The sequence below is a fragment of the Rosa chinensis genome, chromosome 2 (assembly GCF_002994745.2).
Source record: "Rosa chinensis cultivar Old Blush chromosome 2, RchiOBHm-V2, whole genome shotgun sequence".
Taxonomy (NCBI): Eukaryota; Viridiplantae; Streptophyta; class Magnoliopsida; order Rosales; family Rosaceae; genus Rosa; species Rosa chinensis.
The window spans coordinates 56,461,486-56,529,809 of record NC_037089.1 but is presented as its reverse complement, the minus strand read 5'-3'; the positions used below and the strand labels follow the sequence as shown (position 1 = coordinate 56,529,809).

Below are 68,324 nucleotides of genomic sequence, written 5' to 3'. Positions count from 1 at the left end.
CACAAACCAATCATCAATGTATAGAATCTCTCACATGAGATTGTCTCTAATTATAGTTATGTCCATGAATCAATACTGGAGGACGCTCCAATGTTAAAAATGATTCCAGAGAACAAAGAAATCTCAGAGGATTATGAGAGTGCGTATGAGTTGATAGAAAGATCTTCCATACACATTGATGATATATATAATGTTGCTCAAGGAATCATAGAGCACGATGATATCGAACCACGCTCTGTTGCAAAATGTCAACAAAGAGCAGATTGGCCTAAATGGAATGAAACAATCCAGGCAGAATTAGATTCTCTGACAAAGAGACAGGTATTTGGTCCAGAAGTGCTAACCCCACCAAGTGTAAATCCTGTAGGACATAAATGGGTCTTTGTTAGAAAGTGTAATGAGAAGAATGAAGTCCTGAGGTACAAGGCTCGCCTTGTGGCACAAGGTTTCTCCCAACGACCTGGAATTGACTACGAGGAGACATACTCTCCTGTAATGGATGTTATAACGTTCCGCTCCTTTGTTAGTCTAGTAGTTTCCGAAGGACTGGAAATGCAGCTCATGGATGTGGTGACTGCATATCTCTATGGGGATCTAGATTCAGAGATATATATGAAAGTGCCTGATGGCCTTACAATACCCAAGTCAAGTGACTCTAAACTATGGAGTGCGTTTGCAATTAAGTTGAAACGCTCACTTTACGGATTGAAACAATCCGGGCGGATGTGGTATACCCGTCTAAGTGACTACTTGATTGGGAAAGGATATAAGAACGATGAATTATGCCCCTGCGTATTCATAAAGAAAACAAGTTCCGGATTTGCAATTGTAGCAGTATATGTCGATGATATGAACATAATAGGTACTCTTGATGAAATAAAAGAAACCACGAGCTACTTGAAATCCGAATTTGAGATTAAGGATCTTGGGAAAACTCGATTCTGTCTAGGCCTTGAACTAGAACACCGAGTTTGTGGAATACTAATCCACCTGTCTGCGTATGTCCAAAAGATGCTCAAGCGATTTAACATGGACAAAGCGCATCCTGCTAGCACTCCCATGATCGGTCGAAGTTTGGATGCAAGGAAAAATCCATTTCGTCCAAAGGAAGATGACGAAGAGGTGTTGGGAGCTGAAATTTCCTATCTAAGTGCAATAGGCTCGTTATTGTACTTATCCCAATGTACTCGACCAGACATTGCATTCTCAGTGAACTTGTTAGCTAGATTTAGCTCAGCGCCAACGCAGCGTCACTGGAATGGTATCAAGAACATTTTTCGATACCTAAAAGGAACCATTGACTTGGGACTGTTCTTTCCCTACAGAGAGACAAGAGGGACCGCAGATGGAACTGCAATCCCTAAAGGAAATGTTGATGGCGAAAGCGCTACTCACTACACAGAAAAGCCAAATAATGTTTTGGTTGGTTTTACTGATGCTGGGTACCTCTTTGACCCACATAAAGGTCGTTCCCAAAATGGTTATGTATTTACCATTAGGAACACGGCGATATCTTGGAGATCAACCAAGCAAACCCTTGTGGCTACCTCCTCGAACCACTCATAGATCATCCCCCTACATGAGGCGGTCCGTGAGTGTGTATGGTTAAGAGCTATCATCACACATATTTGAGGGACTAGTGGTTTGAGTTCTACCACTGAAGAGCCTACTTGCATTTATGAAGATAATGCAGCTTGCATTGAACAGATGAAGCTAGGATATATCAAGGGTGATAATACAAAACACATATCGCCAAAGTTTTTATACAATCAGCAACAATAGGCCCTCCTCAAGATTCAAGTGAATCAAGTAAGGTCTGAGGAGAATGTGGCAGATTTGTTCACCACATCATTGCCTAAGGCCATATTTGAGAAACATGTGAAAAACATAGGAATGCGAAGACTTTCCAAGCTCCCCTGATTAATGTAAGTATCAGGGGGAGGTGTAGACGTCAGGGGGAATCTAACACACACATGTCATACTCAAATGTGAAAGGTGCGTTGTGCTCTTTTCCTTCGACCATAGTGTATTTTTGTCCCACAGGGTTTTTATTGTTACTTGGCAAGGTTTTTAGTGGGGCAACAATTCATGCACCATTTCAGTTTTGACTTGGCACAAGGGGGAGTGTTAAAGGAAAAACACATTATGTGCCTTCGTCAAAGTGATTAACGGAGAGGGAATCAAGGAATCAATGATTACCATCAGTCAGCGTAATTACAGATCCATCAGCATTTAGTATCATTAATGTTATCGATATTTCCGTTGTAATTCTATCCCTATATAAAAGGACTATGAAATGAAATGAGTAGACCATTCCAATCCATTTTTATTTTTACAGATGTTTATAATTTTGAAAGTTTTAGTAGGGTTATCCAAATAAATAATCTTATTATTGCCCCCTAATAATCTTATTATTGACCCAATAAACATTTTATTGCCTCCCAATAATCTTTTTACTGCCCCCCAATAATCTTATTATTACCTTCCAATAATCGTTTTATTGTCCACTAATGATCTTATTATTGCCCAACCAAATCATAATAAACAAAACAATCACTGCTAGCAACATCCCATATTGAAATCGGCCAATTTTTTGGAGAAACAAACCACCGCAATAACCATTGAAGGCCTCCTACGCATTTTACCAGAAAGAGGGGAAAAACAAAAAAAAAAGAAAAAAAAAAAAGAAGAAGAAGAAGAAGAGAAGCCTGAATGACGGTGTCAGAGCCCTGACCCGGAGCAAAGCCCGGACTCGAACTGTAGTTGCCGAGTGGAGCTTCGAATGACTACCTTGGCGTGGCGGCGGAGCATCAGAGGTTTTCTTCTCGTGGCAGCGGTGCTCGCAATCGGAGATGCAGTCGAGGTCAAGCATCTCGCCGCAGAGCTTGTCAGGTATGGCGTCAATGAGGACGAGCTTCGGAGGTCTTAGGTTAGGATGGTCTGGGCGATGGCCATGTGGACGTTGCCGAACTCTTCTTCTTCTTCTTCTTCTCCGGTGACCAGTGGTCAAGCATCTTGCCACGGAGCTTGTCGGGTATGGCGTCGACGAGGACGAGCTTCGGAGGTCTTGGGTTAGGATGGTCTAGGCGATGGCCATGCCGACGTTGCCAGCGCCGATGATGGAGATCATGGTCTGGCCGTTGGAGGAGGAGGGAGGGGCGGCGCCGTGGATGGGCTTGAAGAAGGCCTGGGTTAGGTCGAGGCCTTCGAGGCTGGGGGAAGAAGCTGAAGTGTTTTTGCCAAGAGAGTTTGAGACGAGTTAAGAGAAAGAGAAGGAGAAATCTGTGAGGGGAAGGAGAGAGAGAATAGATTGAAGAAGGGAGGGGGGAGAGAGAGAGATGAGTGTAATTTATTAATTAAAATGAGGGCAATACTGTTAATAGATGTCAGATTGAGTAACTGGAGTTAAAAAACTCTTAGTGGAGTAAGTGGGCAAAAATCTTAAACTGAAATTGGATAAGTGGTCACGACCCCTTTGTTTTTTTTTTTTTTCGAGAAAAAGAAATTACATTAACTACACAATTGAGATGTTTACATTAGCTATAAATAAATCGGATAGCCATTGTGGCCCATCCTCAATCCAACCTTGAAATGCAGGATACATAAGCACATTGTTAGCTAAATAATGCGCTGCTTGATCACATTTCCTATAAATATAAATATAAATAATTTATTGCAATAGTTGGATATGAGATCCGATGGTTGTAAATTAAATAACTACAATAACTTAAAAAAAAAAATATTATCATTGATATTAGTGCATATTCGCTCACTTGGTTTGGTTGTATTCTATTCTATTAGTTAATTCTTTTATCCTGTGGCTGCCACTGTTTTACTTGTATACCAACTCCTTGTAATAATCACCACTGTTTTACTCTCTGGTCTCTACTTTGGGAGAGGTGGGCAAAGCGAAACACAAAGGGTACCAATCCCAACGCCAGATGGACTCCATTGATGTGCTCACGCTAGTCCCAACATCGATAAGCGCTTATTTAGAACAAGAACTCGATAAGCGCTTCAACGTCCTCAAGCTCTGGACTGTCCCTGTCCCTAACAAAACCCAGTTCATCAAGGACAACTCCAGTTCCATCCGAGCCATCGTCGGCCACGGCGGCGTTGGAGCTGATGCCGAACTCATTGACAGTCTGCCCAACTTGGAGATCATCTCCAGCTTCAGCGTTGGGACGGACAAGATTGATTTGAAGAAATGCAAGGAAAAGGGTATTCGGGTCACCAACACACCCGACGTGTTGACCGATGACGTGGCCGATATCGCCATCGGGTTGGCGCTGGCGGTCATGCGGAGGCTGTGTGAGAGTGACCGCTATGTCAGGAGTGGGCAGTGGAAGAAGGGTGACTACAAGTTGACCACCAAGGTTGCTTTTTTGTTCTTTCACTGTTTTATTGGTTGTCGTTGGATTTGAGTTCAATTGGATTGTTTGCTTTTGCTTATTTGCTGGTTTGGTTGTTCTTATAGGCAACTGTTGAAGTCAACTATTGTCACTGTGCAGTTTAGTTGGGTTTATTGGAATTCCCGGTTCATGATTGTGGTAAAACGTTGACTAATTGTTAACATAGAAAGGACAATTATGAGAAATCAGCAGTCAGGGGAATAACAGTGCTTGTGCAAATTAGTAGTCGGTCAAGGTTGCTCACTGAAGATGTCTATGTTGCTATTAACAATATGTGCATGTGTTATTAGGCTTTTCATTTTCTACCATGAACTTTTATTGTTCTGATGTAAGGATTGCATCAACCCAGCAAGATATATTAAGGGTAGTTGGTGTTGGTTAATATAGTGATATATAATGTACATTTGGTTTGTGAAGAAATATTACTTTGGAGTGGATTGTGCATTGTTTTGTGTAGTGTGTGAAATAGACAATGCAAACTAAATTTCATGTTACCCAAATTCTTGAAATTACATGGTAGAGTTGGTGCTTGTTTCTCTGTTTTCTTTGCAAAGGTGATCGATATTGGTTGAACCTGGCATTTCTCTAATTATTCTACTCTTCTGTGTATTGCTTTGTGTTTTTACTACTGCTGTGGAGTTTTTAGTGCACAATTGTTTGTGTGATTGCTTCTGCATTTCTACCTTTCATGTAGAAAAATGCTGCACAGTTGGATTTAGGACCTTTGGAGCTTTTCTTTTAGCTGCTTTTGGCTATATAGCCATGTCAAGCAAATGGAACCATAAGATGGAAAGTCTTTAAGATTACCATTTCTGGATGCCCAAGGTGTTATTAGGGTATTTTGGTTGTAATATATTTCTGATAGATATTAGTGTCATATATTGATAGTTTCCAGTTACTAGCCTTTGATTATACCTCCAAGTTGTATATTTGCTAGAAGAACTTTTTTAATTGGACATAGTAGTAGCTTTCATATAAAATGTCAAGAACTTTTTTGCTTTACCTTATTGTCTTCCTGGTATAGATTGTTTCCCCTTTTGTAATATTTTTTTTATTCATTTCAGTTCACCGGAAAAACAGTTGGTATCATTGGTTTGGGAAGAATTGGCAAAGCAGTTGCCAAGAGAGCTGTGGCTTTTAGCTGCCCCATTGCCTACTTCTCCAGAACAGAAAAACTAGAATTGAAGTACAAGTATTATCCTACTGTTGTGGAATTGGCCTCCAACAGTGATGTTCTAGTTGTTGCGTGCCCACTCACTGAAGAAACCCGCCACATTATCAATCGTGAAGTCATTGATGCATTGGGGCCAAAGGGTGTACTCATTAACATTGGGAGGGGTCATCATGTTGATGAGCCTGAGTTGGTATCTGCACTGCTAGAAGGCCGATTAGGTGGAGCTGGCCTTGATGTGTATCAAAATGAACCAGAAGTACCAGAGCAGCTGTTTGGTTTTGAAAATGTGGTGCTCTTGCCTCATGCAGGAAGTGGTACTACTGAAACTCGCAATGCAATGGCTGACCTTGTTATTGGGAATCTTGAGGCTCACTTCTTGAACAAACCATTGCTGACCCCTGTGGTTTAACAGTTTGAGCATCAGTATATAAAGTCCATTGGAGGCATCACTACCGCACTACCGTCTTCTTCAATAACTAAAATCATTGTTTCTGGAATGGAAAACTCATGTTGAAACAGCTGATTGATACCTGTCCACTATTGAAATTATATCATGGCATTTAAAAATATGTATTTGGCTTCTTGGTTTAGTGATTGGTTGCATTGCACTCACTCATCCATCTATTTCAAAGCAAACTAACTTATAATTTGATGAGCAAAGGATTGATTTTGGATAAATATACGAAGATTTGCTGCTGTAAATGGAATTAGTTGCGGAACAAGAACAGAGAAAACACAGCCATAAGACCAAAATTCTTTTCATGTTTTTTATTTTTATTTTGTGTATGAAATCATATACAAGAAAAAAGTGGATCTACATAATGTTTATGTGTTCTCTGAGATTTCCAATTAGAAATGCTAATTTTAAATTTCTGGGTCACAAGAGGAACTCGATCTAAAGCTAACGTATAGCCCTCGCAAGCGATTTTGCCAAAAATACCGATAATTAACAATTAACACCATCTTATCCCACATCGGAACTTGTTTTGTTAACTGCATATGCATCTTTGGAGTTGTAGACGTAACTAATTGTCAAACCTGAAGCATCATTGGTTATTTATATACACAGAATCTAACTTTGATGTTAGACTATTTCTACATTAACTATGACTTGACGGAAGAAATACAGCATTTTCCTTTCAAAAAAAAGAAAAAGAAAAAGAAATACAGCATTCTAAAAAGTCTACGTAAAATTAGGACTGGTAAGAATTTGAAAAACCAAACTTTCTCAGTAGTCAAATCTTGAAGATTCGTTTGCATGTAAATAAATTGTGTTATGTCTAAGATTCAAGCTCCTAATCAACATAATACAAGGTTTGTAGTTTTGTAGCAAGCTAATTTTGATCTGGTCTAGCGTCTATGTCTACACTAACCATGACTTGACCATATGGAATATGTCACATTCTAGGTAAATTAAAAAATACAGCATTTTAAAAAGTCTCTGAAATTAGAAAAGACCATTACTAACAGGAATTTGAAAAACCAAACTTTCTTAGTAGTCAAATCTTGAAGATTCGTATGCACGGAAATAAGTTGTGTTATCTTGAAGATTCAAGCTCTTAATCAAAATTATACAAGGTTTGTAGTTTCATAGTCAATTGCTACAATACTCCGAGAGTTGAAATTTATGATTCTCATTTTTCTTTTGGGCTAATTATGAGCTATTGGTGTACATACTAGCGCATACTTCAGACTGTCATAAGGTTTCATACCACTACTAGGCCCCACAGGACCACCCAAGTGTTAGGTTCATTGCCTGGACCAGTACCTAGCCAGGTGGTGGTCATAATGGGCGGCACCTTGGGTGACTCGCTGGCAGGGCTCCCCAAAGTATGCATCAAAACTGCTATCAGAACCTATCAACAGGGGAACTGCATCCCACATTGAAAATATGGAAAAACCCTTTCCTTGCTGAGAGTACGTATATAAACAAATCTCAACCACCTTCACAAGGGTAATAACTTCTGATCTCATACTATTACTTTGCCAAATTATATACATAGCCTTACTTAAGCATCAGCGAGGCATAGACCGACCAGCTCCGTCTGTACCTCTGATATTATGTATTTTCTTGAACAGGGTCCCAAAGTTACCTTTCTATCCTCCAGCGGGTGTTTGGCTCCAAAACCAGTCTGGTTAACTGTCTCTTTTGAGTGCTCGAGCGTCCCAGCACCGTGGGGTGCAGTCGTTGGGGAGTCCCTTGACCTGACTTCTTGATCAAACGTTGTGGACGAGGAGAGCACCAACCTCATCACAAGGTTCTTTTCTCTGCCTTCCAGAAATGGACTTCTTGCCTTACGGATAAGGGCTTTGGTTGTGATATCTTGCTTTCACCGAATCGATACTTAGTGTTGTAGACTAAGCAGAGCAATCACTGAGGAGTTGGGAAAAAGCACAGAGTTTGCTAAAGCGTGGCTTTAGCTTCGCTGGGTTGCGAGGGCGTTACCCTTGCTTCGCTAGGTGAGATAGTATTGGTGGTAGTGGTACTGGCAGTCGGCTCCTGGGGAGACTGGGACTGGAAGTACGGTCGCCTGGTTGGTTTGGTGGCGCTGACAGTCGGCTCTTAAGGAGACTGGGACTGGAGCGTGGTCACCGGTAAGAGAGGTTGCTCCAGGGAGACTTGGATAATTGTTGAGATTGATTGATTGAAGAATTGTCTTTTTTTTTTTTCTATATCATCTTTAGCCTCTATATATAGGCTGCTCGTAGATTCTCCTTCCAAATAGGAATGGAATACTATAATTTAGGCCACAGTTATTGGCCTTTAATCAATTCAAAACACTTAATAGTTTTGATAACATAATAATTATCCGCCTCTATCGTCGCTAGAATGTAGGCAAGGTTAATTGCCTCTTGGAATCCTGGACGTAATCTTCCTCTAGGCAACGTAATTATCTCAAGGACTGATTCTTGGATTCCATAGCTTACTAGCACATGCAATCAAAAAGGATAATTGCAATTAAAGGTGATTGTCCCTTCTATGTGTTCCACGTCCATCCACCTTAATTGCATGGGAAAGCATTGATTGCTTACATATGATTGGCTGGTGGCCCACCTTGATACTTCCTTAATTGATCAACCAAAGACCTTAATGCATGAGTAGTCTTGAACATCGGTAGCGAAGTATTCGCCATGTTTAATTGCATGGACCATATATATGGCCAACTTGATATTCGCGAGCAAACAGACTCGTCCGCATTCGCGTCCTTGACTGCAATATATGGGGAGCCTCGATAATTACTTTGCATGGCTCGCGTAATCTCGGCCATCTATTTTATCTTCCCTTTTTATACAGGGCTTGACAGCCAAGCAAATCACCATTAATTATCAAATATCTCGATAATTAAATAGTAAATCAATGAATATTCATATTTGCTTCAAGATTGCTTGATCACCAAGTAGGCTTTATTTAGCCTCTAAACAACATATTCCGAACTTATCGCAAATAAATAACTTGGGCCACCGATATTGGCCCGGATTTCTTCGAGTCCCCCTTATCGGGAAAAAATATTAATTTTGGGTTCAAACAGAGGGTACAACATTCTGCCAGGCTACACCGGAGAAACCAACAGAAACAATTATTGGTTGTTGTTGTTGTTGTTTTTTTTTTTGGAATTGTGACCATCTAAGTCCGATTCTCACTAATACCAAAATGGTCAAATCCAAGAGGAGGTTGTGGAGTTTTGTTGGTAGAACGATTGTTAAAATGAGTTGTAAATACCATACATCAGCCAAACAAATCGAGCATTGACTAATGCGTTGCACAAATAGTGAGGCATTTTGTGTGACCGAAATTTGAATTATTTTCTATGTGATGTACCCCAATTTTTTCTTTTTAAAATAAAGGGATTTGGAACGAAGTCAAGCTGGAAATAGGACTGTCAATGGGTCGTGTTGAGTTGGGTTCGTGTCGGGTCAAGATATTTATCTTATCGCATGAGACAAACTCAAACCCAACCCATTTAATAATCGTGTCAAAAATTTAAACCCAAACCCAACCTATTTATTGTACAGGTTACCCGTTTCCAACCCGCTTAACCCATTTAATAAATAGGTCGTGTCATGTTAGACAAAATGACCCATTTAATGGTTGACTATGCGACCCATTTAACTAAAAAAATACATATATAAATTGATTAAATTTACTAAAAACTCCACAAGATGAATAATATAAATAATTATATATAATTCATAAATAATTAAATCCAATTATCATAAAGCAAAATATTTCAAATTGTCTAATCCTATAATCAAATACCCCCAACGTCCAAAATTTCAAGATGAAGTATAATATAATCGGGTTATACGGGTTCACTTCTTGTTGGCGGGTTAACCCAAGGCCAATAAATGGGTCATGGCGGGTTGACCCATGACTGACCTGCTTTTTAATCATGCGGGTTCAACCCGCTTTATTTCGTGCGGGTTTCGAGTCGTGTCGAAATTGACAGCCCTAGCTAGAAGGCTCATCCCCATGCCCATGTTAATATTTATTAATCCTTGTTGCATTGGGGGATGTGTATCTATACACCCAGCAAGCATATTTGCATTACAATTATCCTCATATATGATATCCTACAAGAAAGCAGGAGCCTCTACTAAAGAAAGATCAACGGAATGATCTAAACTAGCAAAGTGAGCTAAAACGATTGACTACACTATTTGCTTCTCAATAAACATATCGAATTCTAATAAAACTAAAGGTTTGCATATAATCTTTACCATCATCAAGAATCCGATTAACCTCTGAAGTACTCTCAACATGGTGATTGAGGGCAGCCATAATAACAGATGAGTCACTTCCAATCTAGCTCTACCTTCTTCCACAGCCCTGGTAAATGGCCATCAGTATCCCTCCGCTCTACATGCTCCTGCTCTACATGCTTCTACTTCAGCAGAACTCATCTGGGGGAAAATCTAGACCATGCTCCTCTGAAATTACCTACCTCATGTCCTCATCACGCACCATTTGACCATTACTCCTACACCACCATTCACCGATCGAGTCACCTTTAAACGCCTCATCAACAATAATTTTTAGCCTTCCACGAGGGGGAAATTCCCACGTTGCAGCGATCCTTCTGCCACGATTATTAGTGGCTTTCTCAGGATGCAAACGATGGTACTCCCCACCTCACACCACGCATGTGACGAATGAACCACCCTCCCACACAACGTTAGAAATACCGGACCATATTGTCCATAAAAGCATGAAGGTTCACCTGCTTCTTGTTCAGAGCTTCCATTACGTCAGTAATCCACCTCTGCCATGGTTGTAGGCTTGTAGGACGTAGGCCTAAGGAGCTAAACAGCCAAAAACATGCAGTCGTCACTCACACAATTTGTAAACAAATGAATACATGATTCAATCTCATCCTTTTTATGTAGAAGAAAAAGAAAAGAAAAAAAACTATCCAAAAAAAAAATTTCTTCCATTTTTACATAATCATCAATTCAGCCAAGCATTAATCCTAGGCCTGGGCTCGGTGCAGATCGGGTCGGGTTGGGCCCAAAACCGAATCCGAACCGATTATTTGGGTAAGCCCAAAATGGAAACCGCAACCGCATTATTGGAATAGCAAACCGGATTTTCGGTTTCATTTTGTTGTCGGTGCGGTTTCGGTTTCAAACCGCAATGAAAAACATGCAACCTGATAACCAATTGCCTTGAAAACGAAGAGAAAAAATGGCAGAAATTCAACTAGAAGTCTAAAACATTCCACTTCCAGACCCATTCCACATTCACAAACCATTCAAATCAACAAAATGCAGAAATGGCAGTTCAACTGAAAACTAACTAGCTTGTCTAAGTCTAACAATAAACATTCTGCCATTTAACATTTAACATTACACATTCTGCCATTCTGAAAACTAACTAACTCCAAATTAACCAAATCTAAAATAAACCAACAAGCAAATGCCAAACGGCCCAAACTCATCCATCTTCTGCTCACTCCACTGCAGGCCTCCACTTCATTCCTCAGAGTCACTAAGAACACCAGAGCCTCTATCTATCAATCAAAGTCCAAACAAGTGCCAAGTTATCAAGTGAAAACAGAAAACTTAAATGAGCAGACAAAAACAGAAATTTGTGAAACATAAAACTATACAAGTTCAAAACCCTTACCAATTTCCAGTTTCTCCAACTCCTCATAGAGCTGCAACTCATCTTTGGTTGGTTCCTTGTATGCATCAAATCCCGCTCCCCTTAACCAATCACTCAAGCAAACCAATCCCTCAACCATACTAGGGGTTAGGGATGCTCTAAATGGGTCCACCACCCTCTTTCCAAGGCTAAATGCAGATTCGGACGCCACAGTTGAGGCAGGTACAGCAAACACATCTTTGGCGATTTGGGACAGAATGGGGTATCTTGGAGCATTCTCTTTCCACCAAGCCAAAATTTCAAATTTGGGGTTTGAAGGCTCTTCTGAAGCTTCCATTAGGTACTTGTCCAGCTCATTCTTTATCACCACAACATCTTTCTCCTGCCGCAGAAGCTTGAACTGATGCAAGTTTGCTGCATGACTATCCTCTTCACTTAGCTCCTCCTTACAATCGATCCTAGGCATTGTCACACTCCTAGAAGCTGCTGCTGCAGCAGGATCTTTGTCTACAACTCAAAAAAAAAATTAAAGCAGTGAAAAACGAAATCAAACAGATTCTGCGAAAATGAAAGTGATGAAGCTGATTACCTGCATAAAAATCAAACAGTGAGCTCAAAGTTTTCTTTACTTCATCGATCATCACTTGCACACCTTCTTCTCCCAGGTTGGCTTGTAGCTTTGGAAAGAAGAATTCAAGGTACAACAGCTTGTACCTTGGATCTAAAATTACAGCAATAAGCAGAATTTGGTTTAAATCTTGAAGCTGCAGCCAATACTTGTCAAACTTCTTTTTCATCGAGGTCCCAATGCAAACAAGAAGGTGATCATCACTAGCCATGCACTTATCAAGCTCACCAACAATTGTGCACATCCAAAGTAGAGGCTCATTAGAAGTTACATGCTTAGTGGCACTAAACTTCAAGGTTGCTTCGTAAAAAATCTTGAGAAATTTGACTAGTCTTGCTGCCTTTTCCCAATCTGCCATTCTGGGAGGGCCGTGTCGCTTGTTTCCACCCACTTTCTCTTGGAAGTAATTCTCAAATTGCTGATCTTCATCCTCAAGTCTCAAAAAAGCCTTCTTGTACTTGCATGCAAGATCCAACATAAAGTAAGTTGAATTCCATCGTGTGCAAACATCTAAAGGGACAATTCCTCCCTTGTGCTCAATCTTTTCTTCAGCTGCACACTTCCTAAACTTCTCTAATCTTGCTGGACTCAATCTAATGTACTTAACACAATTCCTAATGCCATCAATGGAGAAGTCAAGCTCATCCATTCCATCCCTCACAATAAGGTTCAAAATGTGGCAGCAGCACCTCAAATGTAAAAAACTACCTCCCAACACCAACTGATTCCAGTTTCCTATTTTCTCTTTCATGTAGTCTAAAGCCACCTGATTTGGACTTGCATTATCGACAACGATTGTAAAAACCTTATCAATCCCCCACTTAATCAAACAAGTTTCAACCAGCTTGCCTATTGTTTTACCCTTGTGATTTGGAATCACACAAAAGTTTAAAATCCTTTTGTGCAGCTTCCAACTAGCATCTATAAAATGACCGGTTAACACCATGTAATTAATGTTTTGGATACTTGTCCAAGTATCCGTCGTGAGTGAAAGTCTTTGCTGATTAACAGATATCCACCCTCTAATCCTCTCCCTCTCAGCCTCATAAAGCTTCAAAATATCTCTAGCTATTGTTCTCCTAGAAGGTGACTTAAATAGAGGTTGAGTCACCTTCATGAACTCTTTAAACCCTTCATTCTCAACAAAAGAAAATGGCAGTTCATCACGAACCACCATTTTCGCACAAGCTAGCTTAGAAGTGGTCTTATCATAAGCCACAGAAATTAATTTACCTCCACTCTCAGCCGAATCGAAAGTCAGGAACTTCTGCTTCTTATTCGGGACATAAATCGGGGACTTCCTACACTGAAACATTACGTGTGTCCTCATTGCTGATGTGCCATTGCTTCTGGAGCAGCTTGCATAGGTTTGGGGGCAGTACTTGCACTTTGAACGCGCTGGCTTCACCCAACTCCCATCCGGATTCTTCATTTTCTCGAAATGTTGCCACACAATTGAAGAGTTCTTTCTTTTGCTTGTTCCATCGTCATCTTCAGGAAGTGGTGGAAGTGGTGGAAGCGATTGTGGTACTGGAGTAGGACTTGGTGAGTTGGTCGTCCCAATGCTAGAATCTACGGTTGCAGTTGGGGTTGAGATCGGAGTTGAAGATATCTCTTCCATAATCTGCTTGATAAACACTATCACAGAATCACAGCTATTAAAATTCAACAATATAATCGATGAAAGCAAGCTATGTTTCAACATTTTGTTTTGTTCAGAAAGACTACTATAAATAAACACAATTCCAATGAAAGACTACTATAAATAAACGCAATTCCAACAAAATAAAAAACTTACATCTGACTTAATAGTCAAGTTGTACTCAAATGAAGTCAAGTTGTACTCAAATAAATCAAACAAAGGCATTTCTCCAACAGATAATCGATGATTAAACGCAATTCCAAACAATGAAACAATCATACCCCAACAGATCAGAGTTTGACGAACACTATCTCAAACAATCAAGCTAAGCCCAAAAGATATTATCGATTCAAGGAAAGCCCAAGAGATTACCGATTCAAGGAAAGCCACGACGACTTTGCGAGCATCGGGAGTGGAGCTCCAGTCGAGGGAGACTGTAATGGCTTTCATTAAAACAAGAGAATCATCAATGGAAAGAAAGCAGAACAAGCATCAATCCCAGAGAGAGAGAGAGAGAGAGAGAGAGAGAGAGAGAGAGAGAGAGAGAGAGAGAGAGAGATTCAGTGAGATGGCATACCTGGCCGGTTGGCCCTGTTTTAGTGTTTTAGATGCTTCGACTGGCAACAGAAGAAGAAAGAGGCGGAACCGAGCACGGCGGCCGACGCCTCACGGTGAGAACCGTCACCCTCTGACAGATCGAAGACGATGAAGGAGGTGTGCGCCCGTCTGAGACTGAGAGATTGAGAGAGAGCGAAATGAGGTGTGCGGCCAAGAACTTGAAAACACTCAAAAAGACCCCGACTCGGGCTTTAGGGTTAGGTTTTCTCCGGAATAATATAAAAAATTAAGAAAATATATATATATAAAATAAATCGGGTCGGGCGGCTTAATCCGGGCGGTTCGTGATCAGAAACCGAGCCCGCACCGGAGCATACCGGGTCGGTGCGGTTTTAGAGTAAAACGACGTCGTTTTGCACTTGATTCGGTTACCGACCCGTTTTATTCGGGTCGGGTCGGGTGGCTTAATCCGGGCGGTTCGTGATCCGAAACCGAGCCCGCACCGGAGCATACCGGGTCGGTGCGGTTTTAGAGTAAAACAACGTCGTTTTGCACTTGATTCGGTTACCGACCCGTTTTATTCGGGTCGGGTCGGGCGGTAACCGAATTTCCTGGTTTATGCCCACTCCTAATTAATCCTATAAACTCCCAACATTTCTTCTGTTTTCTCTGACCACCACAAAACACACTCAACATTTTCAGTCAGAGTCCCTGCCGCTTCATAATCCTATAAACTCCGCCTTTTCACAAATCACAGCTTCTCCAAACCTTTTGGGAGGCGCTAAACCCCAAAAGCAACCCAAACCCAGATTTCAAATCCCCCAACAATGGAGTCCATAGGTGTTCTCATGCCAATCCCAATGTCCCCCTACTTAGAACAAGAGCTCGAGAAGCGCTTCAACCTGTTGAAGCTCTGGACCGTCCCCCACAAGGCCCAGTTCATCAAGGACCACGCCACCTCCATCCGCGCCATCATCGGCAACGCCTCCGCCGGAGCCGACGCCGAGCTGATCGACTCTCTGCCCAAGTTGGAGATAGTCGCTAGCTTCAGCGTTGGAATCGACAAGGTCGATTTGAAGTATTGCAAGGAAAAGGGTGTGAGGGTCACTAACACCCCCGACGTTTTGACCGATGACGTGGCCGACATTGCTATTGGGTTGTCGCTAGCCGTGATGCGGCGGCTGTCCGAGAGTGACCGGTATGTCAGGAGTGGGCTGTGGAAGAAGGGTGGCTACAAATTGACCACAAAGGTTGCATTTTTTTCTTTCTTTCACTTCATTGGTTGTTGTTGGATTTGAATTCATTTGGATTGTTTAGTTTGCTTATTCTGCTTGTTGGTTGTGCTTCTAAGCAATTGTTGAAGCCAACTATTGTCAGTATGCTGTTTGGTTGTTGGGTTTATTGGACTACCCAGTTAATGACTGTGGTGAAAAAGTTTTACCAATTGTTGACACAAAAAAGACAATTATAAGAAACTTGCAGTTGAAATCATTTGTCGGGGGCAAGAATAGTGCTTATGCAAATTAGTGATTGGTCAAGGACTCAAGGTTGCTCACTGAAGATGTCTCCATTGCTATTATCATTATGTGTGTTATTAGGCTATTCATTTTCTTCCGGAAACTTTTATTGGTCTGATGTTAGGATGAAATCAACCCAGCAAGATATATCAATTATCAAGGGTAATTGGCGTTGGTTGATATTATGATATAGTGATGTATAACACTATAATGTACATTTGATTTGTGAAGAAATCTTGGTCTGATTGTGCGATGAAAAAGAGAATGCAAAGTAATTTCAGTCTTGTCCAAGTTTTTGAAATTACATGGTAGGCTTGGTGCTTGTTTCTCTGTCTTCTGTGCAAATGTAAACTGATATTGGTTGAACTGGACATTTCTCTAATTATTGTACTCTTCTGTGAGCTGTTTTGTGTCATTGCTACTGTTGTGGAGTTTTTACTGCTCAATCGTTTGTGTAATTGCTTCTGCACTTCTACCTTTCATGTAGAAAAATGCTGCACAGTTGGATTTTGGACCTTTGGAGCTTTTCTTTTAGCTGCTTTTGTGCTATATAGCCATGTCAAGCAAATGGAACCATAAGATGGAAGATCTTTTAAGATTAATATTTCTAGATGCCGGTTGTTAGGGTATTTTGGTTGTAATATATTTCTGATAGATACTAGTGTGATATATTGATAGTTTCCAATTACTAGCCTTTGATTATGCCTACCAGTTGAATATTTTCTAGAAGAACATTTTAAATTGGACATAGTTGTAGTTCTAATATGAAATGTCAAGTTCATCAATTGACAGAAAAAATAAAAAACAGTTTTCCTCTTTTTTCTTTACCGTTTTGTCTTCCTAATACACATTGTTTCCCCTTTTGTAATAGTTTTTCTTTCATGTCAGTTCACTGGAAAAATAGTTGGTATCCTTGGTTTGGGAAGAATCGGCAAAGCAGTTGCCAAGAGAGCTGAGGCTTTTAGCTGCCCCATTGCCTACTTTTCCAGAACAGAAAAACCAGAACTGAAGTACAAGTATTATCCTACTGTTGTGGAATTGGCCTCTAACTGTGATGTTCTAGTTGTTGCATGCCCACTTACTGAAGAAACCCGCCACATTATCAATCGTGAAGTCATTGATGCTTTGGGGCCAAAGGGTGTTCTCATTAACATTGGGAGGGGTCATCATGTTGATGAGCCTGAGTTGGTATCTGCACTGCTAGAAGGTCGATTAGGTGGAGCTGGCCTTGATGTGTATCAGAATGAACCAGAAGTACCAGAGCAGCTGTTTGGGATTGAAAATGTGGTGCTCCTGCCTCATGCAGGAAGTGACACTACAGAAACTTGCAATGCAATGGCTGACCTTGTTATTAGGAATCTTGAGGCTCACTTCTTGAACAAACCATTGCTAACACCTGTGGTTTAACAGTTTGAGCATTTGTATATGAAGTCCATTCGAGGCATCATCTTGATCTGGCACGGCTGTCTTCTTCAATAACTAGGATCATTGTTTCTGGATTGGCAAACTCATGTTGAAACAGCTGATTGATTCGAGTCCATTATTGTAATTATCTCATGGCATCTTAAAATACACAGTAGTTGGCTTCTTGGTATAGTGATTGGTTGCATTGCACCCACTCAACGATCTATTTCATCAAAAAACAAACTTATAATTTGATGAGCAAAGCAGCAAGAAATATATGACCATAATATATTGGACGGAAACCCATTCACATATTTTTGCTAAATATGAGAAGCAGCCACAAAATATTGCTCGTACTAGCTAGAACTATGGAGTCTCTGTTTTGGGTTAAGATTGCTTGGAGTGAAGGGTTTGAAGAAATAGTTTACAAGGTTGCAACCAACCTTTTCATATCCTATACAGTTGAGCTGTTCAGAAATTTTGTGGTATTGTTGACTCATAAAATATTGGTTGTACAATACAACCTCTCAACCTTTCCCTGGCATGTTTAGTTCTCTACTTTCTGCAATTGATATTTTCACTAAATCTTGGTTTCGGGCTCTTGGTCGTTGACAATGCAATTCTATAGCATTCAAAAGGCAAGGATGGTTTTAGTGAGAGAAGTTGTCTTTGTGATTTTGTCTTGCTGTATGAGGATTTGACATGATAGACCTGAATTTCTATCCATACACTGTGCCACTAAAAAGATTGTGTGCGTGTGTGTGTTTTTCTTTTCCCCTTAAATTTTTAGGTGTCGATAATGCTTCAAAGAAAGATACATGGTCACATGGAATAAACCTCGTTGCCTTTTACTTTTCCCACTTAAGAAGAAGCATGAGGAGACTAACCTGAAAAACCGTAGCTCTCTGTTTAAGTCAGGGGTGTTTGTAGGTGTTTCACATTGACTTCTAAGATTAACTCTATGAGTGTGTATTATGCCAATCATAATGGGGTTATTAGTTTTCACATGCACGGTAATTATCTTCTAGGTGAATAAGAACTTGTAACTTCCCAAAGATCTTCCTTGGCAAATAGAAACTTCCAAAAGATCTTGTGTTATAATCATATAATGTAATTGAGCATTAAGACCCCAATTACACAATAATATGCCCAACATAAGTGCTTCTTTAAGAGCACTAGTATAAATACATGTTTGTGTATGGATAACCCCCCCCCCCCCCCCCCCCCCCCAAAACATCACAAGTTGATTTACTGCAAGAAAAGATAAGCTAGCATTAGTATTGTGTTCCTGTCTCTTTCATTATACTTCTTCCACAATCCAAGTTTCTTCTATGGTGATGAAGAACAAGAGGCCTAGCCAGGGTCGCCAAAAGATTGTGATTGCCAGAATACCAAAGAGAAGTAACTTGCAAGTCACATTCTCGAAAAGGCTAGTGAGCTCTGCATCCTCTGTGGAGTTGAGATTGTGATCTTAGTCTGTTCTCCGGCTAACAAGCCATTCTCTTTCAGCTTCTTCAGACTAAGATCACAATCTCATGCTTATCTGGAGAACAGACTAAGATCAATGTCGTGGCTCATACTTTAGCTAGTTTTGCTTGTTCTTCTTCTAGTTCTTTATTTTGGGGCCTTGAGCCTCAAGCTTGTATTGTTGATGTACTTTCTAAGGAGTTTACCTCCTAATTAATTTGAGTTGTCATTTTCTCTCAAAAAAAAAAAAATCTATTAATAATATAATTTGATCCGTTCAAGGTGGGGCTCAATTGAATTTGCACCAAATGTATTGTTGCCATCATCATTCTTCATACATAAAAGGCTTATGTCCACTTGGTATGTTTTACTTGCTAATGCAATCAAACTTGCAATTTCCAATTTTACATATGAATGATTTTGTGCCCATTCAACAAATTGAACATTGCAAACAGGTCACCGTACTTGTCTCTGTTAGAGAACATAAAAGAAATAACTTGATGTCCTAGAAAGCTATCTCAGAAAATAAATCAAATGTTAATATAAACTGAATGATTGAGTAAACTAACTTGGTTGACTGGTGTTGGAATCCATTTTGATTTTCTCCTAGATCCACACTATATCTTCTCCAGTTTGCTTGATGGGACAAATCAGAATGAGAATATTACTGTGTTCTAGCAGGGACCAAAAGATGAAGGTTCCAGTTTTATAAACTGATTTTGGTGCAGTTGCATGACAGTTCCTTCCATCAAGGAACTGTCTAAATAATTGCTTGTCCTAATCCGTTTTGTCTTAATCATCATACTTTTGAATTTAATTCATAACAGATAGGTACTTACATATACATACATATTATTAACTCGATTAAGTTAATACACATATACATATACACATGTAAGTAAACCATATTGTGCTCTAATTTGAATTCAGAAAAGCTTGCTACTGGTGTCTGATATGAACAATATATATATAAGACTAGTTCACATATGTTATTGCTGATATTACAATCTCCCACTGAACTAGGATTATATAATATCCAAATTTCAGCAAGTCCTTTCCTTTAATGTGCACTTGAACTCAATTTACTATCTGCCTTCAAAATCCTGTCAATTAAGCTCCACCACATTGAATCATAAAAGAGTATAATGAATTGACAAATCATTAATCTTTTATAACCACAATATGGTAAACTGAATTACATGGATTACCACTAGTATGATCATGCTTGCCATATATATTAATCGATTTGCAAGTCTAAATGATCCTGATGGAATTAATTTGCTGCATGCTTGCTGATATAAAGTCAGCTATACTTAAATGTATATACACAATGAATTATGCAGTAATGCAGCTTTGAATAAAGTGATTTTATTCAAGATTATATGAATACTGAAATAATCAACTGTTTACAATACTAATTTACTGTATTACTTGATAGTTTCATAGCAGATTGGATTGTTAATTATGAAAACTACCTAAAACTCCCATATTTCCCACATGATCAATAAACACTGAGACTGGCAGTGCCTTGGTCAGTGGATCTGCAAGCTGTTCTCTTGTACCAATCTTTGTCACCTCTATCTCATTGTCTCTCACACTTTCTCTTACTGAGAAATATTTCACATCTATGTTCCTTGAACCAGATGTCCTTCTGTTGTTCTTAGAGAAAAATACAGCTGCTGCATTGTCACAGTATATAACCAATGGCCTTTCAATTGTGTCTACTACTTTCATTCTGGAAATGAAATTCCTTAACCACAAAGCATGGGCAGTTGCCTCATATATGGCAATATATTCTGCTTGAAAGGTGGAAGTAGCGGTCAGTGATTACTTACTGGTTTTCCATGAAACTGCTCCTCCTGCAAGCATGAAAATGTAGCCTGATGTTGATTTTAAATCATCCAAATCTTGCTTGTATGAGGCATCCGTATAACACTCTACTTTTAATTCTTGATCTTCCATCCTTCTGTACACCATCATGTGATCTCTAGTATTTTTCAAGTAGCTCAACACCTTTTTCCCTGCAATCCAATGCTCATGGCCAGCATTTGATTGATATCTAGACAACATATTCACTGCAAAGCTTATATCTGGCCTGGTACAAACTTGTGCATACATAAGACTTCCAACCAATTTGTACATACATGTGCATTTGCAAGCATAATTAGCTATAATGAGCCACGCTCATGGTACCACCAGGGGTACCAACGCCCACCATATGAGTGACTGGCGTAAAGATAGTTAGCCGGGTTACCGCCTGAGCCCCGGATCAACCCCAAAGCACCGCCGACGCGCCGCCACGCGCCGTGTCAAGATAGCATCAGAAGCTACTGAAACTGGGAACTGAAGCACATCAGTCCCACATCGAAAACAAAGAGAAGATCATCCTCTTCCTCACCTATAAAAGGTTCTCTCCTCTCTCCTCATTTATTACGCATTCAATACTTACTTGCTGTTATTCTGTCAACATAAATACATTGACTAACTTAGGCATCGGAGAGTTGAAGGCCGCCCAGCGCGGTCTCCCTCTGACGCCCGTTGTATTTCGTTTGACAGGTAACGGGAGCTACGTTAACAAGTGCAAGTATCGATCCGCCCATCGGATCAGCGTTAAACTAAGGTCCAACTACCGCTAGACTTTTAAACATTAACACAATTTTGCATAGGGTACATCCTCCATACTTTTCCTTTCTAACATATTTTGAGGACACTGCCCTTTGTGCAATTTATCACCTTTAGAAATAGGTGCACTCCCTGACCTGCATTTCTCCATCCCAAACCTCTGCATAATTTTATCTATGTAATTCTTTTGTGACAATCCCAACATGCATTGTTTTCTATTTCTGCTAATTTCTATTCCAAGCACATAGTGAGCTTCCCCCATATCTTTCATGTCAAAGTTTTTCATCAGAAATTCTTTTGTGGCTTTAAGCAAACCAACATTGCTGCTAGCTAACAGGATGTCATCTACATATAAAATTAAAAATATGAAATGACTCCCACTAACCTTGCAGTATACACATTCATCCAACTTGTTTTCTTCAAAACCAAAATTTGAAATCACAGCATCAAATTTTAAATACCATTGCCTGGATGCTTGCTTCAATCCATAAATTGACTTGTTAAGCTTGCAGACTTTTTTCTCATCTTTTATAAAGCCTTCTGGTTGAAGCATGTAGATATGCTCCTGCAAATCTCCATTCAGAAAAGCAGTTTTAACATCCATTTGATGCAATTCTAGGTCGAAATGTGCCACCAATGCCATTATCACTCTAAAGGCATCTTTGGTTGAGACTGGTGAAAAAGTCTCATTGTAGTCTATCCCTTCTTTCTGATTGTACCCTTTTGCCACAAATCTAGCCTTGTACCTCTCTATTTTGCCATTTGCATCTCTTTTGGTCTTGTAAACCCATTTGCATCCAATTGGCTTTAAATCTGCAGTTTTGTCAACTAGTGTCCAAACCCCATTTTGTGACATGCTTTTAAGTTCATCCTCCATAGAAAGCTTCCATTTGTGACTATTATCAGATTGCATAGCCTCTTTTAATGAGGTTGGATCATTTTCTTCCCCCAAATCAAAGTCAACTGCAGTCAAGAACAAGTGATAATCACTTGATATTGCAGATTTTCTTGCTCTTTCTGACCTCCTCAAAACTGGTTGTTCTTGAATGATTGGTTCTGGCATTTCTATATTTTCCCGGGGATGATCATCTTCAATAACTGGTTCTGCCTCATTGACTGCTTGAGTTTAATTTTCTATGATTGATTCTTGGAATACATCTGCTGCAAGAGATTACAGTATTTCTGGAAATATAAACCAGCTTTCCATGTGATGAAATTGTTGTCCCACATCATTATCCATAATCATATCTTCACTTTGATCAAACATTTCATCAAACAATGTTGCTCTTTGTGTCTCAAAAATTCTGTTATGCCATGTATGACAGTAAAACTTGAACCCCTTAGACTTTTCTGAATAACCAATGAAGTATGCACTGATTGATTTGGACTCAAGCTTGTCATTTTCTCCATTGTAAATTCTTGCTTCTGCCCTGCAACCCCAAACATGAAGATGGTTGAGGCTTGGTTTGTAACCACACCAATTTTCAAATGGAGTGTTGTTGACAGCCTTGCTTGGTGTTCTATTGGAGATATAGTTAGCTGTTTTCAAAGCCTCTCCCCACAAGAACCTTGGTAATCCTGATCTGCAGAACATGCTTCTAACCATGTTCATTAATGTTCTATTTCTTCTTTCAGATACACCATTCTGGTGTGGTGTATATGGGGTGGTATATTGAGCAACAATGCCGCATTGTTCTAGATATGCAGCAAAAGGTCCTTTATGTTGCCCTTTTTCTGAATATTTTCCATAGTACTCACCTCCTCGATCTGACCTTATGACTTTAATAAGTCTTGCTGTTTGTCTCTCTACTTTAGTTTTGAAGATTTTGAAAACATCAATCACTTGTGATTTTTCAGAAATTAAATACACAAAGCAATATCTTGAAAAATCATCAATGAAGGTCACAAAATATGAATTTCCACAAATGGTTTTGACAGGGAATGGACCACAAACATCTGTGTGAATTAATTCAAGCAAGGTTGCAGACCTTTTGGAACTGAAATTTCTTTGACTTGTCATTTTTCCTTTCAAACAGTCCACACAAGTTTCAAAATCACTAAAGTCTAATGCAGGTAAAATTTCTTGTTTCACTAATTTGTGAAGCCTTTGTTTTGAAACATGTCCTAGCCTTCTGTGCCAAAGAAAAGAAGATACATGCTGTTTGTGCTTTCTTTTAACACCAACAGTTTTTGAAATATTGAAAACTTGATGTTTTTCAAAAGCTGCATTTATGCAATTGACATTCCAGTAACCATCTATCAAAGTAGCATCACCAAAACAAGATGAATTTTCATAGAAATACATAGACCTATTATTGCTTGAAAAGCTGAAAGCATCATCCATTACAAATAGAGAACCAGATATTAGGTTTCTCTTTATTGAAGGAATACAATACACATTATCTAATACTAGTACATACTTATTCCTAAATACTAATTTGACACTTCCTACAGCTTGAACTGCCACCCTTTGGCCACTTGCAGTGCATACCCTTGTTTCATTCTTCTTTGGGATTGTTTGGCTTGATAATCCCTGCAAAGAATTAACAATATGTATGGGTGAACCAGTGTCAAACCACCATGAAGTTTTACTAACAGATGCATGAGACTCTAAAGCGAAAATTGATTTTAACAAAAAGTACCTTTCTTGTTCAGCCAATTTTTGAAACCCTCACAGTCCTTCTTGAAATGACCAGTTTTCTTGCAAAAGAAACATTTCATTGGACCATTTTTGCTGAGAGACTTGTTTTTGTTCAGATCAGTCTTCACACCAGATTTTGAAGAACTAGTCTTAAAGTTTTTGTTGCCAAAGTTTTTCTTAGACTTTGGCTTGGCAATGTAGTTGATGCTTACTACCTTTCCCCTTTTGATCACTTCATTTTCTTCCTGCACACAAATGGAAATCAGTTCATTAAGACTCCATTTTTCTTTCAGTGTGTTATAAAGGCTCTTGAGATGGCTATATTGATCAGGGAATGAATTCAGCAACATATGCACCAGAAAAGGATCATCAATGTTCATATTCAGGCCTTTCAGCTTTCCTGCAATGTCAATTCCTTTCATAATGTACTCTCTTATGCTTCCATGTCCATTGTATTTCATCCCAGTCAGTGCATTCATGAGTGTGATAATTTCAGCCTTGTCAGAGACCCTATACTTCTCAGCAATTGAATTGAAGTAGACTTTTGCAAACTCAGAATCTGGTATGCCTCCCTTGACTGCATCAGTCATACTCTTCTTAATGCAAATTAGTGCCATTCTGTTGTGCTTGTGCCATTGTTGATACCTGTCTCTTGCTTCCTTGGATGCTGTTGCAGGCAACTCAGCGGGTGGGTCTTCCTTAAGCACATGGTCAAAGTCCAGAATGCCCAGGTTGAGTTCTATATCTCCCTATCATTTCTTGAAGTTCAGTCCATTGAGCAATTCAATTTGATTGATGCTCATAGGAAAATGCATTGCTGGAATGAATTTTCAACTTAAATCAGTCATTCATATCTGTATTTGCATATATAATACAGTTCCAGTTTCACTTTATACCAGAAAATTTATATATATGCACATCCCAATGTTAATTCTCTTGAAAAACATTTAATGAATATCATATAAGCAGATGAATGTGCATGTATCATTTTCAAGAAATTGGTATCATTTGTGATACACATATCTTTAACGAAATGCATGAAGATCTGTAATCTGTCATATATGTTTGATAAGAAAATTTAGTTTCAGGATGTCTAACTGCTTTGGAAGTTAGATCTTATTCTAAATCTTCAAGTTTTCTTGATGATTCTTTCTGAGAAGTATGTCTAAGTATATATATGCCAGCTAATTTGTTAGTATTGTACACATATATATCAGATCATATGTAAAAGAATGCTCATTAATTTACTGCATACATCAATGTAAACATGGCTACTGTGGCAGCATTATGTATTATACTGAAATATGCTGATATGATCTTGAACTCATATGTATAATTATTAGAAGCACATATATATAGTTATAAATCAAGGAAATGACAGTAATAGTATTGCATTCAATATAAATATGATACAGAATAATCAACATGGTTTGATGAATTTCTGCAGTGCTATTGATATGCACGTAAATATTCATGAACAGCATTTCAAAATAATGTCCCGGATCATTTAACTTATCAAAAATTAAACAACATTGATTTAAATCTGAGTATAGATGCTCTGATACCAATTGTTGGAGAACATAAAAGAAATAACTTGATGTCCTAGAAAGCTATCTCAGAAAATAAATCAAATGTTAATATAAACTGAATGATTGAGTAAACTAACTTGGTTGACTGGTGTTGGAATCCATTTTGATCTTCTCCTAGATCCACACTATATCTTCTCCAGTTTGCTTGATGGGACAAATCAGAATGAGAATATTACTGTGTTCTAGCAGGGACCAAAAGATGAAGGTTCCAGTTTTATAAACTGATTTTGGTGCAGTTGCATGACAGTTCCTTCCATCAAGGAACTGTCTAAATAACTGCTTGTCCTAATCCGTTTTGTCTTAATCATCATACTTTTGGATTTAATTCATAACAGATAGGTACTTACATATACATACATATTATTAACTCTATTAAGTTAATACACATATACATATACACATGTAAGTAAACCATATTGTACTCTAATTTGAATTCAGAAAAGCTTGCTACTGGTGTCTGATATGAACAATATATATATAAGACTAGTTCACATATGTTATTGCTGATATTACAGTCTCTTCTAATTTATATATTGTAATATCCTGATGGGAGCTCTTTTCTCTTCTTCTTAGCTTTCTTTCTGGGTTATTGTGAAACAATCAAATATTTTCAATATAAAATATTATTATCATTATTTGCTATCGGTTTATCCCGGTTAGGCTCTATATATCTCGAATTAAAGCCATTGAGAAAACCCCGTACTAAGCGGAATTCCGATTGGGTTTTGGGTTTTTCACCTTAGGGAGGCACAATCCCTACTTAATTATCTGCTCGGATTCCACGAACCCCAATTAGTTTAGGGTCTTTCCCCCAAGGGAGACACAATCACTACTTAATTATCGAAAATGTTCACATGGTCACTTATTGACCAAGAAAATAATGTTCAACCACCCTTGGATGTAAATCCAAGGGCAGAGAGAATTATTATTAAGTTGAGGTGTTTTGTTTTCCACCTTTGGATGTAAATCTAAGGGTTGTTGAGCATAAATTCTTTGGTCAACAACTGACCAGGTGAACACCACTGACTTAATTATATCACGGGCCTAACTGGATTAAATTCATCAACACTTTTGACCATTTATGTCGTTCAGATCACATAAGAATCATCCACTGTCTTTAATTTTCTTTAAATAAACCATCATGATTTGAAAATTTCAAACTCTCATTGGACGAGACGTCGGCGCGAATAATTTTCAGAAGAAGAAATAATTATAATAGGATAAGAATGTGCAGATAAAATCTTTTTTTTTTTTGTGGGTAATTAAAGTTTTGTAAATATAAACACATCAGCCTGAAGGCCCATATTTACACCCATCCCATTGTCATTAAAGCTTTTCCGTCATTCTCCTGCATATATATATATATATATATATATATATATATATATTGTAGAGAATTGGGACTTCAGCCGCATCCCAAAAAGCAGCGCAAAACCTTCTTCGTCTCCACAAAACTTGCAGAGGACAACTGGTCAGTCCAGGTAACGATTAGACCCTTTAAAATTGCTTCTTATTTTGTTTTGCTTCTTATTCGTTGAGCCGTAATCGCCGTCGGAATTGGATTAAATTTGTGTTCTAATTCCTAGTTAGGGTTAGGGTTAGGGATTTGTTTCTTGGGTTTTTGTATGCGCATGGTTCATGGTTGTGATATTATTCTACTTGATTGTGTGATAGGTTGATTAGGGGTGACACTCAGCATGGGGGAGAAGGTCGAAAACTATTTGTACTTGCAATTTAAGGAACATCTTAGAAGGGTGAATCTTAACAAGCTCGAGGAGCAAAAGGAATCTCCTGAGTTTGAACTAGTGGCAGATTTTCTGGAGGAGAAACTCCCCTATGGAATGTGTGTTTTTTTGCAAGATTCGAATAAATTGTACATGGTTGGAGGAGAAAGGATTCGGAAGAATGAAACAGCTGGAAGGTATTGGTGGCAAGGATTACCCGTTGCTGCAAACGAATTAGACCCCTCTGGCCTCACTTGTGATGTTTTTGTGTTAGATTCCTCCAACGGAAAAATCTCTGCTGCTCCTGGTTTTCCAAAACCAAAAGGACCAAAGATCAATGCCAAAGCTTTGGCCACCATCGGTGACAAGGTATACGTGATGAGTTTTCGGCCATATTACTATCGAGGTACGCTTCCATCTCCGGCCTTTGAGTGCTATGATTCTGCAAAACAGTCATGGGAGGAGCTGCCTGTGCCTCCAAAATACTATCATTTGCGTTGTGCTTCTCCTACTCATGGGTTTCATTTTGTGCTGGGCCCAAAGATTTATTTGTGCACTCGTCATGGGTTCTTTTGTTACAACGTGGATCAGTCCCCACCTAAATGGGAATTCATAGTAGATGCAAAGTGGCATTATGATTGGGACACCTCATATGAAACAGAAGTGGAAATGGTAGACCACAAGATTGAGGACTCCTCACTGCCTCTGATACCGGCTTGGCCCTACCATTCTATATGTTTTGCAGAACCAGGAAAAGGGGGCCTCGCCGTTGGCTATACTGCCCAAGGATTAGTGGGTTACTTCTTTGCGCCTAATGGCGACCTACTGTATCAAGAGCCACTTAATCAGTTGAACAGCAACTCTAAGCTTCCCTCCCCCGATAACTATTTCTTTGGTGGAAAAGTTTGCTATGTAGGTGAAAACAAATTCTGTCTCATTCTATCCGGAGAAATTGATCAAACTTCATGGTCGTTGGCTATAGCAACTTTTGATGTGAAATGGAAAGCGGATGTTCACAATGGTGATGGAGGAGGCTTCTACCATGATCTTCCTCTGTGTTATCATCAGTTTGACAATATTAATTCGTCTTTTTCTAATGCTTGCAAATATGAGAACAACGAGTCTCCGAGGCTTTATGATTACTTCAATTTCCAGGATGCCTTCGTCATGTACGGTCACTCATCCCCCCCCCCCCCCCCCCTCTCGGATTTTAGTATATTAGCAACTGTTCTCATTGTGTCTAGTAGTTTCATGGTTTGATATGCATGATGTCCCATAAATAAAATAAAGTAAAGAAGGTGCATGGTTATTATGATAAAAAAGAGAGTCAGTGCTTGAAGATTTATTTTCAAATAGCAAACTGCTAGTTTGAGACCAACCCAAATGATTAGCAGGCAAATACAATTAGTAACTACCTATGTTGGTCCAGCTTTAGCAGCTTCAACTATTGGATTACATTTCTTGTTTTATTGCTTTCATCCTTTTCTTTACCAATGTATTATATGTTGGTTTTTGCTTTTATTCATCTCGGCTTTTGCATGCATTTGCACAGCTATGCAATTGTTCTGTCATTTTATTTTTTTGTTCATATCTCTCAGATCCTCCGAGCCTATGAGCCAGCGTCACCACAACCACAAGCGCAAGCGGAGTATGATGGGTGTAGGTTTTCAGTTGGTGTGAATTGTCTATGGTTGGGAGGGGTTAGATAAGGCGTGCACAGTCGATCGCTCTTGTTAATGTTGGATTTTATGTAGAAAATTACTCCACAGTTGGATTTTGGACCTTTGGAGCTTTTCTTTTAGCTGCTTTTGTGCTATATAGCCATGTCAAGCAAATGGAAGATGGAAAGTCTTGAAGATTACCATTTCTGGTTGCCCAAGGTGTGATTAGGGTATTTTGGTTGTAATATATTTCTGATAGATATTAGTGTGATTTATTGATTGTTTCCAATTACTATCCTTTGATTATGCCAGTTGAATATTGCTATAAGAACTTTTTAAATTGGACATAGTTGTAGCTTTAATATGAAATGTCAAGTTCATCAATTGACAGGAAAAAAAAACATTTTTTCTCTTTTTTCTTTTCCTATTTGTCTTCCTGATATAGATTAATTGTTTTCCCTTTTAGTTTTCTTTCATTTCAGTTCACTGGAAAAACAGTTGGTATCCTCGGTTTGGGAAGAATCAGCAAAGCAGTTGCCAAGAGAGCTGAGGCTTTTAGCTGTCCCATCGCCTACTTTTCCAGAACAGAAAAACCAGATTTGAAGTACAAGTATTATCCTACTGTTCTGGAATTGGCCTCATACTGTGTTGTTCTAGTTGTTGCATGCTCACTTACTGAAGAAACCCGCCACATCATCAGTCGTGAAGTCATTGATGCTTTGGGGCCAAAGGGTGTTCTCATTAACATTGGGAGGGGCCATCATGTTGATGAGCCTGAGTTGGTATCTGCACTGCTAGAAGGCTGATTAGGTGGAGCTGGCCTCGATGTGTGGCTGCTTGAGCTTGAAAATGTGGTGCTCTTGCCTTATGCAGGAAGTGACACTACAGAAAATTGCAATGCAATGGCTGACCTTGTTATCGGGAATCTTGAGGCTCACTTCTTGAACAAACCATTGTTGACACCTGTGATTTAACAGTTTGTGCATCCGTATATAATGTCCATTGCAGTAACTAAGATCATTGTTTCTGGATTGGGAAACTCGTGTCGCAATAGCTGATTGATACAAGTCCGGTCCATTATTGAAATTATCTCATCGCATCTAAATTATCTCATGGCATCTTCAAATACATATTTGGCTTCTTGGTTTAGTGATTGGTTACATTGCATCCACTCATCTATCTAATTCAAAGCAAACAAACTTTTAATTTGATGAGCAAAGCACCAAAGTAATGTATTTGACCATAATGTATTGGACGGAACATTCACATATTTGCTAATTATGAGAAGCCCACAAAGATTGCTCGCACTAGCTAGAAGTATGGAGTCTCTATTTTGGGTTAAGATTGCTTGGAGTGAAAGTTTTGAAGAAACGGTTTACAAGAATGTTGTTTGGGTCCCTAGAAATGGAGGAAAGGATTGATTTTTGGATAAAAATACGATTACACGAAGATTGCTGCTGTAAATGGAATTAGTTGTGGAACAAGAACAAAGAAAATTAGGGCTGTTATTCGGTTGGTTCGAATTAGTTATAGGTATTACTAACTTTAAAACCAGAGTTTTCGGTTTCAAAACTAAGCTATCAATTACCAATCAAAATTTTCAGTTTTTAATCATATCTATCAAATTCGGTATTTCAGTTTTTGGTATTAATTACCAACTTTAGAACAATTAATTCTTTATAATATAAATTAAAATGAACAAAACTATGTTTTTCAATTTTATAATCGTAAACTTTGTATTCATCTACTAAGAACATGAGCATCTTTAGCAATGCTAGCCATTTTTGAGTCAAATTTTAGCCAAAGTAGCCAAACATTTTGGCTAGCCACTTTAGAAATATGTCTGCATCAGTGCTATCTATTTTAGCTAGTTTTGAATTTATATTATTTTTTAAATGAATATTAAATAGTTTAAATGTATTTATAAATTACATAAAATAACTTAAAATGAATGTTTTAAATTATAGAGAGCCTCATCCCGCTCTCTATATTTAGAAGCGAGATACCTAAAAGTTATAATAGAGAGCCACTCAGGAGTCTGGTATAGCTGCTAAAATATATAAAAAGCTAAACATTCTCTCCAAAATAGCTAAGGAGCCACAATAGAAAGTCTGCTAAAGATGCTCTAATTATAGCTTTCTTTTATATATATGACATCAAGTTTTAGCCATTTTCAATAAAGAAAAAATGCACGAACAGTGTCTGGACACTTTGGGAACTGTCAAAGTGATATCTGAACTTTAAAACTTATCAATGTGATACCTGGACTTATATTTTCTTGTCAATGTAGTACCTGTGTCAACTTTCCGCCACAGCAATGTCAACTTGATCACGTGTGACGCACATGAGGCCGAATATGGGGGAAAAAAAGACATTTTCACTCCATCAAACTCTAAATGAATAAACTCAAAATTGCAAATAAAAATTGAATAAATTATTATACTGAAAATAAAAGTTGAATAGCAAAACTGCCAGCGATGATCCCCCCTCCTCCGCCCCCACAGCCTCAGCGTCTTCCTCCTTCGCTGCCGCACGTCAGTAATAACAACAACAACAACCGCCGCCGGCTTGTCGTTGTCCTCCTCCACCTGCGACCAAATTAATCATCTACTAATACAACACTTACAATCACTATATCATCTACTACACCTCGCATCACAACTCAGACTCACCTCTTCCTATCTTCACTTTACTTTGGCTCTCTCCTCTCTTCAATCTCATCTCCGACATAATCGTATCTATCACCTCCATATATGCGTTTTCTGTCCATTTCTGAGCTCGGATTCAAGTTTCAGTTTCCTCTGCTTTAATTACCAGTCGTGTTTTTTTTTTTTCATTCATTTATGTTTTTTGGGTTTTTGTTTGAACTTAAACAACCCTTTTGGGACTGATTTCTGATTTTTGCTCAATAAAGCCTTGAAATTTGAGTTAAAGATTCATGCTTCCTGGGGTTCATGTAGGAATATTTTCCCAGGCCATGAGTCAAAGATTCAACCCTTTTGTTGCCACTGGTGCCTACATCCGAAATACTCAATTTCAAAATATCTTAAACCACTTCAAGCTCAACCTTTGCTACGGAACTATGTGCATACGCAGAAAAATCAATGTCATCATCATCAATCAATTGAAATCCTTGTCAGTCTGATCCTCCAACTCAAACTAAGAATTGGCCATCTAACACCCTTAACCCTCCAAATCAACCCCCATACTCAATCACTCCAACCCTCAATTTGATTCCCACCACAAATTCAATTTGATTCCCACCACAAATTTTCAGTTACTCACCACAAAAACTCAAATAATTGAAATTCTCAGAAGTACTACCATTCAATAATCTGAAACCTAAATTCATTACACAAATAACAATAGAAAATCAGAAGACTAGGAGTTTAACTGGTGTCGCCACAACCTCTACGGTTCACTGTGGTGGCGGCGTCGATGGTGAGAGTGAAGTTGGAGGCCGAATCGATTATGGGTAATTGATGAAGAATGAGAGAGAAGAAGAAGAAATTTTTTTAAGGGACAATGATAAAAAAAATGTCATTTTAAAGTGTCTTATTATAATTTAGATAACACAAAATATCTTATGATAATAAAGGTCACCGCTTAACAACCTGCCACTAAAATTAAGCGTAATTACCAAAGCTGCCACTGACAGCTCTCTCTCGTAGTCCGTCTGCACCCTTATAGATTCGGACTTGACCCTTACCAAAATACCAGAACGGCACGTAGGGCGGCTCCCGGAGCTTAATGGGCTTCTGCTTCGGGGTCTCGGTGTAGCTGTACTTGAACTCAAACGGCGTGCCGTCGATGACGTACGAAAGCCCACTGTCACCGACAGAGATGTTGGCTTTCCGGTGGATTTTCGAATTCTCTGGAAATACTTGAGAGCTTCGTGGGTTTGATGACTCGGCGAAACGTCGGGTGCGAGCTAGGGTTAGGGTTCTTGGAATACTTGGATTTTCTGCCAGGAATTGAAGGGCTTGAGGGAGAAGAAGGCATGCCTAAGGATTTGAATGTTGTTTCGGCGGCGGAGGAGTTGGCGGCGATGGTGGTGATTCTGATGGTGGAGTCGAAGTGGCTCTTGTGGCGAACGTTGTCCTTGATTTTTTACTGGGCGCGACATCGCTGGTTGAATGAAGACACTTTGACATACTTGTCGCTGCATTTTGCATTGCTACTTGCATAAAAATCTCATGGAGTCTCTCACCTTTACTTCTGGTCTATGCATTATGTATCTTTACGAGCGTACTTCCTCCAAAGATGGTACCACAATATGCAGGTATGAACTGAAAATGGCAATGTGGTTATATTCATATCAGTGGTGGAACCAGGATCCAAAACCTGTCTAGCCTAATTAGCAATCAGTTAAATTAGACTAATTTCTCTATAATATATATATATATATATATATATATATATATATATTTGGTACAATGATGATAGCTCACAGCTTTCTGTACAATGTCGATAGCCCATAAGAAACCAAGCAGTATCAGCAGAGGTATTAAGAGTAAGTAATTCATTCCATAATTCAAGAAGCTGTTTTTCCTTTTGAGGATACATGTATAAAAATGTCATGTACTAGCGATCAGCATTTTTAGGACTAGAGAAGCAAAAAAATGAATATAACGAGAATGTTCAAGAACAAGTAAAATACTATAATTTATTTCATTCCAAAGTAATATCAAGCCACCACATTGCCCATGCGCTGGAATACAACAAGCATTACCAAAAGGAAGCTTAGAAACTAGCTTATCTGAAGCATCCGTATCTAGTCTAGTATCCATTAAACATAAAACATCAAGAGCAACTAAAGAAGAGAGAAAAGTTACTTGAGGGAGAAAACCTGGCCGTGCACGGCAATTCCAACTTAGGATTGTCATTCTAAACTATTGAAAGAAGAAGGTTCTGCATTGGATTCTTTAACAGAGTCTCTGCCTCGTTTACAAGGACTTATGAAGAAAGATCCAAAATAAGGAGTCACATAATCTTGACTAGAGGTATGTAAATTTATGCTAGAATTGAATCCGGTAAAACAAGTACACCATAAGCCTAAGCTTGTAATATGCAGATTAACAAAATCAAGAACAAATACTCAAACAGAGAGCCAATAAAATTAATTGAGCAAAAGTAAAAGACAAACATGGCCTTCACGAACTCAAAGCTACAATAAAACATTAATTGATAATTATTCAAGCTGAAAGAGAGAGCACAGTGACCAATTGTATAGGTAAGAACTTGAACCCAACTCACCGTCATAAGTAAAACCCAATTGAAGGCAAGGGGGCATCTGCAATCCTCAAAGCCAAAGAGGTGCGAAGCCATCAAGGAGTAGAAATAACCTTAACCCAAATGGATATCGAAGAGATTCTCTGGACCAGTGCTGCGTCTGATTCCAAAAACCCCAATTTTCCGTTGTTGCCATGCCATATTGTCTTGGTCTCCTTCGCGAAAAAACTGATGATCGAGAGATTTATGATTTGGTTCTTCAAATTGATAATCTCTGAGATAGAATTGATTGAAATGCGGCCAAAGATCTTTCCATTTGATCACCAAAGCTACCAAGAATCCCTAAGTTTGTGGGTTCAAGTCGAGTAGCTCCAGTCTCCGGGTAGTTTTTTTTTCCTTTGGGTATAGGCTGAGAGAAAATATACATATACTTAGGGGTTTTGGGGTCAAATTCTTGTCTAGGCTGCAGCCCAGACAGCCTACCATGTAGTTCTGCCCCTGATTCATATATACAATGGTGCCAAAGGCCAAATCGAAACTCTTGTTATCAATGATCTTATGTATTCATTATGATCTTTACAGTTACAACTTCTATCTCAACAAGTCATAGTTGCTCACTTGGCTTGGTTTGCAACAAGATATGTCAAAGTCAAGTCATAATGACTTTGAGGCATTATGTTTAGTTTGGTCTCCAAGCAATTGTTTTTCCTTGGCTCATTGGTATCAAAATATATGTCTTATATGTGGCGGTACTCAGTTACTTACAATTAGCAAAGTATATATGATCATTTGAACTTTTAGTTGGCTGCATTTGCTAGTTGTTGCTTCTTGGAGATTACATGCAGATTCATCATTCCTGATTTGTAGATGAGAATGTTGCATTTATTTGTATAAAAACTGCAAACTTTGATAAATATATCGAAGGCCTTTTTTTACTTTGTGTGATTATTCTAAAGATGCAGATTTCACAAATCATTGAATAGTAGAAACTAGGTTCACTTTGGATTCTGGTTGAATGTTGTCTAATTTTGTAACAAAAGGCCCTAATGTTTCTGTTTTTGCATACTCTACCAATGGAAGATGACAGAAAGTAAAGAAATAGAAGATCAATAGCTCATCTGGCAAAGCATTGTCCAGAATCTAAAAAAGAGATTATTTGTGATAATGGTTGTTTTGGAGGTTTGCCATTTGCTCTCATGCATAGACAGAATGTTCTTTATAGCAAGGCCGAGGCCTCATTCAATTTTGGATCAAAACCATTTATAAAAAGTCCATATGAAATTCCTATCTCATTTCCTAAGAGAACACATGTTGGATTATGCCCTAGCATCAGAATTACAGGTTGGGAAGTTTCAAAGTTTAGCTATGGATTTCGTGCTATAAAGAAGATCAAAGTGGCTGATGAAAATCAAGGAGAATTGTCTGATGAAGATGATGACCTGTGTCCAGTTGAATGTGTTAGAGAATTTTATCTGATGAAGAGTTCTTCAAAATTCTTGATACGGCCAAAAAAAAAAAACAATTCTTTAGTTGTTGTAGATTTTTATCAGACCTTGTGTGGAAGCTGCAAGTACATAGAGCAAGGGTTTTCAAAGTTATGAAACAGGGCTGGTGAGAGGAAAAGTTGAAGCAATCTTCTTAAAGCACAATGTGAGTATGGCATGGCATGGATATAGTAATCTTATTTTATTTCCATCCAAAGTCGTTGAACTTTCTTTTAGCAGATCAATACATAATTCTAAAAGGGTATTTGCTGCAGGTAATTGATGAGAATGATGAACAATCCGAGGTTGCAGACTGGATTAAAATTAAGGTAACTTCCTCTAGTAATAACTCTCCTTAATCCTATATCCCGGAGAGCAATGATGCTGTGTAAGACTTCTGTTGAGGCCACTTGATCATAACTTGCACACCAAGCTTATAGCTTCATTTCTTTATGATCTACAATTATGGTTCTTCTGCATCAGTTGATATACTGATCAACTCTATATCTGTCTTTCTATTCCATACTGCTTGCTGTAAATTTAAGATGAAATGAAATGATGCAGACGGTCCCCCTCTTCCATTTCTATAAAGATGGTGTTCTCTTGGAAGCATTCCCAACTAGAGACGAGGAGAGGATCACTGTGGCAATTCGTAAATACACATCTCCTGCAACATCTGAATTGATTTGAGCTAATTTGGTTTTGCCTACAGACTTAAATATGTAAATTTACAGTGATCCCTAAACATATATATGATGATGATTGATGAGTTCTTTTGGACCAATTTGTATGATATAGTTCTTTGTGCAATCTGTATGATATAATTGATGTGTGTATGATATAATTGATGAGTGTTGGTTGTAATACTGCAAACATTATGTTCACACATGTAAGCAAAGAAAGCCTCATATTTCATGATTTGAACTGCGAGTAGTTCATTAAATCTGTGGTCTGAGCAATTAACATTAAATTAAAATCCACAAGAGAATGAGATAGCTGATAGAGTACATTTACTAGAATGACAAAGTAATCTTTACAATATCAAAATTTGGTAAGAAAACAAAAGAAGGGCTTTATGAGATATGGTCAGTGGCAGGCAATGTGACTTGGCGAGTGACTTAGTTAGTAACATGTGATTAATAGTGACTTGGCTACTGACAGTTACTTGGTGGTGACATGGTCAATTACTTAGTTAGTGACATGTGATTAACAGTGACTTGGCTATTAACTTGTGACTTGGCTACTAACAGTTACTTGTTCAGTGACACGGTCAGTTACTTAGTTAGTGACATGTGATTAACAGTGACTTGGCTACTGACAGTTACTTAGTTAGTGACATGGTCAGTTACTTAGTTAGTGACATGTGATTAATAGTGACTTGGCTATTAACTTGTGACTTGGCTATTGACAGTTACTTGGTCAGTGACATGTAAAGTGACACGGTTAGTTACTTAGTTAGTGACATGTGATTAACAATGACTTGGCTATTAACTTGTGACTTGGCTACTGACAGTTACTTAGTTAGTGACATGGTCAGTTACTTAGTTAGTGACATGTGATTAACAGTGACTTGACTATTAACTTGTGACTTGGCTATTGACAGTTACTTGGTGGTGACATGGTCAGTTACTTAGTTAGTGACATGTGATTAACAATGACTTGGCTATTAACTTGTGACGTACTTGGCTACTGACAGTTACTTGGTTAGTGATATGGTCAATTATTTAGTTAGTGACATGTGATTAACAGTGACTTGGCTACTGACAGTTACTTGGTGGTGACATGGTCAGTTACTTAGTTGGTGACATGGTCAGTTACTTAGTTAGTCACATGTGATCACTACTAGGATAAAGTTCATAGACATCAGTCCACAACTGATGTTAAAAAAAAAATATGATGTCTTAGTGGGTGAACTGATGTTAAAAAAAAAATATGATGTCTTAGTGGGTGATGTTAAAGATCGCCAAAACTAAGGCATCGGTTCATAACTGATGTCTAGTTTGCAACGAGACATCGGTTTAAGGTTCAAAATCGATGAAAAAACATTAATGTGATCACCGTTTTGGTGTGTTTAGCTATTGTCAAACCTTCATATTTTGGCATTAGATGCTTAATGAAATATAAGTCTAACAACACAATTATCCATTTTAACATCGTTATTGATTTAGAAACGATGTCTGATAATATTTTTCATATCGGTTCCTGAAGAAGAACGTTGTCTAATCCAATGTTGGACATCGGTTTCTTGGTCGATATCGATGTCCATATTAATAATTGACATCGGTTTTTGTTTTCAAACTGATGTATTTTCTCTTTTTTGACATCAATTTTTGTTTAATAACTGATGTATTTTCTAGTCCTTGACATAGGTTTTTATTCTCAAATTGATGTACATTCTCTTTTCTTACATCATTTTTTATTTAGTAATTGATGTACATTCTCTTTTCTGACATCAGTTCTTGTTTAGTAACTGATGTATTTTCTCTTCCTTGACATTGGTTTTCGTTTTTAATCTGATGTAATATCTCTTTCTTGACGTCAGTTTTGTCATTTTAAAACAAATATTTGGTACTAGAAAGCTGATCCACAAATAACATGAAATTCAAATGTAGTTTAAATATTAGGGAATTGCATTAATTTCTATCCAACATGAAAGTTGTTAATAATTTGAAAAGTTTGGCAAAATAAACCCTAACCTACTTTAAGGCTAGTCCAGAAGATACCACTACTATAATAACTGCATGCAATTTTGTTCCTAGTTGCTGCAATTACTACATCTACGACAGCCGCATCTATTTCTACAATTAGTGGTGGAACTAGTTTTGCATGCTAGTCTTGGCTGCTTTCAGCGATGATCAATCTAATCAATTGACTTCTCGAAATTCGATGAATTTGCCTCTTTATCACTTAATTGAGATCATTCACTGGTGCCCTGCAAAGCATAACGCAAAAATTAAGTACTCATACGAACCATATATAGCAAAAGCTCATAATGTAATGCTCTGAAAAAGGACAATCAAGTGATTTAAGGACTACATTGAGTATATTCAAAAGCATAGAAAATATAGTTGATATGATCATTATATTAACAAAAGATTAAGTCTATTTTAGAACAAAAGATGAAACAGATCATGTTCTAGTAACGAATGCAGCAACAGAGTAGTACCTACGTCAGCATGAGTGAACTTACCCTTCAATGTTTTGTTCCTCATAGAAGTTGCAGAAAGCAATGTAGCCATTTTTAACTCTTTGTGCACCAACACTATCAAACAATAACAAAATTCACCACAGTCAGCTTTAGACCTTTTTGATGTCCTAGATCTGAAACTAGATTAAAAGGTTCTTTTACAATTTAATTTGAAGGGTGCAGATTGTGGACTTAACTTATAAGCAGTAGAAATTCACCAATATAAGTCAACATTGCACATAAGCAAGTGACAATTGTATTTGCATCAACTCATAATCATCAATAGGGATAATCCCAGATCTTAAAAATTGGTATTCACCCAAATCCTATGGACCAATACACACAATAATTTACAATTTTAATAGAAAGTATTACCACAATAGTTCACTATATATATGGACGAAATAAAGCACAGGTGTTATTCTAAGTGAAAATACCTTTAGTGGAAGCACCATATTGTTGTAAACTTGTAACATATTCAGAGCTAATATGACACTAGCAACAAAAGACATATAAACATCACTACCAGTTTGACCTTGAAACTGTGGTCAGAAGAGAATCCCTACAAGCAAAATGAAATTAGCTTCAAGATCAGTAAGGATATTAATGAATGACTAGGCTTTATTGGCTGGTTTTACTTCTATTTCCACACTATGTAGTATACAAATTATCACATTTCAATCAGAAACTGTGGACTCAAGTTCAAACATCTATTAGAAATATTAAACCCCACTTATGTGTAACAATTTACAATGCAAAAAATAAAAAGATGCATAGTTTGCAGTAGTACCTGAGAATCTGATAATTACAATTACAACTGAGGTCATCAAGACATCAGAATCTTGGGCATGTGAGCATATCTGACCTTCCCATTTCTCTCTCTTAACAAACGATTCTCCAAGAGGTCCAATATTTGAGACCCTCAAAAAATTTTACTCATTGAGATGCTGCACATAAAAAATAGGGCAAACATTACCCACTTTTTAATGACCAATGGTATTAAGATGCTGTTAACAATGAAATATAGATTCTGCCTGTACATGTATAATTCTTCATAAACAATACTGACAAGAATAAATTACAGAGGTTTAGCCATGTACATTTGTACCAATTTCCAAACTACATCTCTGTGACACAGTCTGAGCTCCTCTTTTTAACACTTGCAATCATAATAATTTTTTATAATATAAACAAGGATCAAGGAGCTACTGCAGAAACTTTAATATCTTTGATTGTATTCAAACAAACAAGCAAGTAGATATTCACATAATCACATGCAGGGTTTTACCAATAACTAGTGAAACTTGAGCACCACTTAAAATATCAATGTAATGTCACTTTAAGGCAATATTTTAAAGATCAGAAATTGGGATGTACAGAACGATTTGGTAGAAATGAGCTTCGAGTTCTCTCAAATTGTCGAACTCTTCACCTTATTTTGGACATAGGTAATCTCATCAAGATTCAAAAGAGACCCTTTCCTATAGAATTTAAAGAAGGTTTCAGCTTCAACATACTTTTGTATCTACAAAGACCCAAGGACAACTAGATAAGTAAATTAACTAGGGATAACACTTAATCGACAAATTGGGAAACCAAAATGAAACCCAGAAACTACATAGGATCAAAATTAAAGAAAATCAACCTCCTTTCCACATAGAGAGAGAGAGAGAGGAGAGAGAGAGTGAATCTGGAAGACTTTTTCCTCCGTCATCGATCTCCGACTACCAAGGTGGACTCACCGCAGCCACCATCTTCTTCGCCTTCCTTCGACGAGTCAACAGTAGACTGTACGTCCGCAGGCCTTGACTAGAAGTAAGGTCACATAGTTCCGTTCAGTCCACCTTCGAGATGAGCCACAAAGAAAATGGGTCAGTGGATGAGGTAGAGAGAGAGACAGAGAGAGAGAGATAGGGTTTCAAGGAAGAGAGAGGACGGGGGGTTTTTTTTTTTGGGGGGGGGGGGGGGGGGGGGGGGAGGGAGATATAGAGTTTAGGGGAAGAGCAGAGAAAATAGGTCAGTAGGTCAGGTAAAATGGGAAACTGACTAAGTTCAATTTTTTGTTCCCCGCCTATACAAAATTTTTCAACTTAGTCTCTCCGCCATTTTAAAATTTTTTGAACCAAAGTATAGACAACAGTCAACAGTAACAACTGATGTTAAACATATAAATAGAAATCGGTTTTTTAGAAATTGATGTTAGAATAACTTTTTCCATCGGGTGAAATCTGGACCGATTTAAATGACATGATGGATATTAGCATTATTCTAGTAGTGGATTAACAGTGACTTGACTATTAACTTGTGACTTGGCTACTGACAGTTACTTGGTTAGTGATGATATGGTCAGTTAATTACTTAGTTAGTGACATGTGATTAACAGTGACTTGGCTACTGACAGTTATTTGGTTAGTGACATTGTCAGTGACATGTAATGTGACATGGTCAGTTACTTAGTTAGTGATATGTGATTAACAATGACTTGGCTATTAACTTATGACTTGGCTACTGACAGTTACTTGATCAGTGACATGGTCAGTTACTTAGTTGGTGACATGTAATATAACATGGTCATGTCACTGGCCATGTCATGTAACTCTCAAAATCACTATCACTTACCAAGTCACTTTTATATCCATGTCACATTAGTTATGTCACGTTGTACGTCATTGACCATGTCACTGTTATACACATGTCATCGACCAATTCACCGGCCAGTGAGGTTATTAATCAGGTCCGGTCCCTAGTTAGTTATGTCACTGTTAACCTCAAGTCACTGGCTATATCACTGGCCATGTCATAGTCGCGAACTTGTCACTGATCATGTAATTGTCAAAGTCACTGATGATCTTCTAAGAACCTTGTTCTATTGTCTAACCATCAGACTGTGAACCTCTTTTAAGAATTTCTCACCTAAAGTTGGACAAATACTGTAAGGCATATGTTCTAACAGTTGCATTACATTCATTGTACGTCAAACAAAAAAGTATATAACCACCAACAAAATTATGGTGTTTCTCTCTTTATTCCATTTATAAAAATGCACTTGAGATACAAAAGTATTAGTAATACAGCATCACATTATTCCACCTCAGATATAGCAGCTTCCACTGTAGACTTACGAGCTTTTGCCTTCTCAAAGTTAGTGGTTGCATCTTGCTTGCTTTTCACATCAACATACTCTTTAGCTGAGGGATCTCCTTCCAAAGACTGAGTGTTTTTATTCTATCTGATTCTCCACATGACTTTTCCCAATCTACGAGTGATTTAAGCACATTTACAAGACACTGGCAAGGTCAAGGAAAAAGAGGTCATCCAGCAACCTGTGCTACCATCAATGAATATATAGCAGCAAGAAAGCATATGATGAACTAGCTAAAATTGAGAAAGGAGTAAATCGTTAAACTTACCTGAAGAGATGAACCCTTTATTGAAGTAGTCTGGGACGCAGCAGCCATATTGGATCTGCATTTTGCATCCCTTGAGATATTCTGGATAGAATTGTAACCAAATTAAGAGTCAGAATACCTTGCAGTATTAGATGTACAAGAATACCATATTTGGAAAGTATGAAGAACATCATTGGGAAACAGTAGGTAAATTATACCATCTGCTCAAACAAGTTCTGTGCCTCAAGATCATAATCATAGTTCACAAATATGTCAACAAGCATCTGAAGATCCTTGCAAACCTTTTCAACCATCCTGCAAACCCGCAACTCATTAGACGACCGGAAAAAGAAATTCAAATTCATAGTGATCACATTAGCCATGTGAAAACTGAGAGAAACATGTTCAAGATACTAGCAATGTGATAACCAGAAAAGGCAATACCTAAGAACACTCATTTTTTGGTTCATGGGTAAATCCAAGCCATCCAGGGACTAGAGAACTATCAAATTAAGGAAAGAAGATGCATATTTCACCCTGAATAAAAATTGTTGGAGTAAAGAACATAATATGTCAAGGTCATTTCTGTAACTATTTTTGAAGATCATAGATGCACCTTGAGACTTTCTCTAAACCGCAACAAAAGCACTAAAAAAAAAACTCCAGTTGCATACTGCAGGAAGGAAACTAATGATCAGAAGCAAAAATCTTAGAGAATATTCTACCTAAATCCGATGAAGAATATATGTAAACCTGTAGTATGATAGGGGACGGCGAAACTGAAGCTAGCAACAAAGCATATGATAGGTATGCTTTCACTGAATCAATAAACTGGAAGTTCCTAGTAAATGGATGACCAATTCCTTCCAACAAACCCTGAAAGACCAAGTAATAAATCATATTATACAAAAAACACTGAAAATAAGTAAAAGGAAAGCTCCTTATATAAGTCACTGAATAGGAAGTCATCTTCATGGATTATACATATCTTCGTTTCTCCATCCATAGTCTTAGAAAGAGGAAGCTCATACTTAATAAGTTCAAGAAATTACTTTTAAATAAAACTTTCAAGTTATTTAACAGTATCAGTTGCTTTGTATGTAAGCATCTATCCATAAAAGCATGCACTTAAAATCACAATAATCTTTAATATAACCTGCAGAAGCTCAAGAGATAAAATCCTCGTCTTCAAAGTGACTTCATTGTTATCTTCCTTCATGCCCATCTGCAGACCAAGTTTCAAAATTCATATAGGAGGCTTCAAGTTGCTTAAATGACTCAAAAATTAGAAGACAGTGTACAAAAACACAAATCACAGGGTTCGGAAAACCAGTAAAGCATCACGTTGAACTATGGTCATACTCTCCAAGTCAGTCCCTCTTTTAAAATAGTGCATCAGTTAGAAGCATTACAAATAAATGTGAAAGACTGGGTTTGTTAGGAATGCAAAAGAGAGATCTCAATGTATAATATCATATCCAAACCTGGTTATCCTTTTGCCATCTTCATGATGCACAGCTTTGTGATTGGCTCCCACATTCATGGCCATTGAGCATTTGTTTGAACTTTATTCCTTCCAAAAATATATGGCTCCTACATTATGTCTACAATAGCCTAGGGTTTACAAACACTTCACATTAAGTTCCTGAACTACATGCATAAACTGACAGGCATTAATAATCGGCACGCAAACAAAAACACAAACATCATAAGCATTCACGAAAGTTTCCATAGACTGAAGTAAGCTTGTTCTCTACCATAGTATTATCATTCTGAAGGTAACTAACCTTCACCAAACACAATCATAAACCGAAAAACAGATTCAAGCTACAATCACGGTCACTACTATTTCTCACAAGCATCTCATCAAACACCTTATCTGCACAAAAATCTATGCCTAATTAATTCGGCCTGAAATTCCTGCAACCTCCGGCCATATTCTTCATTGGATTGCTTCATCGAAGTGTTCATGATTCAAAACTACTCAAACCAAAGAAAATCGCATCACGCTAAATCATCTAGACAAATTCTTCCAGATCAAACATGTTGCTTCATTTTCCTCTTTCACAGTTTCACAGAGAAGTTACCAATAATCATACAAAACACAAAGGAACAGTAAGAATAGTAAAAAAGAAAATGAAAATTTCTAATGCGATTGAAGAAGCACTCACAGATTACCGATAATGCAAAAACCAAAGCACTGAATTTTCAGCTCACCGCTCAATCATCAGTCAAATAAGACAAGATTGAGAAAATAATTCTCTGATATCAAATTACACCCATTCTGTGGTGTATATAAACAGATTACAATCGTACTACAACTATTGTGTACTACTGTACTACAACACATACAAGGTAAGTATTTACAACAATATATTCCCTTGTAGTCTATTCCTAATAGGGAACGATGACTCACACTAACACTCCCCCTCAAGTTGGCGCATATACATCAACCATGCCCAACTTGCTTAGTGAGTCATAAAACGCCTTCCTGGAAACTCCTTTGGTAAGTACATCTGCAAGTTGCTCTTCAGTTGGAACAAAAGGAAAGCTAATGATTTTGGCATCTAGCTTCTCCTTAATAAAGTGACGATCAACCTCCACATGCTTAGTACGATCATGCTGTACTGGATTCTGTGATATGTCAATAGCTGCCTTGTTGTCACAATACAACTGCATGGAATTTTTGAGTATGAAACCCAGATCACGTAACAGATTTCTCAGCCACAACAATTCACACACTCCGTGAGCCATACCTCTATACTCCGCCTCAGCACTAGAACGTGCCACAACTTTCTGTTTCTTACTCTTCCATGTAACCAAATTACCTCCCACAAAGGTAAAGTAACCTGATGTCGACCTCCTGTCTGTGATATTTCCAGCCCAATCTGCATCTGTGAAGCCACAAACCTCAAGAATGTTGTTGTGTTTAGAAAATAATACTCCCCTACCTGGAGCTGACTTCAAGTACTTCAGAATTCGCATAACAGCATCCATGTGACTCTCACTCGGATTATGCATGAACTGACTCACCACGCTAACTGCATACGCAACGTCAGGTCTGGTATGAGCCAAATAAATCAAGCGCCCAACTAACCTCTGATAGCGAGCTCGGTCAGTAGGTACCTGATCTGGATACTCAGCTAAACCATGGTTCTGCTCAATAGGAGTATCAATAGGTCTGCAATCTAATAAACCTGTCTCTGTCAGCAAGTCAAGAACATACTTCCTCTGGCACAGATAGATTCCTTCTCTCCCCCTGGCTACCTCAATTCCTAAGAAGTATTTAAGCTCACCCAACTCCTTCATCTCAAACTCAGAAGCTAGCTGTCTCTGTAGTCTATCCATCTCAACAGTGTCATTACCAGTGATTACCATATCATCCACATAGATAATTAGAGCTGTTACCTTCCCCTGTTGATGCTTGAGAAACAAGGTATGGTCTGAGTTGCTCTGCCTGTAACCAACCTTCCGCATGAACTGTGAAAATCTTCCAAACCAAGCACGAGGTGACTGTTTGAGACCATACAGAGACTTTCTCAATTTGCATACAAACTCGCCAGGAGAAGCAACTACATACCCTGGTGGGAGGCTCATGTATACTTCCTCAGCTAACTCTCCATGAAGAAATGCATTCTTGACATCAAACTGTCGGAGTGGCCAGTTTAAACTAGCAGCGAACGAGAGCAGAACCCGAATAGTATTCATCTTGGCAACAGGAGCAAAAGTTTCATCATAGTCTATACCATATGTCTGAGTAAATCCCTTTGCTACAAGACGTGCTTTGTATCGATTCACTGATCCATCTGCATTATGCTTCACGGTAAACACCCAACGACAGCCTACAGCCTTCTTGCCTTGTGGTGGAGGCACAAGTTGCCAAGTACTGTTCTTCTGCAACGCCTCCATCTCTTCATCCATAGCCTTCCTCCACTTTGGATCCCCCAATGCATCCTGCACTTTGTTAGGTACTGATACAGCAGATATTTGATTCACAAATGATGCATATGACTTAGACAACCTCCTAGTGGACATATAGTTGGCTACTGGATATGTTGATTTGGCAGTAAGAGTAGGTTCATATCTTTTGGCTGATTGACCTCGAGTGGTCCTATGTGGTAACACATATTGCTCAACATTAGACTCACTACTACTAGTATCAGTGGATGGACATACCTCAAATGGATGATCTTCAGTACCAGGAAGCTGTGGGTCAGGGGTAGAAGCGATGGCAGGAGGGGTAGTTGTGTCTTCAACCTCATTCTGAGTGATGGGAACTGGTGCTTCTGCTGCTGGAGGAGGCGAGCTAATAGTTTCAACCGGATCCGTCAAAATACCTCCTGGCTGTGTGCCTTCTCCTTCTCCCTCTGATTCCTCCCCCTCTCCACCATGATATAGCTCTTCAAAATATGAATTCTCCCCCTGAAGAGCTGTATCTGAAGAGGAGAAATAACTCATGTCTTCAAAGAAAGTAACATCCATAGTGACATAATACTTTCTGGTGGGTGGATGATAACACTTGTACCCCTTCTGATGACCTCCGTAGCCAACAAACACACACTTAAGGGCCCGGGCATCCAACTTAGACCTCTGATTTTTGGGTACATGGACAAAGGCAACACAACCAAAAACACGAGCTGGAAGATTGTGAAAAGATGGTAAGGAGACATGAGAGGCGAGAACTTCAAACGGAATTTTGCCCTGAAGGACACTAGATGGAAGACGATTGATAAGATGAGAGGAAGCATGTACAGCATCGCCCCAAAGATACTTAGGCAGATGAGCACTAAAAAGAAGGGCACGAGCCATATCAAGTAAATGACGGTTTTTCCGTTCAGACACTCCATTCTGTTCTGGTGTTTGTGGACACGTGGTTTGGTGAATAATCCCATGGTTTTGAAAAAACTCTTGGAACACATGATTAACATACTCCCCCCCATTGTCAGAACGAAGGATTTTAATGGTGCTATGATATTGTGTCTGAACAAGATTACGAAAAGTTTGAAAAGCGGGGAAGACTTCGTCTTTGGTTTTAAGAAGAGCAACCCATGACAATCTTGTACAATCATCAATAAACAACACAAAATATCGCATACCCGAGACAGTAGGCTCTCTAGAAGGTCCCCAAACATCAGAATGAATCAATTCAAAAGGAATAACACTTTTATTAGAAATACTAGGAGAATAAGTAGCACGATGACTCTTGGCCAAGACACATGTTTCACAATGTAAAACTGACTCATTCACACCAATAAACAGAGTAGGCATGGTTTTCTTCATAAGACTAAAAGATGGATGCCCTAAACGGCGATGCCACAACCAAATCTCACTTAGCTTATCAGAAGTCGAAGTCAAAGCGGCTCGGAACGGTGCTCCTGGTTTCTCTCCTGCGTATGTCTGATCCAGATGGAACAACCGACCCCTCAGATACCCCCGACCGACTATCTCCCTGGTGAGAAGATCCTGAAAAATCACATACATAGGATAAAAGGTTACAGAGCATTTAGACTCAGTGTTCAATTGTGGGACAGATATCAAGTGATGAGATAAGTCAGGCACATATAACACATTATGAAGTTCTAAGGTAGGAGTAAGACGCACTGACCCTGACCCTAACACAGGAAAAGCCTCACCATTGGCATTGGTTACATAGGACACTGATGGGGAAGACAATTCAGTAAAATATGATTTATCATAAGTCATATGATCGGAGGCACCAGAATCAATAATCCATGTATCAGAACCAACAAAGTTAGAAATCTGTAAAGCCATACCAATTTTACCTCGACCAGCTATAGAGGCTGTAGGGGTAGCTCCACCTGCTGTATGATGATCTTGGCCAGCCACTCCATAGAAATCCGGTTCTTGGACCAAGTGAACCGCAGCTGCTTTCCCCTTAAGGCGATAACCTTGTTTTTTAGGTTTAAGGTGTGGGTTCAACTTCCAACAAGTCTCCCGAACATGCCCAAGATCGTTGCAATAAGAGCATTGAGGACGAGGACGGTTGGAGAAGCCTTGCGGGAAACCTTGCTGATGAAGTGGGGCTGAACTCTGTTGCTGAAGGAAAGGTGCAGGTGACTTGGCCTGAATGGCTAGGCTAGATACTTCAACCTGTGCATGTTTGACACTTTCCTGCTGAGACTCATCCTTGCGGATGTATGTAAAAGCTGTGTTCAAACTAGGAGGGTCTGTCATTCTGAGCAATTCTCCCTTGGCACTGCTATGCTTCTCATCAAGCCCTCTCAGGAAGACATGAACCCTTTCTAGCTCCTTCTCCTTCTGGTACCACACAAGATCTTCCTGATTCTTGATCTTGCAGGGACGCTTCTGATCAATTTCAGCCCATACATTCTTCAACTTGGTGAAAAACATTGACACTGGTTGCCCATTCTGTTGCATTCCTGCAGCTTTGCACATCAGTTCATGAACCTGTATAAAATCAGACTCATTTGTATAGAGATCTCCTAACGTCTTCCATATTGCCTCAGCAGTTTCACATTCCTCTACCATCTGTAGCACATCATCAGTCATGGCTCTAAACAAAATAGACATTACTAACCCATCATCATCTTCCCACTTAGCATAGGCTTCTATGTCATCTTCACTAGGAACCTTGATTGTTCCTGTCACATGTCCCATCTTGTGTATCCCACGAAGATAAACGGACATAATCTTCTTCCATGTTCGGAAATTGGTACCAGTGAGTTTGGTACCACCAAAAGAACCACCTTCTGAGCTCTTAACAGAGACCTCAACTTTCTGAACCTCATTGGTCTTAGAACCCTGACCTTCACTTTGATCACCACCCATCACAACAACTCAATAGTAAAAATCACAGAGTATGCAGCGGAAAAAGAGGATATTCCAACAATTGCAGCGATATATATATATATATATTCTCCTTTTTTTTTTTTTTTTTCTTTTTTTTTTTTTTTTTTGAAAACTGTTGGAATTGACCGAGTTACCGAGTTGAATGGGTTACCGAGTGAACCGGGTTACTGAGTTGACCGGATGACTGAGTTAACCGAGTTTGGCTGGTTCTGGCGGAGGGAGAGGGACGTCCGGAAGCGGGGCGATGCCGGACTGATGGGATTCGGCGATCTGCAGTAAACGACAGCGGACGAAGGCCGATCTGATGTCGGAGACAGACGAAGACGAGGCCGGAAGCGGGGCGACGTCGGACTGATGGGAGGGAGAGCAACGACCGGAAGCGGGGCGACGCCGGACGGATGGGATTCGGCGATCTGGACTGAAGGTCTGGGCGATCCGGTCTGGAGCTGAAGACGCAGTCGGCCGAGCGAAGGCTGTTTGCTGAAGACGAAGTCGAGCGAACAGGCGAACAGACAAGAGGAAGAGGACGTCGAAAACGACGTCGTTCAAAGCCTGACAAAGAATTGGCTTTTAACCCAATAGTTTCTTCCTTGGATTGAGAAAAAACTGAAAGAAAGAGACAAAGTCCTTTTCGGATCTTTGCTCTGATACCAAGTCAAATAAGACAAGATTGAGAAAATAATTCTCTGATATCAAATTACACCCATTCTGTGGTGTATATAAACAGATTACAATCGTACTACAACTATTGTGTACTACTGTACTACAACACATACAAGGTAACTATTTACAACAATATATTCCCTTGTAGTCTATTCCTAATAGGGAACGATGACTCACACTAACATCATCTACCACGACTTGCACACTAGCGAGGTCGAGTTTCGGTCGCCGTCCGACTGTAGGAACGAGAACAAGTGCTCCAGCACCTCTTCAGGGGAACGACCGCGTGCTCCATTTTCAACATTTTCCAAGCTCGAAATCGATTTCAAATCCAAACAACGTCGTCCTGCTCCGGATGCGAAGCGAGGCCAGAGAAACAGAGAAGAAGAAGAAGCACGCCATTGGAGAGAGAGAGAGAGAGAGATAGAAATAGTTGGGATAAAAAAAAAAAAAAAAGGCTCCGATCAAAATCGAATCAAGGTTTTAGGTTTTGATCAGATAATCGTCTTCTATCTTTTGGATTTCTAATCGGAGCTCTATTTGGGATTTCTAATCAAAACGAAGAAGATTTGAGCTATGAGATTCTTCAATATAAAGTTATAAATGTGTATCAGGCTTTGTTACCTCATTATTCATAATGACTAAATTAATATTATTAACAATTCATAATGGACCATTTTATCAAGTGGGAAACTAGGTGATCTTTTTATCATTTCACACTCTAATATGACATTTTCCATCATTTTCCTTTCTTTTTTTTTTAAAGGGAAATGATGGAAAATGTCACATTAGAGTGTGAAATGATAAAAAAGTCACCTAGTTTCCCTCTTGATAAAAAGGTCCCTTATGAATTGTTAGTAATATTAATTTAGTCCTTATTAATAATGGAGTGATGTTAAGAAAGGTCAGTTTTTAATTTTTTTGGTTCCTATTCTGCCCTTAAAGCCTAATACATGCTTCGAGAAGCTCTGGGAGAGAATCTTAATATCTACTTCCTTGTTATCTTTCTCTTTCCTCTCTGTTAATCTCACTGCATTATCTTCTACACTTTCCTTAGGTTGCACCAGAGATTGGAGATAAAATTACTCAGAGAAAAAAGTCACGGTTCTTTTCTCTTTCGCTCTCTCGAGATCACAAACAATTTTGATCAGTTTCTTCTGCCGCGATCTGCCGAAACACGTCGTCGTCGGCGAGAATGGAAGGACTAACGTCTACGGGAACGATGCCTTTGCCGCGATCTGCAACAAGTATGACTGATACGACATCTACAAGTAGAAAGACTCTAACGTCTCTGGTGCCGATGCCTTCTCTCGCCTCTACTCCGCCATCGAGTCCAACATTGCAGCTGCTCTTCAGGTTCGGTCTCTTTCTCAGTCTCTCTCGATTCTCTTAATTTGATCTCTGTTTGGTTTCCGGAAAAGTTCGTGAAGTTGAAACGCGATAATGTCATATATGGACATAGGTGGATGAAATTGAGTAGAATTTTAGTTATTATTTGGTCCTATTTTTCAAATTGAGACTGAAATTTGAGTAATCTTAGTCTGCAGAAAGCAGAGCTTGCTTCAAACTAAAAAAGTATGGCATCTGCAGGTGCTCTGACTGCCAAGAGTCGCCAGACCAAGGCTCCATTGCTTGAAGAGGTTCCCAAGTTGCAGAGATTGGATGTAAAGAAGGTTGGCCTCCATTGTTTGAATCAATTCTATTTTCGTGCTTCTTTTGCATATATGCTAGAACTTGTTTAGCGTTGGAAGATGATTTTGGATGGGTATTGATTGGACAAAAGATGATTGCTTTAGAAGACAATTCTTGGCAGGTAAATGAATATACATATACCTATTGATTTCTCCGCTTGTATGCAACACATATCTACATCCTGCTAATTAGCTCATGAATGGTGTGGCCTTCAATTTCTTATGGTCTCCATAGGAAATGGAATTTGTGAAATAACCTACCATGTTACCTACTCTGAAATAGATATATTATATATGAAAATCATGCTATAGCCGGCTATTTGGCAAGAAAGAAAACTGAATATTCTTAGGCTACTTTTTTGCAGAAAACTATTACTATGCATATTTAAAGTGTCAAGTCATTTAAGTGATTAAATTAGGGGATTTCTGTGAGCAACTTTTCTCTTTCTGTAATACAGTTTGCCAGAATACAAACTATTTGGTGAAAGGCAATAATACCCTAGATGGGACGCCAGTTGTTGATACGCTCAAAGCAAGCATATAATTTAACCCTATAAATATCATTAGTAGTATAAGCAAGTAGGGATCGTTCTATTCCGGGGATTGAGGGTACACCTGTCATTGTCAAATAAATAAACAATTAAAATTAAAACAAATTATTTTATTTACAAAAATAAAAGAAAGTATGAACATATTTACGAAATTAAGGGGGGGGGGTTTGGATTTTTGGTTTTCAAAAATTAACTAAATAAAGAAAATAAATAAAACACAAAAAAAAACATAATTACAAGAATGAAATGAGAGAAACAAAGATCAAAACCAAAGTTATAATCAAATTCGATTCAACCCTAATATTGTTCATCTAAGTCATGAGAAAGAAGTTGATCATGTGAAACGTTAGAAAGCAAACGATTTCCCATATTTTACTTTCCTTGCTAATTATCCTAAGTGAAAGCACCTAGATCAATCTTATCAAACATGCAATCAAAGTCTAGAAAGCTAGCTAATCATAACATGTTCAACGCAATACACATGGAGAAAGGCTATCAACTTAAGTGAACAACTTAGTATGAAAAAGTCCATCTAATTGCAATCCTTTTCAATTAAATTTGGTTTTTGTCCAAAACCTTTACTACTTTTTATTCAAGTTCACAAAACAATAAGTTGAATCATGTTCTTAAATCTAGCAACAATTATATATAAACCCTATATGTTTCGAACCACATAAGATAAATACATAAAAGATTTCAATCAAACAAATTTAATTAAACAATCTCACAAAAGCAACTAAGAATCACAATATAGGAATCGAAAATCTCATTCAATTATATAAATTTTAGAATTAACAACTTTGTTCAAACATCAATGTCAACTAGAAACAACCCAACGAAAATCAAAACAAGGTTACAAAGAAGAGGTCGAATTACACCGTGGATGGAAGATGAGGATGAATGATTTATGTTGTTGGTTTCTTGATCTTGAAAGCAAGCTCTAAGGGTGGTGATGGATGAATTACTTCACGGCTCCTTCTTCTCTTCTTCGGCCTTGCTTGAAATCCGTGGGTGCACTAGAGGATGGAGAGAGGAGGAGAGGCTAGACGTTTATGAGAGAGTAATTTTCTGAAAATTGTAAAGTGTGGCACCTCAAACGTCCAAGGAGGGTGGATATTTATAAGGGAAATGAAGACTTCATGACACAGCTCCATCCAATCAGTTAATGCCACGTCAGCTTGTCATGTCACTCAACCAATCAAAACTTTCCATGTAAGCCTTGTTGTGTTGTCCAAAAACTCACCAAAATAATTCCCCAATATTAAGTTGCCGAAATTCCATGAATAATTCTGATTTTCTGATTTATTTTCGGCCACAATATCTGTATGGATGAACCTAGACTTGATTTTAGCATCTCCTTATTGTCTACACTTTTTATTTCCTTAAAAACTCTCCCTAATTCTCCTCCAACGCCATCTTCCATATATTCTCTTGATTTCCACATTATTCTCTCTTGATTTTCATGGCAACCACACAATTATCTTTCAAGAATATCTCTTTTCCCTTAAAACTCTCTCCTAGAAAATCTCCAAGGCAATCCTTCCTTTTGTGGCGTCAATCTCCTTGATATTTTCTGATTTTCACATTATTTTCTCCATTCCTCCTTGGCATTTAACGGCAAAGCATAATTAAATCTCCAAGAATATCTCTCATGCATCACAAAACCTTAATTTGTTGGGCTTTCATCCATTTTGCCGAAATCCATAATACTCTAGAAGATTCTTGGGCCTCCTTGCGTCATCTTCAAGCCTTATAGTTTCCTAGTGCCTCCAGGAATCTTCCTCCAACGTCAACTTCCTTTATTTTTCTGCTCATGCTTCCTTGTTTGCTCAGGAGTCTTGCTGTGACAAAGTTTCCTTTTCTGAACAAGGTTTCTTGGTTGAAACAGGATTTCCTGGTTAGACCAGGAAAACTTCATTTCTTCCACTACAAAAAAGTTGGGCTTATACAACGAATTATATGCAAAGAATGATAAATTCCTTGCAATTGGCTAAATTATACAAAGAATTTTGTGGATCCTTGCATTTGGCCTTTTGAATTTGCAAGGACTGCAACAAGTCCTTATACTTGGTCTTCAAACTCTAAAAAATGATAAATTCCTTGTATATAGATTTAGAATCCTTGCAATTATATAGTATCTAGAAATAAATATCTGTAAAAAAATAATTTTACACACTCGCTGGTCTACGATATTTGTGATATATCTCTGATAAAGTGAAGAATTTTAGGATTCCCTAATAAAGTGAAGAAATATCTGTAAAAAATTATTTTACACTTTATCTGTAAATAAATATCAGTATATTCCCAATAAAGTGAAGAAATGTCTGTGTAAAATTATTTTTGGTCTACGATATTTGTGATATATCTCCAATAAAGTGAAAAAATTTAGGATATATCCCCAATAAAGTGAACCAATATCTGTAAAAATGATTTTACAATTTATTTGTAAATATCTGTATATCCCCAATAAAGTGAAGAAATATCTGTGTAAAATTATTTTTTACAGATATTTATTTACAGATAGTGTAAAATTATTTTTTACAGATATTTCTTCACTTTATCAGAGATATATCACAAATATCGTGACCAGCGAGTATGTAAAATCATTTTTTACAGATATTTATTTCTAGATAAAGTGTAAAATTATTTTTTACAGATATTTCTTCACTTTATTGGGGATATATCCTAAAATTCTTCACTTTATCGGAGATATATCACAAATATAGTAGACCAGCAAGCGGCTTTCAACCACTTAGATTATTTTTTTGTTTTTATAAACCTATTATAACTTTTGGTGTATAGGTTGAAGACAAAAAAAATGAAGAAATAGAAAAAAAAAAAAAAAAAAAAAGGAAGAAGAAACAGAAAAAAAAAAAAACGAAAAAAATATATTTTTTTTATTTTTTTTATATATTTTTACCTTGAAAAGACCATTTTACCCCTCAAAAGTCAAAGTTAACGTTGACTTTGGACGGAATAGGAGAAATTGGACACGGTTGATTGAAATTGGAAAGTTTAGGGGGTAAAAATTCAAAATTAAAAGTAGAGGGGGTGAAATGATGACACCCCCAAACCTCAGGGGGGTAAACTGAAATTAATCCTAACAATTAAAACGTCGCATTAAAATGCTCCTATCAGTTGTATCTATAAATTATGACTCGAAATTGGTATTAGCTTACATTTCTTGACATTCATCGAGATTCAAATGTGATCTATCTGGATAGTAGTTTAATATTTGAACTGTTCTGTAGGTTAGGTGTCCCCCAGATGTTGTGTTACTGAAAAGAAATATGCACGAGTGAGTGTTATATATCTTATGATCTCTCATGCCTCCTTGTAGTTCTGTTTGAAGTTGAGTCAAGACCTGCACGTGTTTAGGAAGAAGTTTGAGTTACAAAGTTTTGAGTCAATGCCTCCTTTTAGTTTACTCTTTTACCTTTCTTTTCACTCATTTATTAAATGTTTTGACTTGCCGCCTTTGTTCTTGTTTCAGAAAAAAGTTGAATGCTAACTTAGTCTTTATCAAATAACTTCAATGTGAGGTTGAAGTTACAGTCAAACTTTAGTCTTGTTTTTTATTCATATTCGTTGTACAATTTTACAGAATTATTTGAATCCTTTTTGTGCTTTCCCTGAAATGAATCATAGATGTGCTATATAAATTCCATATATATCAAATACCAATCCTCATTCACAGAGATTAGAAAGTTCCCAGATTACATGCAATGAACCTTATTTGATACTGATCTACCCTGTTTTCTCATTTCAAAATTGTTGTTAAGCAAAAGCCCATTAAGTGCATTTACTTTTTGGCAGGCAAAAGGTACATCATCATCATCTCTCGCCAATCTTTATTTCTGGTGTTTGCTTCCCTCATTCTTCAAGGATGATGTTGAAAAGATATCAGTTACTTATTGAGTAATATACTTCCTCTGGATCAAAGCCCTATTGAGTAGTATCTACATTTTCGAATTTAGTCCACCTCGAAACATGAATCAGATTATTTGCTTAGTTGAAAGCAAAATAAAATCCCAATTACTTTTTATATACCTGTCTTGTTGCTTTTGTCATCGCAGCTTTCACCACCATTTCTTCTACTATGCTTATATTCCTTATATTGGTATCACTTAAGATCTTCAATAAGCATTTTTAACTCATTTTGGATTCTCGTTGATTTATTGTGGCAGGTCCTTGGCCCAGAAAATTTGGAATCGGAAAAGCTGAAGTGTGTAACTGTGTACATTTGAATCTATAAGGTTCCTAGTTGTTGACCATGTATTATTGTGTAGCATGATCCTTGGTGGGTAACGTTGGTGGTTGTACACTTTTTCGTTTGAGGTATAATTAATGTAATGCAACCATTAGATCATATTGCAATGATTTTATAAGTGACTTGGCTAATTGCAATGATTTTGCCCGTGACTTGACCAGGGATTAACATGTCACTGACCAGAGATTGACAGTGACCTGGTTAGTAACTTGGCCAGGGATTGACAGTGACATGGTTAGTGACATGTTCATGACTGTGACATGACCAGTAATTTGACCAGTGACATAGCATGTGACTTGGCCAGTGACTTGGCAATTGATGTGATTAACAGTGACTTTGACAGTTGCATGATCAGTGATTTTCTCATGCATGTGACATGACAAGTAACTTGGCCAGTGACATAGCTAGTGACTTGAGGTTAACAATGACCTGACCATGTTACTGACCAGTGGACATGTAATGTGACTTAGCTAGAGATTTAGCAAATGACGTGTATAACGGTGATATGCAATGTTACTTGGCCAGTGACTTGGATATAATAGTGACTTGGCAAGTGACATGTGATTGACAGTGACTTTGACAGTTACATGATCAATGATACGAACATAACTAGTAACTTGGCCAGTGACATAGCTAATGACTTGAGGTTAATAGTGACATGGCAAGTGACTCGGTCATACAATAAAAAAATCATACAATTAATAATATTATTTACACTTTTTATTTATTAAATAATTTAGATTTGTTGAAGTTTTGTATATCCAAATGATAATATCCAATGACAATGTGGCATGACCAGTGACTTGAAGTTAACAATTACTTGGCCAGTGACCTAGATATAACTATGACTTGAAAATTTCAAAATATGTCAGTGACTTGTATAACAGTGACATGGTTAAGGACTTGCATGATCAGTTATAAAATCTGTGACATGATCAGTTACATGATCAGTTACATAATATGTGACATGATCAATTACATGGTCAGTTACATGATCAGTTACATACAATTGTAAGTGACATGGTCAGTTACATGATTAGTTACATGGTTAATTACGTACATTGTAAGTGACATGCTCAGTTACATGATCAGTTACATAATATGTGACATTATCAGTGACACAGGTTAATAGTTCATCATTAGTGACTTTGATAGTTACATGATCAGTGACATGAGGTTAACAGTTAACTGTCCAGTTACTTGAGGTTAGCAATGAAGATTATCAGTTACTTACTAACTTTGACAGTTACATGGTCAGTGACATGTTCATGATTGTAACATGGCCAAAGACTTTACAGTAATCACTTGAGGTTAACAGTTACCTGGTCAGTTACATGATCAGTTACATAATCTGTGATATTATCATGATCAGTTACATAATCTGACATCTCAGCACAGTTACATAAGACAACGTTTGTCCCTATATGCAGAGACAGTAAAATGAGATAGCTGAAGTAAATCCTAAACAATAACTCCAGGACAAATATTAGGTTTATTAGGCTACTGTGCTCTACATAGCCAAAATAAAATGATGATCGAAGATGTTGTTATAGATAATGAATCACTTTTTACATTTTACATTTGACGAAAGCATAAGCCGGGTATATAAACTGATGTCCCTGGTTGTAACATCTGACATAAAGAAGCATATGCTGAAAATGAAAAATAACAAAAATTGGTGCAGTAGTCTAATTTGGAAGCAGAAAGCTATATCTCATGACATAGCTTTCACCATGGTACTCACGATTAATTTATATACACGTCTTCAAAAGGAAAGCTGGTCTTCAATATCAGAGTACCATAAACCCCAACCAAAATAAGAAAAACCTGTAAAGGAAGCCAAACTCAGAGCAACACTAGTAAAGACAAAACAACGATAAATTAAGTTCCGCAGAGTAAAATCAGTAAATAGCTAAACTCACATTGCTGTCATGACATCATAGCTCCTATTGGGTATCATGAAGCATTGTCAGTAAGAGCCACATAATTGACACTTCATAAAGATAATTTGACACACACACAAATATGAAGTAGACGTTAGTGACGACAATTCCAAGCAATAAATGAAATTGAAATCAAATTTGTATCTGCACATAAGGTGAAGCTTCTCTAAGATTGGTGTGCATATATTAAAAAAATTATAACAGTAACCTACATAAGTGAACCTACCAAATGTAAAATGGAAGGAATCATTCACAATACACAAATAGATCATAAGTCTCCAAAACATTGGTCCTTACCAATTATAGAAGCACAATGCATATCTGTATAGGTTCATCGCCAGTAAGCAGTTCCCATATAACAATCCTAAACGAGTAAACATCAATCTACAAGATCAAAATAATAACACATGACAACTCAGAAGCTAGTCACCAATTTGAAGAGTCAATAATCATAAAAGCCTGAAACTACATATGTATAAAGGAAATTTGTCTACAACAATTCTTAGAATCAAACCCAATATACTTCAAGTGCACCAATACAGCGCTCGAAAAACACACCAAGTAGATAACTCCAAATATTTCATCGATGATTAGCCACAGCGCAAACAACCATTAACTAAAGTATATGATAAACCCTGCAGACTAAAGTATAAGTGCTTCCGTCTATAATCAAACTAGCTAAACCCCACTTTAATTCATCTTAATTTCATTGCAGTATGACAATTATTATTCAAGACATGAATACCTCACCTAAAATCAATTTAAAGCTAATCATCCAACAAGTGAAAATTGCAATGAGTATTAATGAGAATGAGAATCACAAGAAACAATGAAATCTCTAACTCAACTGAAAACTAAAGGAGAGAATCGAGAAGAGTACCTTCCTGAACTTCCTCGCCAGCGGTCTGTTCTCCAAAAACTTGAGAAAACTTCCAGTCGAGATGGCGCAGCTTCAGACATCGCCGGAGCTGCGTGTCCCTCTCTGCTGCCGTTCATTTCTCTCACCACTACTTATAATCGCGAAAAAAATTTGCCGAATCGTGAAAAGAATGAATCGAAAATCTATCATGCGTCGATCTGAAAACCAAAGCGTGAATCTCACGGTGAGATTAAAGACCAATCAAGTGGACAAGCACAGCGATGAGGTCGTAAATCTCGACCATAAAGAGAAGGAACTTGAAGTTGGATGTGTCCCTGGAACAGAGCCTCGGCGCCATTGTCACCGATTTCGAGCAGATAGCTCCCGAAAACTCAAACCCTAACCTAGCCTTTCCTCCGTCGCCACCGCGATGTCATACACTCCTAGTCTGATCAAACCCCGACGAATTCAAAAACGGTGACTCAGTAGCGGCGATTGCAATCGCATTGTCAAATTAGGAGAGAAATTTAGAGAGAGAGAGGAGAGAGAGACAGGTTTAGATGGGATAACGGGGGAGAGAGGGAGAGGTACCAGTGGCATCTTTAGTAATTACGCTTAATTGTAGTGGCAGGTTATTAAGAGGTGACCTTTATTATCATGGGGACATTTGTGTTAACTGAATTATAATAAGATACTTTAAAATGACCTCTTTTATCATTAGCCCTTTTTAAATTCTTCCTTTATTTCTCTCTCTTAATTATGAAATTTATTTAAATTAATTATTTTATTCATATTAAATTTGTGGTTCATATAAAAAAGCAACTTTTGAGGGCACATCAGTCATTTAGCTCTGTTTTTCGGTCTCATGTGTGTCACACGTGATCAACTTGAGGGAGCCGTGATGGAAAGTTGACACAGGTACTACATTCACAAGAAAATATAAGTCCATATATCACATTGATAAGTTTTAAAGTTCAAGTATCACTTTGACAGTCCTCAAAGTGTCCAGACACTGTTCGTGCATTTTTCCCTTTCAATAAAATTAGATTATTTAACCATCTTTGACTAGATTACTTAAAATACATGTCCTATGTCTTAATGTAGTATATGTAGTAATGTTCATATTGTTATGAAAGTTTTTATGTTTATTTCTTAATATACATGTATGTGTATTGAAAACCATACTATATAAATCTAATATTTAGATAATTGGTAGATTCAGTATTTACCAAAATAAAACCAACTTTTTCAGTAATTTTTTATTTCGGTTTTATTGGTCTTGGTTACCAAAAAGTCAGTTTACCAAACCTAAAACATCGGTTGGTATTCAGTCGATTTGGTAATTATCAAACCAACTGGTAGCCCTAGAGAAAACATAGCAATGAGACCAAAGTGCAATAGCAAGAAACAAATTAAAAAATGCATAAATTATAAATCATGAAGCAGATGATGTTTATGAGTTCTCTGAGCTCTACTAAAAAAAAACTTCAATTGCGACGGTAAATAGTAATTTTGCCGTAGCAATTACTTTTCGCGACGGCAAATTGAGCATTTGCGATGGAAATGTTAGCGTTGCAATAGGTGGCGTCACAAGATCCAATTGCGACGGTAAATTTCCGTTGCAAAAAGTATTTGCAACGGAAACTGTTACCGTCGCAAATGTTAATTTAGTTGCGACGGGTACTTTGCCGTCGCAAAAAGATATTTCATTTATTAAAAAAAAAAAATATGGTGTGGATTGTACACAAAAAAAATAAAAATAAAAAATTTGCATACCAAAGCTAGTTCCACGTTCTCCAAATATTATACATTGAAAAATCTCAAAATACAATATCCATCCTTCTTACACCAACCAACAATCACAAGACCTGGAATTGTATTTGAACATGTATTTGCAAGCAAATATACAAAGTTAAACAGATATGTAGTGGTAGACAATGCAAAAACTACTCAGTATGTGAATACTCCCACGCCTTCTGCTAGGTTTGGACCTGAAACTGAGATAACACGTGGGATACAGTGAGAAGCATAACTAAATCAGCTAATATAGTCAGTGAAACAAAAATAAGCACCATACCCCACCTGAAGAGAAATTGCAATGTGGAAAGCATCTCTTGCTACACATCCAGTTTCTTCACATCGTTGTAAACAAGCCCTACAATTCCAAGTGAAATGTGACACTGTCAATTCCAAGCCCTAAATCCACATGACAGGTTGCTAGTGTATGCAAAATAAGCCAGACTTCTTCATTATGCAACATGGACAAAAACTTTGACTCCACCAAATAAATAACAAGAACCATACTCAACTAACCTTGTACAAGTCAGTACTAAACCAATAATTACATATTGATATCAAAGGGTGAGGAGGTACTTATCAAAAATCAATTTTAAGTGACTTCAAACAGATAGGAATTGCAAGAAGGCATGGAAAAAGAAAAAGAAAGAAGAAGGAGGAGGACGAGTATGAGGAAGAATTAGTAACACCGAGGAAGCCTCTATTTTAATGGTTCAAAATATGGCTGAAAGTTAAGAGTTAATTGCTTTTAAAGAAAGCTTGTTGACATCACACAATTTACTTTTTAGATTGAGCTCTTATTAGCTAACCATCTGACAAGGAAACAGGTGAGACATACTCCCACAAGTAATGAACAACAATGCTCCATGCCTCCTTGCTAGAGTTATGAATGACCGAACTCAATCTATATTTCCAAACAGTAAGCACATAACCAAAAAATAAATGCCTAATCCAAGCTAAAAAAGCCTCAGTAGGTTACATAACACTAGCCACATTGCACAGGACATTACAATGCCCAGTCTTTAAAGCAAACTAATGATAACACGAAAACCTCAAAACGATATACATAACTGTGGCAAAACTGATAATAGAAGCTAAAGCAGTAGAACTAAAAATCCCACAAACAGTTAAAGAATGGTTTACCTATAATGAGGATCAACATCACCAGCACTGGCATCTATATCTCTGAATCTGAATCCCCATAATACCACCACAAAGAAAGCAAGAATAAGTAAAAATTGAAACCGTAATATGCTATTTCAAGCCAAACAAACAAAACATGATCATACCTAGCTAAGAGCACAAATATACCAAGTGAGAAAAGCGTAAAATGCAATCTAGTAACATATATAAAAGCAAGAATGCCCAAGAGTCCTGAAACTTTAATCTATTAGGAAGTCACCAACAACCTATAAACAGAAGACAATACCACCATGCTATAGAACCAATTACTGAGAGACTAAACCTCTTAGGTTGTGGCCCAAAAGTTGCAACTGTGCTTAGAGGATCATATTAGAGGTAGTAATTTATATTTCCAAAACATAGAGTTGATGCAAATATAATCATTCATCAAACCAACCAAACTCATCATCCAAAACCCGAATTGTTTCCATTAATCTACAAGAGCAGGAAAATATCTGAAGCTAGAGAAGATTGTCCGTATATTATTTTTCATTCACTTGATAATACGTACACCAACTTATTAATAGATGAATTTAACTTTAGCTACAATGCACCAATAATAGGTAAATTTAACTTTAGTTCATCCAACCTTTTAAACTCAAAGTTGCATCCCAGCCCACAAGCTCGGCTGCCATGGACAAGATAATCAAACCTGTGAATCATTAATATATCCATAGCATTAGATTCCATGAAGAAATATACATAACAAACATAAACTAGAGTTCAGATGAGCAACACGGATGATGAAAAGGCTTCCATACCATTACGCCCATTTGCCACAATTTCATACAGAAAAGGCTTCTCCCTGGAGCTCTACACAAACAATATACAAAAAGAAACAAATGTAACAGCAAGAATAAGTAAAAGCAAGAATCCATAATATGATAAAAGAAAGAATGCAGAGTATCATAAAACCAAGAATCACTAACACGGTCTCGAGAACCCTAATAAGAGACAGTACCTACAACTGACTGTAATAGAAATTATCAAACAAGATACAGTATATGAACATCAACACATCTATTTGCCCAATTGCAGAAATAATCAAAAATTAGTAAATGGTTACCTAAATTTCAAGCGAAACACATTGGAATCTTCAATTTCACGCCCCAAAAAGACTAGCAGAGTAGCTATGAACACGAAATTTAAAAAATTTAACAAAGTACATATAAGTAAGGTAATCTTGGAAATCCTAATTCCTATATTGATGTGGAAAAACTATGAGGAATCGAGATGGTTACCTTGTAGAATTGAAATTGAGGTTTGGATCCTCAGTGCCTAATTAGAATTGGGGTTTTGGTGTTAGGGGAATTAGGCTCTCACCTTTGAATTTTGAGAATGGCTTACGCATGCGTCGGGGACTAGGAGGCCACATCAAAAGCTGAAAGGGATGAATTACAGCCTTTACCTTATCCAGATCGAGAACGCCAGGGTCCTGAAACCAACATCCCTCGCCATCAACTCGTTCTTCTTTGAGGAGGAGACGACCATCAACAGAATCCAATCTCACTGTCTGCTCATCTTTTGGAATACAGCTCCTAAAACAACAGCCTAACCGACTACAATACGATTCAAAGAATTACGAACCCAATCGATCGAGAAATTTGACCTTGGGAAGAAAAGAATGATATGGATTCCAACGTTTAGGCGACTAGAAATTGAAGTATCTTGGGATCTGGATGAGGAATGGGGACGAAGAGATAGGGTTTGAGGAAGAGAATGAGACCGGCCATCTTTTTTTCTTTTTCCTTCTCTTTTATCCGGCAGTTTGTTGGCTTATTCTTTCTCATTTAGCGTGTTTGTTGCGATGGATTGGCTATTCTGTCGCAATTGATGTAAGATTTTGCGACGGTAAAATTGAAACCGTAGCACAAATTTGTAAATTTATGACGGAAAATATACCGTAGTATATGCCGTTGCAAAAGCTGACTTTTCGGGAAGGAATATTTTTCCGTCGCAATTTTCGAAGCAATTGAGGTTTTTTTTAGTAGTGGAGGTTGCTTATTAGAAATGCTAATGTTAAAATTTTGCATCACAAGAAGAACTTGATCTGAAGCTAAAGTATAGCCTTCGCAATCGATGTTGCCAAAAAGACCGATAATTAACACCACCTGATGCCCAACACAACTTGTTTTGTTAACTGCATATGCATCTTTGGAGTAGTAGATGCAACTAATTGTCAAACCTGAAGGATTGTTGGTCATTTTATATACAAAGAATGTAATTGGATCTGGTCTAGTCTCTATTTCTACATTAACTATGACTTGACTGTCACGCCCCGAATTTCGAATAAAGAAATTCGAATACGAAACGCGATAACCTAACAAGCTCAAAAAGAACATTCAGAAAATTTTTCATTTAAACTGTGCAACAAAACTAACCGAGCTCACAATGTCAATACTGACTCGTTCTTTAGAGTCACATATTATATTACTAAAGAGTTTATAAATTAAACTGAATAACAATTTGATGAGTAAACACACACACAAAACTCACTACACAGCGGAAGACTAAAACCAAAGTACCCTTCTACGTCCAAGTTACGACAACATCAAAGCTTCAGTTTCAATGTGAGTAAACTTAAATAATCACAAAACACATTTCCAACTCAAGGACAACAAATCAACATAATGATTAATTTTAATATCAAAATCCTTTTCTTTTTAAGGAAAACACAACTCACCACCGTGACAAATCAAATCATTCGTAATCTCAACAACAAACCAGGAAATCACTTTTCTTTCCTCTCGACAGGAGTTATTTATCACCACAAAGACATGATAAAACATTTCTCAACTCACTACGAGTCTCAACCACAATTGTGCTCACAAATTAAACTAAATAAAAACCAGTAATCCCTGCATAGAAAATTAGTTCAGGAGATCACCAAAAAGCACACAATCCAAAATCATAGTAATCGATGCATATAGTTTAGTTCAGGTGACTACATTAAATTAATAAATACAAATCATAGTAATCCTCGCATATAGTTTAGTTAAGGAGATTACATAAAGATCAAACAATTCAAATGAAAAAGGAAAGTAAATAAGAAAATCAACAACTCACGCTGAAGCCAAGAAATCACGCTTTTAACTCCATTAAAATGATTCAAACAACACATGCTTAACAATTTCTCAACTCAAGAGTAAATTAAAGCAACCAAAATCAGCTTTACAAATTAGTAAGAATTCAAGTCCCTTATGGACAATAAAAGAAAGAAACACCCGAAACACTCTTTTACAAACATGTACTCATGAGAACGATAACACAAACCCCCAAGCAGCACATTGGCGGACAGACTAGAGCTCTAATTGATCGTAACACTCACCTGACCAAAGGCGTGGTTCCCGATTTCCTTGCCTCAATCACCAATGTGACAATAGGTCCTCAGACCGAAACATTTAAAAAGTCCACATGACTCAAAATGATACACTCAACTCAAGGTACTCTTTCAACACATTATAAACCAACAATTAATTGCATGATATATTGCATTTCTGAAAAGAGTAAATGCTCAAAACAATAATCCGAATAAAATCACAATTATCATACTTCTCACAATGTCATACTATCAAGATATATATATACACACACACACACACACACACATGGTCATCCACTTGAAAAATCATTTTTATAATAAAATCTCATTTTATCTTACCTATGAACCATAGCCGATCAAGTTCATATAATTTAAAACAAATATTTATTTCCGAAAACGATTTCACAATTTAACAAATAAATCCGAATAATAAAGTAACTCCGTTCATAAATGAACCTGGTAAGATTTACTCACCTCTGAATCCCACTGCGTCTTCTTTTACAGTCGAGATAAAGTACCGAACACACTCCGTCAAGTACCTAATCACATACGGTTTCATCTCAGTACATGAAACACAAAGCGATTAAAGTTCAAACCCCCGTTTGAACTAAAACTCTGAAAGTAACGCCAATCAAAGCGAAACATCATCCTAGACCACCCAAAGTCTCCAAAATACGTCTACGATCGATAAGCTAAAATGACAAGTCGATCCAACAGTCGGATCCTCACGGATCTAAAATCGATTGAATCGAAAACACCAAAAACCCTAACATGTTCATATGATCTCCAAAAGTTACATATCGTATATCAAAATGCTCGTATCGACGAGTAGATGATAATGAAGAAAGAGAGACTGCTCTAGTACTTGGAGAAGTGTTCTTCATGGTGTCAATCTTCTGAAAAAAAGGTCTAATATGGTGGGTTGGTGATGGTAGGAAAATTAAGTTTTGGACTGATGTATGGTTCCCTCCTTTTCCACTTATCAATTATGTCCTGCCTGATTCTATTATTAATATTGAGGCTACTGTCTGTAGCTTTTGGAATGATAATGGTTGGGACTTGGAATTTACTTTCTGCTTGTCTCCCTACTGATATTACTGATCAACTTTTGCGCATTCCTCCTGGTTTTGATGGTTGTGGAGATGATATTCAAATCTGGGGATGCACTCTAATGGTTCTTTTTCTGTCAAGTCAACTTACAACATCTTTTTTGAGGACTATGATCAAATGAACTCTCCTTGGAAATTTATTTGGAAAATGCAAGTTCCCCCAAAGCTCAAGACCTTCCTATGGGTTCTTTGTCATGGTAAACTTCTCACCAATGCTCATAGAGTTAAAAGGAATCTCACCGATGATGATACTTGCCCTATATGCCGCTGCAATAGTGAGTCCCTTTCTCATCTTTTCAAAGATTGTCCTGCTGCTCTTAGTGTGTGGAATTCTTTCACCTTGCCTCAACCTGTTAAATTTACTTTTTCCATGAGTTGGGAACATTGGTTACAGGCTAACCTTTTCTTCAAAGCCAAATGTAATGCTAGAAATCTATGGTGCTCTACCTTTGCTTTCATATGCTGGTTCATCTGGAAATGGAGAAACAAGCATATTTTTGAAGCTCACTTTCGAAAACCAAACTATCCAAGTATGGTCATTAATGCTGCTATCTCTAAATGGAATAATGCTTAGTTGAAATCTGACTTGAACAAAACTTATTGTCTTAACCTTCTAAATTGGATGAAACCTCCTCCTGGAACCTATCAACTAAACATTGATGGTAGTAGAAATGGACATTCTGGAAAGATTGGTGCTGGAGGGGTTATCAGATGTTCTAATGGATTATGGATCAAGGGTTTCCAGATAAACTTGGGCATAGGTGAAGTTTTATATGCTGAATCTTGGGGCCTATATTATGGTCTTCAACAAGCTCTTAAATGTCACATTACTCATATTGAAGTAGAAACGGATTCTGCAATTCTAGCGAAGTTGATCTCTGATACTGATGTTGCTCTTCATCCCATGGGCTCGCTTATTTGTTGCTGCAAAAATTTGATCAGAAGCTTCCATTGCTTCTCCCTAAAGCACATTTACAGACAAAGTAATATGGTAGCAGATTGCCTTGCTAAGGAGAGCATCAATCATGCTTATGGGATAATTGAGTTTGATAATCCTCCCATTCATGCCTCTTCTGCTTTTCTTGATAATCTTGATGGGGTATCTCGACAAAGAAGAATCTCTGTTAGGCCTATTGATAGGCCAAGCTAGCTAGTTCTTTTTTAGTTTGTTTCTTTGTTTCTGGGTCTTTTGGACCCCTTACTTACCAAAATAAATAAATAAATAAATTGTGTTATATCCAAGATTCAAGCTCCTAATTAATCAATTGATAGAAGATTTGTAGTTTCGTAGTTAATTGCTATATGTGAAATTCATGAGTCTCTTTTTTCTTTTGGGCTAATTATGAGTTATTGAATTTTTTTTTTTTTTCCTTACAACCGTGACCAAGTTTCATTCTTACCAACACCAAAACGATCAATTCAAGAGGAGTTTGTGAAATTTTATTGGTAGGACAATTGTTAAAACAAGCTGTAAATATCAGGCATCAGCCAATCGAATCGAGTCTTGACTCTTGAGTGATGCCTTACATGAATAGTGAGTTCGGTTCGTGTGACAGAAGTTTGAATTATTTTCCATATGGTGTATCAACTTTTTAGAAACGCTCGAAGGTGCTGAATTAATTCGGCCAAGCATTAAAATTCCCTTTTATCATAGACTGCCAGACGGCGACAT

At 37.8% G+C, this 68,324-nt stretch overlaps 5 protein-coding genes and 2 long non-coding RNA genes across 13 annotated transcripts; 4 read left to right on the top strand and 3 right to left on the bottom strand.

Moving 5' to 3' along the window:
• The first annotated feature begins 3,843 nt into the window (after window positions 1-3,843).
• LOC112187025 (glyoxylate/hydroxypyruvate reductase A HPR2) lies at window positions 3,844-6,176 on the top strand. The gene is made up of 2 exons (XM_024325642.2): window positions 3,844-4,376; window positions 5,477-6,176. Exons 1-2 carry the CDS (start codon window positions 3,942-3,944, stop codon window positions 5,993-5,995), a joined length of 954 nt encoding a protein of 317 aa, XP_024181410.1. The 5' UTR covers window positions 3,844-3,941; the 3' UTR covers window positions 5,996-6,176.
• A 5,380-nt stretch (window positions 6,177-11,556) lies between these two features.
• Window positions 11,557-14,409, bottom strand: LOC112187027 (putative AC transposase). The gene is made up of 4 exons (XM_040513478.1): window positions 14,332-14,409; window positions 12,279-13,941; window positions 11,711-12,196; window positions 11,557-11,594 (listed from the first exon to the last, which is right to left on the bottom strand). The coding sequence occupies exons 1-4, from the start codon at window positions 14,407-14,409 to the stop codon at window positions 11,557-11,559; spliced, it is 2,265 nt and encodes a 754-aa protein (XP_040369412.1).
• Window positions 14,410-15,184: 775 nt separating this feature from the next.
• Window positions 15,185-17,630, top strand: LOC112187026 (glyoxylate/hydroxypyruvate/pyruvate reductase 2KGR). The gene is made up of 2 exons (XM_024325643.2): window positions 15,185-15,767; window positions 16,923-17,630. The coding sequence occupies exons 1-2, from the start codon at window positions 15,345-15,347 to the stop codon at window positions 17,439-17,441; spliced, it is 942 nt and encodes a 313-aa protein (XP_024181411.1). The 5' UTR covers window positions 15,185-15,344; the 3' UTR covers window positions 17,442-17,630.
• A 9,507-nt stretch (window positions 17,631-27,137) lies between these two features.
• Window positions 27,138-30,039, top strand: LOC112186645. 5 transcript variants are annotated; one of them, XR_005805746.1, is made up of 5 exons: window positions 27,138-27,238; window positions 27,432-27,678; window positions 27,756-28,650; window positions 29,080-29,361; window positions 29,625-30,039. XR_005805746.1 is itself a non-coding variant. In XM_024325142.2 (4 exons), the coding sequence occupies exons 2-3, from the start codon at window positions 27,455-27,457 to the stop codon at window positions 29,159-29,161; spliced, it is 1,278 nt and encodes a 425-aa protein (XP_024180910.1). In that variant the 5' UTR covers window positions 27,138-27,238; window positions 27,432-27,454; the 3' UTR covers window positions 29,162-29,191; window positions 29,625-30,039. The 5 variants fall into 5 exon arrangements, 2 of the variants coding, with proteins under 2 accessions (XP_024180910.1, XP_040369749.1); XR_002930842.2 differs by having other exon boundaries at window positions 27,432-28,650; XR_005805745.1 differs by having other exon boundaries at window positions 27,432-28,650; window positions 29,609-30,039.
• Window positions 29,305-36,548, top strand: LOC112184581 (glyoxylate/hydroxypyruvate/pyruvate reductase 2KGR). The gene is made up of 4 exons (XM_024322840.1): window positions 29,305-29,361; window positions 29,625-29,924; window positions 36,134-36,187; window positions 36,423-36,548. The coding sequence occupies exons 1-4, from the start codon at window positions 29,305-29,307 to the stop codon at window positions 36,546-36,548; spliced, it is 537 nt and encodes a 178-aa protein (XP_024178608.1).
• Window positions 36,549-58,324: 21,776 nt separating this feature from the next.
• On the bottom strand, window positions 58,325-59,282 carry LOC121051448. Its single transcript, XR_005805748.1, has 3 exons — window positions 59,264-59,282; window positions 58,681-58,767; window positions 58,325-58,527 (listed from the first exon to the last, which is right to left on the bottom strand). It is a non-coding gene; the product is annotated as an uncharacterized LOC121051448 (long non-coding RNA).
• Window positions 59,283-61,024: 1,742 nt separating this feature from the next.
• LOC112186647 lies at window positions 61,025-64,016 on the bottom strand. 3 transcript variants are annotated; one of them, XR_002930845.2, is made up of 7 exons: window positions 63,463-64,016; window positions 63,288-63,351; window positions 62,983-63,034; window positions 62,811-62,873; window positions 62,183-62,230; window positions 61,325-61,397; window positions 61,025-61,239 (listed from the first exon to the last, which is right to left on the bottom strand). It is a non-coding gene; the product is annotated as an uncharacterized LOC112186647 (long non-coding RNA). The 3 variants fall into 3 exon arrangements; XR_002930844.2 differs by having other exon boundaries at window positions 63,545-64,014; XR_002930843.2 differs by having other exon boundaries at window positions 63,288-64,012.
• Between the last annotated feature and the right edge of the window lie 4,308 nt (window positions 64,017-68,324).

Bases quoted from the DNA above. Each gene is read 5' to 3' on its own strand.
- LOC112187025 (XM_024325642.2), top strand. From the start codon at position 3,942: ATGGACTCCATTGATGTGCTCACGCTAGTCCCAACATCGATAAGCGCT. The intron at 4,377-5,476 runs GTTGCTTTTTTG...TATTCATTTCAG, and splicing joins ACTACAAGTTGACCACCAAG to TTCACCGGAAAAACAGTTGG.
- LOC112187027 (XM_040513478.1), bottom strand. From the start codon at position 14,409: ATGAAAGCCATTACAGTCTCCCTCGACTGGAGCTCCACTCCCGATGCT. The intron at 13,942-14,331 runs GTAATCTCTTGG...TTTATCAAGCAG, and splicing joins TCGTGGCTTTCCTTGAATCG to ATTATGGAAGAGATATCTTC. The intron at 12,197-12,278 runs GTAATCAGCTTC...TTTGAGTTGTAG, and splicing joins ACTGTTTGATTTTTATGCAG to ACAAAGATCCTGCTGCAGCA.
- LOC112187026 (XM_024325643.2), top strand. From the start codon at position 15,345: ATGGAGTCCATAGGTGTTCTCATGCCAATCCCAATGTCCCCCTACTTA. The intron at 15,768-16,922 runs GTTGCATTTTTT...CTTTCATGTCAG, and splicing joins GCTACAAATTGACCACAAAG to TTCACTGGAAAAATAGTTGG.
- LOC112186645 (XM_024325142.2), top strand. From the start codon at position 27,455: ATGGGGGAGAAGGTCGAAAACTATTTGTACTTGCAATTTAAGGAACAT. The intron at 28,651-29,079 runs GTACGGTCACTC...CATATCTCTCAG, and splicing joins TTCCAGGATGCCTTCGTCAT to ATCCTCCGAGCCTATGAGCC.
- LOC112184581 (XM_024322840.1), top strand. From the start codon at position 29,305: ATGTCAAGCAAATGGAAGATGGAAAGTCTTGAAGATTACCATTTCTGG. The intron at 29,362-29,624 runs GTGTGATTAGGG...CTTTCATTTCAG, and splicing joins ACCATTTCTGGTTGCCCAAG to TTCACTGGAAAAACAGTTGG. The intron at 29,925-36,133 runs GTATCTGCACTG...TATTTGCTGCAG, and splicing joins ATGTTGATGAGCCTGAGTTG to GTAATTGATGAGAATGATGA.